General features: G+C 39.8%; 2 protein-coding genes and 1 long non-coding RNA gene across 3 annotated transcripts; all 3 read right to left on the reverse strand.

The window, feature by feature from the left end:
* Positions 1–704: 704 nt before the first annotated feature.
* On the reverse strand, positions 705–30,840 carry LOC122143615 (NLR family CARD domain-containing protein 3-like). The gene is made up of 7 exons (XM_042754150.1): positions 30,724–30,840; positions 29,332–29,445; positions 27,436–29,214; positions 22,063–22,236; positions 4,525–4,698; positions 2,180–2,226; positions 705–1,393 (listed from the first exon to the last, which is right to left on the reverse strand). Exons 1-7 carry the CDS (start codon positions 30,789–30,791, stop codon positions 873–875), a joined length of 2,877 nt encoding a protein of 958 aa, XP_042610084.1. The 5' UTR covers positions 30,792–30,840; the 3' UTR covers positions 705–872.
* A 251-nt stretch (positions 30,841–31,091) lies between these two features.
* LOC122143618 lies at positions 31,092–33,553 on the reverse strand. The gene is made up of 3 exons (XR_006159279.1): positions 33,336–33,553; positions 31,334–31,415; positions 31,092–31,139 (listed from the first exon to the last, which is right to left on the reverse strand). It is a non-coding gene; the product is annotated as an uncharacterized LOC122143618 (long non-coding RNA).
* A 29,064-nt stretch (positions 33,554–62,617) lies between these two features.
* On the reverse strand, positions 62,618–65,359 carry LOC122143616 (NACHT, LRR and PYD domains-containing protein 6-like). The gene is made up of 2 exons (XM_042754152.1): positions 65,075–65,359; positions 62,618–62,734 (listed from the first exon to the last, which is right to left on the reverse strand). Exons 1-2 carry the CDS (start codon positions 65,331–65,333, stop codon positions 62,685–62,687), a joined length of 309 nt encoding a protein of 102 aa, XP_042610086.1. The 5' UTR covers positions 65,334–65,359; the 3' UTR covers positions 62,618–62,684.
* Between the last annotated feature and the right edge of the window lie 6,730 nt (positions 65,360–72,089).

Genomic DNA, 72,089 nt, shown 5'->3' on the forward strand with positions numbered 1-72,089 from the left:
CGGCGTTTTCAAATTTATCCACTTTGGAGAGCGTTTTTAAAAAGTTCAGTTTTCCTTGATAAAAACGCCATCTCATTGTGGACAGAAGGCCAAAACGGAGAGAAAAAGATGCCTTTTCAAACGAAAATGTATTAGTGTGGACATGGCCAAAGAGTCCAGGGGTGTGACAATTACATGATGTGTCGATTAATTAATCTAATTAATCGCAAAATAAATCTCACTGTGAAAATACCCACAAAAGATTATTTAAATCTGTTTTTGTGTTTAATGAGAAAGTATCATGTAGACATTACAAATTGAATTAAAACTTAAAGTCTGCACTTCAATTCCATCTAGACTGTTTTATTTTAAATCTATTCTAGTGGCATACATATCAAAAATTATGAAAGCTGTGTCAGTGTCCAAATATATATGGACCTGACTGTGTATGTATGTGTGTGTGTGTATATATATATATATATATATATATATATATCTATATATATATATATATATATATATATATATATATAAACACATGTATGTTATTTTCCCCCCCTCCTTTTGTTCTGATTAGGGATCACTCTGTTGGGGCTGGGTTCAGGTGGCAATGGTGGGTGGGGTGGTATAAAATGTAAAAATGCAATTTTCAACAATAAAAATATAAACAAACACAAAGCACAGAAACACATTGTCCATCAGCAGGACTCACACACTGATCTTACTGTCTATATGAGGATTTATTACATTTATTCTGACATGTTATTTCAGAGACAGAAGTTCAGCTGCAGTATTAATGTAATGAAGAGACTCTATAACATCTCACTGTTACTGATTTATCATACAGCTCAAAGCATTATGGGTAGAATCTCTCGTTAATCTATTCTGATTCATCAAAACAGTTTCACTGATGATCCAGTAAAAACCCTAAACCCAGGATAGAGTGGCTGAGTGAATGTGGTCTGGACTGTGTGGATGAGGCTCATTGTGTCAGAGACGCTGTAGAAGGACAGAGTTCCTGCACTGTGATCCACAAACACTCCTATTCTTCTGCCGATGGGCTCTACAGTGAGACTAGTCCATATGTCATTGTGTATGAATGAGTAACTGCAGGGAGAGCAGCTGATTCTCCAGGACTGATCATTATATCCAAGCACACACTCATCACCCAATCCCTTCCTGCTGATGCTCTTATATGACACTGATATGTCCACGCCATCTCCACTCCACTCAATCTCCCAGTAACAGCGTCCACACACACTCTCTCTACACAACACCTGACACCAATGATCAAATCTGTCTGGATGATCAGGATACATCTGTTTGTTTTCCACACATGTCGCCTTTTTGTTCTCCTCCGACAGAATGAGTTGAGTGTTTGCTGTGTTTGGATCCAGTGTGAGGAAACAGACCCCTGAAGACAAAAACAGACATTTATAACACAACAACACTCACTAAAGCATAGTGTGTTTGTGTGTGTGTGTACCTACTTAACCATATTTCCTTGTATGCACAAGCATACTTGGCAATAAAGCTCTTTCTGATTCTGATATTTTGGGGACGTCCTCATTTGTAAAACTTTTCTTTTTTTTTTTGGAAAACATTTGTAAAGCAAAGTATTTTTAAAATTTGTAAAATTTACAAAGATTCCATAAGGGATAGGTTTAGATGTAAGGTGATAGAAAATACAGTTTGTACAGTATAAAAACCATTTATAGTCTCCATTTAGATAGCTAAGTAAATGTTTGTGTGTGTGTGTGTGTGTGTGTGTGTGTGTGTGTGTGTGTGTGTGTGTGTGTGTGTGTGTGTGTGTGTGTTTGACAGAGTGAGAGAAAGAGAGAATGTTTGTGTACCTGTTTTTCTATCCTGGTGGGGAATTAACCCTGAAAACACACAAACTCATTATGACTCAATTTAGGTGTTTTTGTTTTCCCCACGGGGAAACAAGCTTATAAAACATACAGACCGATTTTTAGTTTTATTTAATTGTTTTGAGTATGTTGAACATTTTCTGTGAGGGGTAGGTTTAGGTGTAGGGTTTGTGTAGGGTGATAGAATATACGGTTTGTACATTAGAAAAATTTATTTTGCCAATGGAAAGTCCCCACAAAGATAGTAAATCAGACAAGTGTGTGTGTGTGTGTGTGTGTGTGTGTGTGTGTGTGTGTCTGTGTGTGTGTGTGTGTGTGTGTAGACGTACATTTTCGTGGTCCTCCTGTAATCCTGATCTCTCCTTCATGATCCACACTATAAAGCACACACAGAGGTTGGTTTCACAGAGACTGAACTGGCCGAAAGCAAAGAGATTCTGAAACAGTAAAATCTCTTCCTGCACTTCACTAGAGCTTGAAGAAACTCCAGCGGTGAGACGCATGTTTGAGTCTCAAACCAGAACATAAAATCAACACCTGTGCTAAATCCAGGTAAATGTTCAATATGGCAGGAGAATCAATTCAGGGTTGTATGTTAACTATTTTTGCACATATCACTGGTGCTACAAAGGTTGAACGTTTTGTAGCACAGGCCAAACAGTCGTAGCACAAGTTAGGGGTGGGAAATATGGCAAAAATATCATATCATCATTTTTTTCAGGAATTTCACGATTCACGATTTTATTATAATTCTTTGTCATGTTTTGGTTTAACTATTTACTACTAATTTCCCTATATGAAAAAAAGCCTTTCAAGGTAACAAAATATAAAATAAAAATTAATGGCAGACATTTAGGCCAAAGTGGGCAAAGATAAAAATCTTTCATTATTTTATCTTTGTTAGCCTATTAGAAAATAAGTACAATACATTAAAATATACATAGATATACATTACAAATACACAATATACAAATAAAACAAACAGTGCTTGTTTTTTCAGGTACAATATTTAGCAGTAGCCTAACATTCAAGAAAATCAATGAACAAATATTAAAATAAAACACTATATACACTATATACATCAATTATAATTTTTTTTAAAGCAATTGTATTAAAGTTCTTCTGTCATGAGCAGTGACTGATTTTTCTCTGTTTTGTTGTTTTATTAACATTAAAAGAATAGTTCACCCAAAAATTTTAATTCCGTCATCTGTCTTGAGCCCAGTTAGGGTTGGGGGTGTGTGCGAGGACTGGGATTCGGAAGCGCTGTCAAAGTGTTTTATTTTTGTACCATCATTTATTTACTCTCAAGTTGATTTAAACCTGAATTCGTTTTTTTCTTCTTTTGAATATAAAAGTTATTTTGATGATTGTGAGTAACCAAGCAGTTGCTGGTCCACAGTGACTTCCATAGTATTTTTCCCCCTACTATCAAAGTCAATGGGGACCAGCTACTGTTTGGTTACCCACATTCTTCAAAATATCTTCTTTTGTGTTCAGCACATGAAAGAAATTAATACAGGTTTGGGACAACATGACGTGAGTAAATAATAACAGAAATAAAATTTTTGAGTGAACTACTCCTTTAGTGACAAGCGGCAGCATATTTAGTTCTGTCGCTTTAAAAGCGAACGCATCCATTTCTCTTTCAACTGTTTACTTTCATTTTAGACATAACAAGTAACATACAACCACAGATAGTTATGTCTAAAATGAACAGTATACCTTGTGTGTTTTGACAATATTAGACGCGAAATCAATCAGACGCAAAAGTCTAGTAATCTGGTGCTGTTTGACAGGCTCGTGTACGTGCTCCGAAAAAGTGCATTTTAGAACAGCACGTGAATAAAACGTTTAACTGGCAACTAATATTTCTTCAAAAGCAGGTTGAGGAGACATTTTAATCGTTCACGTTCAAAAAAGGTCATATCGCACACCCCTAACTAGTATAATCAATCTCACACACACAAACAAGCACAACAAAATCACTTCACACTATTAAGTGGCTGTGTTATGAACATGCAAATCTGTATCGCAGTATACAGACCAGTTTTTCCATAGCACATGCGACATATATGGCAACAGAAATAGCACAAGAACATGCAATATACATTTTCATACATAATAAAATTTACTTAAGAAATTTTAACTGTACCTTAACAAAGAGTGTACAGGAAAAAATACTGACAGTAAGATGATGTGTTCAGACTAAATGTGTTTCTGCAGAACATTGGATTGTTTGTTCTATTATTTATTGAATTATTTTACAAATTTTTTTTAATGAAATTTTGACTATGGTGCTGAACAATATTTTGAAAGTCAGAAAATGAAACAAAACAAAAATAACTTTTCATAACGTATTTTAGTTTTAGTTTAGTATGTTGTACTGCAATATTTAAAATAAAAATAAACAATGTAACCAAAATATGATGAATAATTAGTTGAGATTTAATGTTACAATGTTTAATCATTTTTTAACTTCATTCACAATTAAAAATGTCAAATTTCCATTTTACTGAGCAAATGGTGTCAACCGTCCTTTTGTGCCACCTGGTAGTGATTTCACGAACTTTTTTCACATGCGACTAATTTGTATTTAAGCACGGAGGTAATAGGTGTTCTGGTTGACTAACTACTGTATACAAACAGGCACTAAGGAGTTGAAATAACATACTTGAGTTTGTCCAGTGAGCACTTGGGATCCTCCAGTTTTTCAGAGAGCAGCTTGGCTCCTGAATCTCCCGGGTGATTGTAGCTCAGATCCAGCTCTCTCAGGTGTGAGGGGTTTGAACTGAGAGCTGAAGACACATAATGACACCCTTCTGCTGTCACCATACAGCCAGACAACCTACAAAAACAAGCCCACATGACATTAGTTTGACTTTCACACATTTGTACCTATTTTGGACGTGAATTATTCCAATATAGTAATGTCTTAAGGTTTAGGGCCATACTTTGAGTATAAAATTAATTTCTCATTGGTGTTACCAGGTACATATAAAACCTATTTTATAAAAATGGATTTTTAAATAAAATGACAAAGACTCTAAGGGTATACCTTAACTAAAGGTATACCTTTCCTAGTTGTGTTCCCAGAATTCTACCTTAGGAGGTTGCTTAAGGTATACCTTCCTATGCATGATGTTACCACGTGCTGTCCATTGCGGTGATGCTAAATTGACTGATATCGATGGGACTGTTTTCTTAATCCATTTCTTAAAGTTTTTCACGGAATTGGGCTATTTTTAAACTGTTGCTGTGGACTGATTTCCCCGCATGGGTTAAAGGTTTAAAATATTACATCAGAGATGGGAAGTAAGGAAGTACAAATACTTTGTTACTGTGCTTAAGTAGATTTTTCTGGTATCAGTACTTTAAATAGGGGTCCCATAGAATGCAAAAATCACTTTTATAAGGTGTTTGAACACAGTTGTGTGGCCGCAGTGTGTGAAAACAACTAGCAAAAATCCAATCAATCATTGTCTTATAATTTGAAAAAAATCATAAACACTCTCTCCACATGAGCAGTTCCAGGTTTCTCACTACTATGACTACATAGTCTGTCAAAGTCCCGCCCATTTGAACATAGGAGTCTCCATAGACCACTGAGGAAACAGTGGTTACATTTAATTTTCGAAGGAGATGTTCTTGGAAAAAAAACGGTCCTATACTTTCTGCTAACATTTTACACCGGACTGCCTCACAAATGAGGGTCAGCTGGAGTTGTGCAAAGATTGCTTCTGAAAGAGGGATCGATACCAATACTTCGTGCACAAATGTCCATACTACAGACAAAGTAAGCGTCACGCCTCATATTTGGTTTTCCAAAGAGCTTTGGCTCTCTGTAAGGCTAATGTTGCTAAAGCTACCATTGTCTCTGCCTGCTTTCACTAATGCTTTCTTCACGTGCTACCAGAATGTTCGTAAATAGGAATGTGGTAGTTAAAAATTGCGTTTGTCAGCAATGACAGTAACACGGTCACCGTAACACCGGTATGCCCACGAGCATGAGCTCTTCTGAGATGGGAGCAGGGTTGCCAGGTTTCGCAACAAAACCCTCCACCAGACATGAAAAGCAACTTGCGGCAACAGTGTTAAAGTAGCCCAATTCCGCGGAAAAACCGTGGACTTTGCAACACTGGAAGGGAGGCAGGAGCACCAGCTCATACTTATTTAAAGGGGACATACACTTAAACCGAGCATTTTGGCTCAGACCCCAAAAGTGGCAATTTCAACAAGTTATAAAAAATTATCTGTGGGGTATTTTGAGATAAAACTTTGCATACACACACTGGGGACATCAGAGAACAATTTAAAATATTGTATCAATGCATTCTTTGGCACCTTTAACTATTTATTTTTCTGACAACTTTTTACTTTTACTCATTAAATTTTTTTTTACAAAAGTATCTGTTATTTCTACTTCCTACATTTTTAAACCAGACTTGTTACTTCAGTTTTAATCTGTTTGGTGGTATGATCGATATTAGTTCTTGTCATTGTTCAATTTGCATGCCTTTTTCAAATCAGTGTAGTTTTTTTTTTTTTTTTTTTGTCTTCATAGGTGTCACAGCACACTGGATAGATCTTGAAACTCTACAGAGATGTTATGCTGCCCTAGCATGTAAACAACTAAAAGGCACACATCCTTTTTCTGCACTCGCAGGTGCCTTGAATGAAATTCACAGAATTCAACATCCGTGGAAAGACGGATAATGGCTCCAATTTTATAAAAGCATTCAGAGTCTATGGTGAACTTAATGAAAATAATAATACAGAAACTGTGGAAGGGTCCAGGTCAAGTCACATGGGAGAAATAGAGAGTGATGTTGATGATGAAGAAGAGGGGGAAAACAGTGAGAGTGTTGAGTTTGTTGAAGCTGGAACTATGTTGGACCTATGTTGGTGTTTTGTTCCATAGGTCTTGACTCTATCAAAAGCCACCTGAAACAACAAATGGAAGTGTATAAAGGTGAGGTCTCACATTCCTCAGAAGATGAAGACTTTTCTTTCAGTGATGAAAAAAGTCCCGCTCTCAAGATGACACCAGTTAGCTGGAGACCTACCTCAACTGTCCACCTGACACAATGGAGGCACTAAAGTCCTTTTTTTTTGCAGTATGCCACTGTCATTAAGGCTTAACACTCTGCTTCTAGCCTTAGCTGCCTGTGAATGACTGTTCAGTACCGCCGGACTGACTGTTCAGTACCGCATGTGTGGGTTCCAAGAACTTTGAAAATCAGCTGCTTCTCAGGCTAAACAATGACTACTGGTAATAAGGCTGTGTATGACAATTAATGACCAGTTTTTGAAACTTGAGGGTAAAAAGAAAGCTCTAGTAGTGTATGTCTTGCCTTAAAAGTTATTCTTCAGTTTATGGAGGGACTAAAGTTTTTTCCTTATAATTTTGTTTCTCATTTTTGTATAAGGGATGTTGCCACATGTTGCTAGTGCTGATGGCACAGACATTAAAGTGCCCCTATTATGGGTAATGAAAGGTACATATTTTGGTTTTGGGAGTCCCGAACAACAGGTTGACATGCATGTAAGGTCAAAAAACACTTTCATTGTCTTAAAATATGCATTTATTTTTTCCTTTTTTTCACAGTAACTCACAAACAATTTGTTTAATGATTCATTTTTCCAAACTCCTCCTTTGCGTGACACTAAACTGGGGTGATTGGTCTGATGACCCAGTCTGTCATGATTGGTCTACTGCGTGCAGCGCAGGTCAATAACAGAACGCCCATCACCATTACTTAGCCCACAGCTCGGTGGTAAACACCCAAACAGCCATGTTACATGTGTCAGCCCAATGCATAAACTTATTGATAAAGCACTACAGTTTGTAAACTAATGTATTGCTCTATTCTTTATCAAAACTACAAGTAATAACAACGACAAACATTCACTATTCATCCATACATTTCTAGTCAGTTGCGAGTGAACATTTTTAGACAGAGACCTACAAGCTGCGCAGAACGAACACAATACACACAACTAAATACGTATTTTGCATGCTAGAGTAGGCTTCAGTGTACATGACGGCAACAGTTTTTAAAATAATTACTCCACTGTCAGAATAAAAATATTCTGATAATTTACTCCCATGTCATCCAAGAGGTTCATGTCTCCCTTTCTTCAGTCGCAAAGAATTTATTAGTCGCAACTTATATAATGAAACAATCGGTCATTTTCTTAAAAAAAAAATAATAATACACTTATTGCTTGTCTTGTTTAGCTCTGCGATGCGCATGCACACTCTGTGTACAACGGTTCAAGACAGGCTATGTCTTAAAACTCCCAACACTTTTCTCCTCTTACTTCAAAATCATCCTACATCGTTGTTTATTTTATTTTTATTTTTTTGTCCTTGCATGTTCACTTTGTAAACACTGAGTTGGTGCTTCTGCAGCGATTTCGGATGATTTTGAAGTTGGAGGAGAAAATGAGTTGGGAGTTTTTCCATATACCCTAACTGTACTCTAATGGATTTCCCCTCACAGTGCAAAGCACAGCCTCTTCTCCACAGGAATCCGTCACGGTGTTTGAGGGAGGGGAGGTTCAAGTTTTCCTGTGTCTGCGCGCACAACAAGTGGGAGGACATAAATATGCTAAAGTTTCAGTTTGACGTCACCTTGAAACAGCTAAAGATTCTTTTAAAAATGACTCGTTTTCATCACTCAGAGTCGATTCTTTCTTTTGAAAGACAATAACTTTATACATGGTGCACTTTTAGATTTAAAACTTTGCAGGATGTTTTCATTCACTGTATTACACACTGCATGAAAGGTAATTTTCAAAAACTCAAAATAAGGGCACTTTAATATTCAGTTTTAGGACAGATTGTTCAGGTCAGTGAAAAGGTCTGTGTCTGGAATTTCTCTGTTCTCCATCATGTTCATGCTTTTTCTTTTTATATACTGTGTGTGTATATATATATATATATATATGGAAATGTATACACTCTTTTTAATTTCTGTAGTATTGAGCTGTCATGTAAAACTGATTGGTTAAGTCGGATTGTTTCTACAGTATATGCTGTAGAACTGGTAAACCAAGTGAAGTGTAAATTATTCTTGCATTCGAATTTTATTTCTGTTTAGAGTTCAGTAACGTTTAGAGTATAACTCACCTCAACTTTGTCATTTGTAAAGCATCATAATATTTTTTGTTGTTGTTTTTAAAGGATAACTCAATCCCAAAATGAAAATTTTGTCATTAACCAACCACCACCACGTCCCAAAAAAACAAAAAAAGCTTCGTTTGTCTTTGGAACACAATTTAAGATATTTTGGATGAAAACAGGGAGGCTTGAGACTGTCCCATAGACTGCCAAATAAATATCAGTGTCAAGATCCAGGAAAGTATGAAAGGCATCGTCAGAATAGTCCACCTGCCATCAGTGATTCAACCGTAACATTATAAATGTTACACAGCTGTGGCCTTATGGTTAGAGAATTTGTCTTGTAACCAGAAGGTCGCAGGTTTGAGTCTCAGTGCTGGCAGGAGTTGTTGGTGGGAGGGAGTGAAGGAACAGTGCTCTCTTCCACCCTCAATATCCACGGCTGAAGTGCCCTTGAGCAAGGCACTGAACCCCCAGTTGCTCCCCGGGCGCTGGATATATAGCTGCCCACTGCTCCGGGTGTGTGTTCACGGTGTGTTCACTTCTCACTGCTGTGTGTGTGCACTTGGATGGGTTAAATGCAGAGCACCAATTCCGAGTATGGGTTACCGCTTACCAAAAAGTAGTATACTTCAAGTTTATTTTATTAAGTATACTTAAGTAAAGTTCAAGTATATTTAGACTTTTTGTAAGTATAAGTCAAGTATACTTAAATGTCATTTTAAGTATATTTCTGAGGAGTACATAAAGCCCATTTCTGAGAAGTACATAAAAAGTAAACTTAAAGCATACTTTCCTATTTTTAGTTTAAAAGAAGTATACTAATAGCACACTTGAATAAACTTCTTTTTCGTAAGGGACCATACTTGGCAAATGTCACGACTTTAACTTTTCACTTTAATAAAGCAACGAGAATACTTTTTGTACACGAAGAAAACAAAAATAATGACTTTATTCAACAATTCCTCTCCTCTGTGTCTCTCCAAATCAGCGTAGCGCCATTTTGGCAATTCTGAGCAGTTACACAGATGGCGTATGCTCTTTTATGTCAGCTGCACGCCGATGCGCTGTTTGCTTTCAAACCAAAGCATAAATACAGAAGAGCATAAGCCACCTGGGACAGCTCAGAATTGTCAAAATGGAGCTACGCTGATTTGGAGAGACACAGAGGAGAGGAATTGTTGAACAAAGCCATTATTTTTGTTTACTTCTCTACTTATGATAATTCACTAACTTAATATTTTATATTTTTATATTCATTGCACAAGCAATGTACTTTTCTAAATATCAGCACATAAATATGCTAATAATTTTATACAACCGTGTAGAGCAACGCGGTGTTTCATTCCTTGAATTTATCTCTTTTTGAACCAATCATGTGAGCCAGTGATTCAACGGTCCATTCACTTGTTTCGTTTCTAATTGAATCAGCCATTTTTGAACAAATCGTTTGATTTGAATGCCAGCACAAAAACACATTCAGCAAAATATTGTTTAATTAGTAGTATTGACCCAAATTCCTTCATTTCAGGCCCCAGAAGGAAAAAAGCTAGTCATATAGTTTATATTTATAAAATAATAGTTTGTTTAATAAGGTTAATTTTTCATTAAAAACCTTTATAGACAAATTTTTGTAACCATTTTGTAAAATTAACTACGGAACAAACCCCATTAATTAGCACAGCCTTATTAATTAGCTCCACACCTGTTTCTGTTCTTCTTGATTACATTCATTGTTTATAAGTCATGTGTTCTCCCCGATTCCTTTGTCTGCTATTGTTTGGATTTGTGTTTGGTTTTGCCCTTTCTCTCCAATGGCTTATTAAAAGAAATTTTGTTATACTCCTTCATTGTGTGCTTTGCTATGCACACCAACACATAACAGAATAGCAGACCCTCAAAGTGAGTAATATTAGCAGCGTTTTTCTTTCTTTTTTGTTTTGTTTTTCCCTTCTCCCAGTATGGATTTACCAGCTGTCCAGCTCCAATGCCTGGAGCAGTTGGACCATTCGCTGGAGGACCACACCAAGGACTTTATCGATATGGAGTGTCTTACCCACTTCCAAGACCATTCGCTCTGTGTTTTATAACACCGGCCTGAGCGAGTGGTGTAAGGCACGCCTACCAGCAAACGGTCCCAAAGAGGATTTTGCCACTTTCGTGGAGTGGGTGCTGGAGAATAATGGATCACCGTCTGCGCTGCTGAGGAGGATATCACAAACCCCACTCCCGAACCAGTGACCAGCCAGCCGTCATCCCATTGCACGGAGTAACTGCCTGAGCCCACTGCAGATGGAAAGCCTGAGCCCGCCGCGACTGAGCCAATCATTGCCATGGAGCCTGAGCCAAGTGTGTGAGCCGGCAACATCATCCGTTCCCGAGGGGAATTTTGGTGGAGATTGAGGGCTTGGAGGGAAGCCCCGCCCACACTCCCGCCGCTGAGGGTGAGCTGCAACTGGTCACTGGACCATACTATGAGGAACTTACGGACATTTTCCAGATGGATTTAATAGATTGGTTTGGGGAGGTATTACCCAGTTCTCCTGCGCTGTTTCCGCTGGTTCCGCCCAGCCCTGAATCTCCTGCATCTCCGCTGGTTCCACCCAGCCCAAGTCCTTCTGTGTTCCCTCCCAGCCTCCCTCTCTCACCTCCTCTTAAACCAGCCAGTGCCTCAACCCTATCTCCGCTTGTGCCCTCCGGTCTGCCTCGGGACTTCCAGTCTCCAGCTCTGCCTTGGTGTGAGGATCCCCTGTCTCTGTCTCCGAGCCCTGGACTCCACCTCAGTCCTTCGACCCATTGGCTCCGCCTTGGCTCTTATCTCCCTCGTCTCCACCATGGCCCGTCATACCACCAGCTCCACCGGCCTCCCTCGTCCCTCCGGCTACACCTTGGTCAGTCGTCGACCATCCACTGCCTCGGGACTCCACTCCTCTGGCTTCGCCTCATCACTCCATCCCTCCAGCTCTGTCAGGCTCCTCCTTGCCTCTGGCTCTGCCTCCATCTTCGGTCAATCTGGCTCCATTGCGGTATTCCGGAGTCTTCAGCTCTGCCTTGGCCCTCCGTTCCTCCGTGTCACCCTGGCTGTCCGTCTGCTTGGCTCCATCCAGGGCTCCTCATCTATCGGCTCAGTCTCTGTCAGTCGGCCCCCTGGTGTTGTTGGCTCTTTCTCCACCATGGCTCCTCCCGCCGTCAACTCCACCTTGGGCCGCCATACTGGCTGGCCTCTGTAGTTCAATCGGGGTCCTCCCTGGCTCCTCCCTCCATCCACTCCACCCTGGCAATATGGTCTATGCTCCCTCTCCTTTGCCTGCCCCTTCCATGCCCCACGCCTGCCTCCTGAACCCCCACCCTCCCTCTGTTGGACTATTTCTGTCGGTGTGAGGATGCAACCGTTCCGGGAGGGGCCAATCTGTCACAGTTATGATCTGTTTTGGTTTAGTTTTCTGTGTCTCCATAATCCTGCCTAGTTAGTTTCTGTGGTTTTTGATTAGCTCCACACATGTTTCTGTTCTTCTTGATTATGTTCACTTTTTATAAAAATCCTGTGTTCTTTCCTGTTTCCTTTTGTCTGCTATCATTTGGATTTGTGTTTGGTTGTGCCCTTTCTCACCTGTGGATTATTAAATGAACTATTTTGTTATACTCCTTCATGCGCTTTGCATACCATCACGTAACAGTACTTTAGCTTTTACTGTTTTAAACATGAGAATCTGTTCTTCTACTTGAGCAAAGGCCCCGACATACTTAAAAAAGAAATCAAAGAGCGAACTGATATAACGTCATTTCAAACAAAATCAGGCCGAAACGAAGTTCGTTTTTAGTTTGTTTCGGCTGTTTGAAACAGTTAACCAAAGCAAACTTTCTGGGGGAGTTCGTTTGGCTCCTAAACACCTTTTGAGCTTCCATTGGTCCGTGGCGAGTGTGTTCTGAACCTTCTTTGACCTTTTTTTTTGTTAGTTTTTTTCAGTTCGTATCTCATTCAATGGAGGTCAGGCAAGAAAACGTCTCCTATAACTAGCAACATAAATACAATGTGTCGAATTGCTGAGCTGGCACAGATATATCCGCACCTGTCTGGTCACTCGCGGACATACTTAAAAGATTCAGAGAAAGCATTTAATTCCTATAAAGAAATTGCAACGAAGCTTGGTGTCGACGACCCGACAAGTTTTCCAAAGCCATGAAAGGAAAGAGTAAAGATATAAGGTAGCAAGTACCAAATACATGTGTTTCAAATAAATGTTACACCTTACTGCTGCTGCTGGTGTTGTTCTTTCAATAGGCGAATTTAAAGGGTATACAATAAATGAAATGCCAAACGAACATACAATAATAAACTTTTGTTTTTATCAAAAGTAAATTACACCACATAAAATATAAAAAGGTATAACAATTTATCCAGTTTAATAAATCAAATAAACACTAATAAAATAAAGTAACAAACTGACTTTTTTTCCACATCATGCTAAAGTTTTCAGACTATGAGACGTTCACACTTTCCATAAATCACAGATTATGGAAATAGAATGGTTCTTTTGTATTGCAAACATGATACTTTACTCTGAACTGGTGCTAATCAGTATTCTTTTGTCTATAATATTCTGAACATTGGTGCCTGTCTCACACCTAGATTTCCCACACATCATCATTATATCATTGTTGTGTTAAGGGGATACGTGCGAGCGTCGCAAGTTATGTTTACATTAATCTACACCCTGCCTCCAGCAGCAGGATGTCGGAATGTTCGTTAACAGTATACCGTTACTCAGCCTTTTTGAACTTCCTTTTGCCCCCAAACAAAGAACAAAAATGAAATTTGTTTAAAGTATATCGGGGCCTTAAAGGATATGTATACTTTTGATATCTCTGTATTGCATAAAGTACATTTGACTGAAATGCTTGTATTTAAATATTTTGCATTCAACCTATGATAAAACTGCATTAAATTATACGTTTTGTGAGGGAGGGCCACTAGTAGGATGCCTTAGCTGTGTTTATGATCAATGTGCATAACACTGACTGTAAAATATGTGTTTTAGCTATGGAAATTACATTTTTTTGATATTTGGGATATGGTCATTGTGCTGTTTTGGCCTCTTTTTGACTGGAATGTCTAGTTTTGCATGGCTAGTTAGTTTTAGTAACCCTGGCTGTATCCACTTTATTTTTCATGTAAGCGCGGACACCACAATTTTCAAACTATAATGTCCCTTACCAAAGAGTAGTATACTTCAAGTTTATTTTATTAAGTATACTTAAGTAAAGTTTAAGTATATTTTTAAGTATACTTTATGTAGCAAGTATACAAATATCAGTGTTCTAGTAGTATACTTGTAAGTGTACTGTTTCAATATTCCTTGGGACTAAATTGGCCCACTTTCTAGTATATAAAAGTATACTTTTAAGTATACTCTAAGTATAACAGTAGCAAACTTTGAGTACACAACTAGTTTACCTCTATGTTTGTAGTTTGTACTGCAATTATACTAAAAGTGAACTTATAGGTATACTGATAGTTTATAATTAAATACTTTGTACACTTTGAAGTATAGTCTCAGTAAACTACTAGTTTAGTAGTTTTATACTGCAAGGATACTCATAAGTTTTCTTTAAGTGAACTTTACATCATACTTTAAGTATACTACTATGTCCCTATTTAGGTTTTAATTTGTATATATTTTGTTATATGAATATCTGAACATACAAAACATCCAAAGAAAGAACAGGGTATCTGCTTGTAAATAAAAACATTTTATTCTAGCTTCATGCATTCTTTTTTTTAAGTTTCATAAAAAAAATAAAGAAATATCATTTTGAACAAAAAGCTGAAAATAGACCATGAATTGGATTCAGAATGATAATCAAAACGTAGATAGAGTCGATCAACACCCTAAAGCTTGACTGTAATTATTACCTCTTCATCGGTCGACATTTTATTCCATAACGTTACAGTTTTGATGCTGTTTCATGTCAGATGATCGTGTTACATGCGTTAGTATCTGTTGTTTCTTTTTGTTCTTCACTTGTGTTTTTTTTGTTCTTCACTGTGTAGATTTTACAGGCTAGTTTACTTTTAATATGGACCACAGAAAGACTGGCATACTTTGTGTAGTTAAGGGGTGTCATAATAGCTAGTACAAGTGTCAAAAATACCTGCAAGACATTTGTTTTGACCATAATCCACGCACCAGAGCTGAATGTGGATGGGTGCACGCTATGATTTGCACACCCCTCAGAATGGAGAAGCTCGTCGTCTTTGGTTAAAACTAAAAGCCTTAAACTTAAATAAACCACCAAAATTTTCGTACGCTTGCTCTTTCCACTTTGTTGATGGCAGACACATGGAAAATCATCCATTGATGCTGCAGTGGCGACGTCTTGTCAGGATATATCCACAAACAGGTATGTTACAGCTTTTTGTTAAGTTACGTGCACTAACAAAAGACATTGTTTTAACTATTTCTTTATCGATGAAACTCCTAATGGGCATGAATAATATTTAGTGCTAAGCTGAAGTTGTTGACAACAGTAGAAAACTGTTACAAAAAAGTGCATAGAGGGATAGCTAAAATTTAAATTCTGTCATTTACTTACTCTAGTGTTGCTGCCAACCTGTGTTCATTTCTTTTTGCTGCTGAACACAAAGGAAGATATTTCAAAGAATGTTTGTTACCAAGCACATAAGATATAATACTATGGAAGTAAATGGGATCCAAGAATAGTTTGTATGTTAACATTATTCCAAATATCCTCCTTTGTGTTCAGTAGAACAAAGAAATTTATACAGGTTAAGAACAAGTCGATGTTGAGTAAATTATGAAAATGGTAATTTTTGGGTGAACTATAACTTAAAGCCAGGTACTGTGATTGTATTGAATAAAAATACCACTGTACTGTGACTGCAACACCATGGTGCCATGTACAAAATACTTTTGCAACTTTTTTGTAATACTTTTGTAAATAGGGGGTGAAGAATTTATCAGTTTCTCCTGAGCATCTGACTGACTTCAGTGTTGTGTTAGGCAGATGATGAGCAAGGTGACCATGAGACCGCACAAACGGAGCCATTGCAGCTGCCCCTTCATTACAGTGATGCCTGCACTCAGTGGGGGGTCCAGGCATTGACAGACCACGCTTAGGCTATGCCTCAGGAAATCAAATAATGTTACACAAGACAACACAGTTCCACAGTGAAGATCCCTTAGCCTTTGCCATTCTCAGGAACGGCTTCACCCTTAGTGTCTTTAAAGAACATGTTAAATATCTCTAGCAATTCTACACTTCCAATTTTAAGATGCACATAATGGACCAAATTTTGATGACCATGATGAAGCTGAAGTTGAATTAACTTCAAGGAGATTTGATGTATCCCAGAGTGTAGGGCCGAATTACATTGTGCAGTTGTTTGGAATTCTTCAGTGTGACCATTAAATATATGGTTTTTACACAAATATTTTCATTTATTCATCATATATATATATATATATATATATATATATGACAATGAAAGTAAATGAAAATATTTGTGTAAAAACCATATATTTAATGGTCACACTGAAGAATTCCAAACAACTGCACAATGTAATATATATATATATATATATATATATATATATATATATATATATATATATATATATATATATATATATATATATAAGTACACACATATATTTTAGTTATTTATAACTTGTATTTTGGATACAATTAATCTGCCCTAATTCTGCACTGTATAGTAATCAGTTTACGGTTAAGGACAAAACAAATATTTCATTACTACTTTAAAACTATAAACAAATGCTTTCACAGATGAAAGAGAAAAAGGAGACATTAGTCATTTACCTGTTTTTTCTGTTTCATGTACCAGCACACGACCGACTTTTCTGCTGTGCAGATAGCGTTACTGATAGATGCCTCAGTGTTTTTATAATTCTGCATCGAAGACCTGTCTACTCCAAGCGACAAAACAAAATAATTAAGATTGTCCTTAAAAGTTATGGCAGGCCACTTCTTCATTTCAACCTCCTACTGTGTTATACACCGTGGGTGTGGTAAATGTTTACCATCACTGTGTTTAATAGTGTTCTGTGTGTGCTCCTGCCACATCGCTTTTACCTACTGGCTAGCGAAATGGAAGTTTAACACATTATAAGGAAGTACATCATTGTATTTACTACCGCGTTGCAAAATAAGGTGGATAGAGCAGAGCAGACGCTTTCAGTTTAGAATTGTCAACCAAACACCATGTAACACCAACCACCACAGCAAGCCTGATGTTTATGTAACTCCATTATTCTTGTTATGTGCCAAATCACTGGACAGCGGGATGATGAGGCCTATGCTATATCTTTTTTTATCAGCCACTCTTGCCTGCAGTAATGGTAAACAGTCCACTCCCACAATATTTGCGTTGGGTCCCACGGGATCCCAATCCCAATGCAGACCTCTAAAGCAACATGTCATGCATTTAATCAACAGCTTCTACAATGGAGAAAGATGAGAGCAACAAAGTAAGACCAACATGATCTAAAAGCTGCTGAATTTGCCACAGTTTCTGACATGGTAGCCACTGAACTAAAGCTTTTACAGATGAAATAGTGCACATACACTAAATGGCACATACACTAATCTCTGGCCCTGTCCACACGAAGACGTGTTTAGCTGTATACACAAATATTTTGTATCGTATTGGTGTTTCGTCCAGACAGATCTGGCGTTTAGGGAGCGTGAAACTGCTATTTTTTTTAAACTGGGTCCCAGAGTGGATAAATCTGAAAACGACACCTTTGTGTTTTTGTGTGAACAGCCAATCCGTATATTTTGTGAAACAATGATGTTATCACCCCACGTCTCGACCCTAGGCAAATACCGCTACATCATGTAACAGCAACAACAACATGAACAATCACTGAACAATTCTCTTATTATTAACTAACATACTGGTCTATACAGTGCCATATACTGGTCTGGCATGTATACTACATCATTTTGTGTCGGTTTCATGTGTACGCAGATATTTCTTGAGACAAGGTAAAAAAAAAAATTGGATAGGGAAAGCTCTGGCTTTGTGTGGATGTGGCCTTAATGTTACGTTCGTTAATTCTAAGGTTGATGTTGCATTAGCTGAGCTCTGCTGAGTGTGCAGTAGATTTCAGCTGCACGCAGTGTCAGAAGCACGCGCTTATTGCAGTCATTTAAATAAATGACATTGTGAATTAATGACCTCTTACACTACTGTGGGACTGAAGTGGAGAAAGTAACAACAGTTATCAAATGACTTAAGTTAATGATATTTGTTCAGGTGGGGGCTGGGGTCTTATCTATCGGATTGCAACGTATATCCATTTGTTACTTAACATTACACATAGTGCACATCTAATTAGAGTTAAGCCAGTCGGCGTGGTAGCCCAGGCACACATAGTCATATGCTACTATTGTTAAGCCAGTCGGCATGGTAGCCAAGGCACACATAGCCATAGGCCACTATTGTTAAGCTTATTGGCGTGGTAGCCCAGGCACAGATAGACATAGGCCACTATTGTTAAGTCTGTTGGCGTGGTAGCCCAGGCACACATAGTCATAGGCCACTAGTGTTAAGCTGGTCGGCGTGGTAGCCCAGGCACATATAGATAGTAATACATGTGGTTCACATGGCTCTTCGGAGCAGCAGTACATATGTCTTGGTGATAGATCTGCTTGTTGGGGGATGTTTGTTTTTGTTTTGGCTTGTCTTGTCCATTCTATGTCTCCTGCTTTGTGGGGGGTTACTTCATGTATGTTATATGTGTAGCAGCAGTATTTCTTACATGTTTAAAGTAGCATGTTGTGGATGCTTTGGCAGTAGCAAATCTCGGTACTTGCTGTGCCACAGCAGCAGCTTAGCAGATCTATTATCTTTCATATTTGAAATAGCAGCTGAACACGAACACGTTGGATTTGCCATGTTTGAATGCCGATGTAAGTTCGCAAAGCCATGAACATCAATAGCAATGCAACGTCCGCCATTGTCGCCAATGTCTCTTGTAGGGTCAAAATGATCAAAGACTTCTGTTTTCCTGTCCCAAACTATCTTGAGTAACAAAAGGGCCATTTGGCATTCCTGAAGGCACAGAATTGCTGATATTGATCAAGGCCTGTAGGCCAACATGTTTATACATCGGGGGTCTGCTAATTGTCACACCTTTTGCACAGTGGGTGAAGCTGTAGTCTGCTGATTGGTCAGTTTGAATGTCTCACATTCGGGTTTCAGTCACATGGTTAAGGAAGGGATAAAAGAAGACTGTAAATGTTGCTCTGGCTCTTTCTCTCTGCTGGCTTTTCTTTGCTGACTCTTTCCTTTGCTGGAGCTCTCTTCTCAGGGCTCTGCCCTCTGCCCTCTCTCCCTCTTTTTTCTCCCTCTCTCCATCTTTCCCTCTCTCTTTCTCTCTCAGGTAATATTTTACATACATGTTAGGTACAATTAACTATATGTTTTACTATCCTTCATCTATTTTGTAACCAATTCAAGTGTAACCATAACAAAATAGTGTTATTAAACCATTTCAATTATTAATTATGTGCTAACTAATCTTGATTCAATATCAACTTTAAAGTGCTACCTATTGCAATACAATATAGTCACTTAATAGCAACGCTCTCCCACATATTTAGCTATTGTAACTGCGCTTATTTCCATCATTGGTATAAGTGGCAGTGGGTGGTAACAGACTAGAAATGTACAGTTTTATACCATCGTGCTGATAACATTTCTTTAGTCCTTCGGCAATCCTACAGCCTGAACCACTGTAGGGAAACCACCCTTACACTCTCAAATAAGTCTGTTGTGTTTGGCGCTACCATGCTAGCGAAAGATGAGACGAATTCAGTAACATAAAACCTGGCTCTGTGGTGGCTCTCTAGCCTGTGGAAAAGCAAACCTGTTCTTAAAGGGCTTGCCACCGGTAATAGCACTGGCACCTGGTTACACATATATATATATAAAAAAAAATAAAAAAAAAAATAAAAATATAATTACAATATATATATATATATATATATGTAAAATAAATAGATATAATAATATATCTATTAAAAATATAATTACAATAGAAAGTGCTAGAGTTAGAGCATCAAATAGAGATGGAAGAGATGTGTTTTTAGCGGTTTCTTGAAGATGGCTAAGGACTCGGTTGCTCGGATTGAGTTGGGCAGGTCATTCCACCAAGAGTGAACAGTTAACGTAAAAGTCCTTGAAAGTGATTTTGTACCTCTTTGGGATGGCATATATCAACTATATGATGATATAGTTCAAATCTATTAACATATTTTCTGACATATTGCTCGAGACTTACTAAATTATAATAAAACTTTATTTGGAGTACTAATTGTACATAATGCACATTTCTTAATATTAAACTTATAATTTTTTTAAATGACACTATTGATGAGAATTGTATAACCTTTGAATAATATTGGTTTTTAAATGCAAGATATTTAAAGTGTGCATGAAGTATACTTGCAATTGTTCCACTTTAGCACAATCAAATGTACTTCAGTATACATGTAGTTAGCACTACTTTCGCACAATTAAAATGCATTAAAAACAATATTAGTTGTTCCAATTTAGCAGACTTTTAGTATACTAAACTGGTAAACTTAAAGTACAATTGCAAGGTATTTTATTAAGCACATAAATATTTAAATGTATTTGTAGTATACTTAGCATGAAATAAATGTAATTTAAATACATTTTAGTATATTTATTTTTTACTAGGGAAGGAAAGGGTGCACAGAAGAGAACAGCTGACACATCGGATTGCAAGGGTAAGGACATTCCTGATGCAAAGGTTTTCTTTCACTGTGTCCTTATCTTATTTACCAATTTATTGTGTACAAGCCTCATTCACACTAATGTGTTCATATTAGGACATCATAAGACCTCAGCATTAGTTCTCGTCCATTTGAATGTCTAGGCTGGTTCAAGCAGGTTTTTGTGCAGTTTAAGCAGAATAAAGGCAAATATGTCTTTGAATACTACTGCATTTGACGGTCATTGCAATCATAAGGGGTGCGTAATGTAGAGTAGGTTACGGTGCATGACACCAACAGCATACATCAACAGTTGTACAGTCCTGTTATTGCCTTTGTTTAAACTGTCCAATATATAATTTGGCACTGGCAGCGTACTGGCAGTGTACTGTATTGGAAGCGATCCTCACTATCATTAAAATATTAAAATGTAGCATGTCATGGGAAAAGTGCTTCAAAAGCATGCAGCGCATCCTACTGACATTTCTGTTTACAGCTTGTATACACATTCATTTCTATATTCTGGATACTGATTCGATGTCATTTCTTTTTTTTTTAAAAGATTTATTTATGGGCTTTTTATGCCTTTATTGGAAAGGACAGTGTAGAGTAGACAGGAAAGTGTTTTTTTGGTGAAGAGAGAGGGGAGCGGGATCGGCAAAGGACCACGAGCCGGGACTCTAACCCGGGTCGCCGGCAGCGCAGTTGCGCTGTATATGTCGGCGCACTAACCGCAAGGCTATTGGCGCCGACGCTGATTTGATGTCATTTGTATGCTTAACTCAACATGCTGTTTACTTTAACATTTCGATCCAGGACACGCCCCCCCTCCAACTATACAGGCAAATTGCCCTCTCAATATTTTGTATTCTTCATATTGCTCTGCTGAACTTCATTATTCACCTATAGGTTTGTTGTTCCAATTAAAAAAAAAATATTTAATTTTTTCAATTTCAAGTTGGTCTGCCTCAGCTGCCAAACAGCACTAGTTAAGGTCAGAATGATTGAGACATCCAATCAAATTAAAAAAGGCTGGAAAGATGTTTGATGCATGTTGCATTTATACATACATGTTATATGTAACCCAAACTCACAGCATTTTCTTGAGATGGAGTTTGTGTGGAGGAGCATTTATTGTGAACAAAGTCACTCTAAAACACTGAAAATACTGGATCACGAGCTGCTTGCATGTTAATTAACATAGATTAAAATGGTGTATGTTTATATAATTACATCACAAGCTTTACTATTTGATAATCACACCAAACATCTTTATTTATTTTATGGAAAACAATTTACCTCAGTATCTCCAGCTGACAGTTTGGACTCTTCAGTCCATCAGAAATAAGCTTCACTCCTGAATCCTGCAGGTCATTGTTACTCAGGTCCAGCTCTCTCAGGACAGAGTTTGATGACTGTAAAACTGATGACAAACTCTTACAGGACTGAGAAGTGAGATTACAGGACTGTAGTCTGTGTGGAGAGCAAAGCAAACAGCAATATTAATGTTTATCTGATAGTAGAGATGAGCAAATGAGGGGTAACAGCAACATAATACACTGATACTAGGGTGCTTTTAAATGAACATTTAATAATAAAACAAAAGTTCTTATTTGGCCAGATTAGCCTGCACCAGCGGTCGGGAACCTATAGGTCACGAGCCACAACTGGCGCTTTGACAAAAATCATGTTGCTTGCCAGATCTCTCACCCTTTACCAAGAAATGATCTATTACAAAAATTAGACATCAATAGAGATCAGCAATTTATTTGTTGTACATTAATTTGCCTACATATCTTGATGTCTCTGCGCTGGCTACTGGTTAAATTTAGAATAGAGTTTAAAAAATGTAGTCTTCGTTTACAAATGTTTACATGGCTTAGCTCTAGGCTACCTTTCTGTTTTGGTACTCCCTCATAACCCAACTAGGTCACTTAGGTCTGGTGATCTTGGATTACTCTTTGTGTGTAGGACTGAGCTTAAACATAGAGGGGACAGAGCCTTTGCAAGGGTTGTCCCCAAAGTATGGAACAGCTTACCCAGTGTCAATTTGAACAGTATCATCTCTTTCTATGTTTAAATCAAAGCTTAAATCGTATTTTTTATTTATGGCGTTTAACAACGAATTTTACTGTGTGTATTTTACTTTGCTGTTTGAAGTTATCATTTTATGTATTGTTTCTTATGTTCAGCACTTTGGTCAACCTTGTGGTTGTTTTTATATGTGTTTTTATCCAAAATATCTTAAATTGTGTTCCAAAGACGAACTAAGCTTTTATGGGTTTGTAACAACATGGGGGTAAGTGATTAATGACAAAATTTTCATTTTGGGGTGGAGTAGCCCTTTAAGCAGATGCAGTATGAGTGAAGTATCGACATGGAACTTACAGCTCTTATATTATCCTCTCATGCAGTTACAGATGCAGCGTTTGACTGAACCACTCCTACTTCTGCTGCATGAGATGAGAACACATTTTTATCATTTTCTGAATCATAAAAGAGTCTGGGTTTGTGATATATTTCCTTCTTTCTTTACTGCAAAATGTTTGCTCTGTCTACATGTGCTTAAATCTGCACTAATGATGCGTATCACACATGCGCACTTCAATAAGCCAACAGAAAGCGTGTTATTGTATTTACATGCCGCGGAAAATCGGGATAAGTACTACCCGTATAACTACCCGTGTTGACCGGTTTATGCTTACGCCATTTATGACCTTACTCTCATAAAAGAAAACAGGTTACCATGTTTACATGACCTTGTGTGTTTTCGGCTTATTAAGCATAATCAGCTTAAGAACGTGCATGTAAATGGAAAAATTATCTCCTCATGAAACCAAATGTCAGGAACTCACACAAAACAGATGCCATGCATCAAAATAATAAACTTCTGAAGAGAAACTATTTGTTCAACTGCCCCATCACCCATCCTTAAGCCCCTCTCCTTCCCTCCTGGACATATGGCCCAGGTCACTGAAAGTTAACTTGGAAGTGTCAAGAACTCAAGTTACTATCCTTACATTTTGTGGTTATTATATTTTAAGAATATATGATTTTAACCCTTCCATGTTTAGTATCATTCTAAAGGTATCCGTGTGATTGGTAAAATGGTCTCAATTTCACAGCAGTCACTTATATTATGAGAAAGATTAAAAACTTTTGAAGAATTGTGTTTTGCTGCTGAGGGGTGTGTCTCCCTCAGGGTCTGTGAGAATGTTTTCCTATCTCTGGCCAAACCATTAACATATAATATGGTAGAACAATTAGTAGCATATTTGGCGTGCTGTCCGGAGGGAGGGCTCCAAGCTCGGGAGGAGCCCGAACCCACAGACAAATCCCCCCCCATCCCAAGAATGGGATGAAATTAGACTAAGAGTGAGGTGTTTGGGTGGAGGCGGGATGCTGGAAGACTGTCGTGGAAGAGAGTTAAATTGGCTGTGTGTGTGTGTATGTATATATATATATATATATATATATATAGATATATATATATATATATATAGGTATATATATATATATATATATATATATATACCTGTATTGTACTTGTTAAGGTTATTAGCTGATGAGCTGCAGCTGGGCCCGACTGATTGATTATCTTATCGTGCTCCTCCCGAACCTTGTTAATAAAACTGTGTGTTCTCACTGCTGAGAGCCACTCATAACCAAGCTTTTTTTTTTTTTTTTTTAGATATTACTAAGTGTCTTAATTGTCTATGTATTTCCAAGCTGATGGTCCCATAAGGAACCATACCGCCAAAGATAAATGGTTTCAATAAACTCAAGTAACTTGCCAAGTGGTCCTGTCTGAAATATGGTTTATGCGGACACAAATGTGTATAATGACGTTGGTACTTCAACATAAACATGGTTTATGAAGACACTTCCTGTGTCCACATAAAACAAAAGGCTTTAAAAACATAAAAAACAGTGTTTTATGAAATTCAAAAATTGGCAGTAGTTTTCTGTAAGGGGTAGGTTTAAGTGTAGGGCAATAGAAAAATTTTTTGTACAGTATAAAAACCATTACACCTATGCAGAGTATGTGTCACGTTCATCAGTTGGAGTGCCCATGAACTCCAGTAGAGGGCACTCCACTCAGGACTCTTGCATTTGGTGCCTGAACTCCATTTCCCATACTCCCGTGCTTAGGGCTAATCACCACCAGGTGTTCACCATTACCACTCCTCCATATATACTGTGTTTGGACTCTCAGTGATTGTGAGGTCTTGTTTTTAGCACAGTCTGATATTTCAGAGCGGTTTCGTTGTGTTTGTTCCTGCTGTGTATTATCTTGGATTGTTTGTACTGTTTGTGATTCTCTGCCTGGAATACGTCTATGTCTGTGGATTATCTGTGTTATCCCTGACACTGGTGATTGATCTTGTCTGTTTCTGACCATGATTAATAAAAGCTTCAAAATGGATCCGCTCGCCTTTGACTCCATGTTACAGAATGTATGAATGTGTATGTGTGTAAAATTCATGTTCCTCTTAATGTTGTCACATTTTCTTGGTTAAATAAACATTACATAAAGAGAGAACAAATATAATTCTATTTTGTATTTGATTAACATTATTTTTTATTTCATTTAATATTTGAAATACTAATGATACATTTCATATGGTTTCATGTGTTTTTATGCATTTTTACATTTGTTCCAAAAAATAACTAAAGGGAGTAACAATTTAAACAATATTTTGAAAACACTTTACAATAAGGTTTTATTAGTTAACATTATTTAATTATTTTATTTAATATGAACTAAAAATGAACAATACTTCTACAGAATTAATTAATCTTAGTTAGAACTCGGATTGATTGCATAAAAAATGACTTTGGCAGGCGCTTTATCATCTACACCCTTGAACCTGTTAAAGGATTATATCATCTTTTTTAGTAATCACTCGTTGGTGTGTGGAGTAAGTGTAAATAGTCTCTGCCAACAAGGCGAGCTAATTGCACAGTGTAAACAGACACTCTTTTTTTATTTGTGAACTGATGTTCAGCTGTTCTTTTAATAGTCAACTTACTTTCCTTTCATCAAGTGTTCCTGTGGCTCAGTGGTAGCGCATTGCGTTAGCAGCGCAAAAGGTTGTGGGTTCGATTCCCAGGGAACACACATACTGGTAAAAAATGTAAAGCCTGAATGCAGTGTAAGTCGCTTTGGATAAAAGTGTCTGCTAAATGCATAAATGTAATCAAGCTGAATGCTCACTAAAAACTGACACAGTCATCTAAGTGGGTGAGTTGTTTACTTTATAATAAGTCAATAACGCCATCATTTTATTCAAGTTCATTCAGGCCGAGAGCTTGCACAAAAACAAGAGGTGGGATTTATCACACGAACCAATCATAACCATTCATATCCAATCATATTGCGATGGAGGCATTGCCTCCTCTCACGTGATTTTACCCCATTAATTTTCATTTACCCCCCACTAAATCTACGGCACGCTAAGGGGTCTCTGTTGTTAGTCTATGGAATGAAGGGAGGCAAGCCTCCGCTGTAAATTTAGCTGTGGGTGTTGCTGTTGGACAGAGTTTGTTTATAAAAACTTTTATATTTTTAATGTCATATTTAGTAATATTTGCATTGTTTTATTTTTGTAATACGTTTTCTCAACCAGTTTTTTGAGGAGACACTGCCTTCCTTACTTCCTTGGAGGAAACGCCCCTCTGCGGTCAGGTATGCATATCTTAGATTTATCTTTGAGCAGTTGATGTTATGTATTTATCTGAATTGGAACTGAATTTAATTCTGAACTGGCTTCTAATTGTTTAATTATGTAATTGGCATGATACACTTTTACCTGACTAATAATAAATTGTTATATTTGATTTGTACTAATCTCTTCTGAAATCATTTTCAGTAGATTAAAGTGCAATCTGGTGTTTCTGAAAATCTGCGTCAGGATAGATCATACTGAGTTACCAATGAATGGAGCAGGGGGCTTATCATTAGGAATCTTATGATTTCTGATTATTGCTGACTTGACAAGTTGCAGTTTTCGTGATTATAAAAAATACACTTTTGTTATGTGCTAGCAGGATGTGACCTACGTAAAGGTATTATAATCGGCCTGTATCCTCTGAGTAAGATCAGAACTGGCGAATTTGTGTCCATGGGTTCACTGTTGGCCAAGTGGATTACTAAGCGACACCAAGTCCGTAATGGATGAATATTTGAAAATATGGGATCTCCAGAATAATCAAATATCCAAATTAAATCCTTTAATACATGATCGATATTTGTGATAAATTTTTAAGTAGAAACACTGTCTACATTTAATGATCACTTGAAATTGGAGTCAGATTAAACACGGAGCTAGACTAAAATTTAAACTAAATCCTTATAGATTCAGTGAATTTTGCAGAAGTGCAAGTAACAGACCTATATGCAACATACCTTCGTCCACCAATTAGATACCATCGTTGGGCCAATCTGGGTGGATCCTTATAGAATAAAGGTGTCATTTGTATTTACTAATTTTGTGTGCTTGACAGTTTCCTTATTTATTGATGGCCAAATAAATTACTTTGTCCAGTCAGGAACCTTTTGTTATTCTCTCTCATTGTGTGTAGTGTTACACTTAGGTAAGAAAGTACATGCTCCAATCATAAATGTGATGATGTTTTTAAAGTGGAGTGATTGTTTTCAGTGTCACTTACCGAACCGATCTGGATTCTTTAACCACAGACACCAGCTTCTGAAGAACTTCATCTGCTGTATGTTGTGTTCCAATAAACGGTTTCAGATCAAACACATCCATCTTCTGCTCTGATGTCAGCAACACATAAACCAGAGCTGACCACTGTGAAGAGGAGAGTTTGGCTTTTTTTATTTTTCCAGATTTCAGATAATCTTGGATCTCCTGCATCAGTGAATCATCACCCAGTTCATTCAGACAGTGAAACAGATTGATGGATTTCTCTGGAGAGCGATTCTCTCTGATCTTCTGTTTGATGTACTGAACTGTTTCCTCTTTGTTGTAGGAGCAGATCCCTGTCTGTGTCAGTAGTTTTCGTAAGAGAGTCTGATTGGACTCCAGTGAGAGACCCAGAAGAAAACGCAGGAAAAGATCTAGATGCCCATTCTTACTCTGTAAAGCCTCGTCCACAGCTCTTTGGTGCAGAGTAGATACTGACTTCATCCAGTTTAAGACTTTAGAGAAAAGACTATGTTTGGTTTGGTCAAACACATAGATGTTGTTGTTTGTACAGGAGAGGTGCACATACAGAGCTGCTAGATGTTCCTGAATGCTTAGATGAACAAAGCAGAAGACTTTCCCGTGAGACAAGCCCAACTCCTCTCTGAAGATCTGAGTGCACAATCCTGAGTACACTAATGCTTCGGTCACATCAATGCCACACTCTCTCAGGTCTTCCTCATAGAAGATCAGGTTCCCTTTCACAAGCTGCTCAAAAGCCACTTTCCCCAGTTTGAGGATCATGTCTTCATCTGTCACCTTCTTCTCATAGTCCTTCTCACGTTTGATGTTGGTCTGAAGGATCAAGAAGTGTGTGTACATTTGAGTGAGGGTCTTGGGAATCTTTCCTTTCCCTGATTTCCTTAGCATCTTCTCCAGAACAGCGGCTGAGATCCAGCAGAACACTGGGATGTGGCACATGATGAAGAGACTCCTCGATGACTTCAGGTGTGAGATGATCCTTTTAGCTAATATCTTTTTACTGATTCTCTTCCTGAAGTATTCCTCCTTCTGTGGCTCATTGAAGCCTCGTACCTCTGTCACTCGATGGACACACTCAGAGGGGACGAGATCAGCTGCTGCTGGTCTGGAGGTGATCCAGATGAGAGCAGAGGGAAGCAGATTCCCCACAATAAGGTTCATCAGCAGCACGTCCACTGAGGCTGATTCAGATATATTACACAGTTTCACTTTGCTCTTAAAGTTCAGAGACAGACGACACTCATCCAGACCATCAAAGATGAACAACACTTTATATTCATCACTGGATATTTCCATTTCTTTAGTTTCAGGGAAGAAGACATGAAGAAGATCTGAAAGACTGAGTGTTTTGTCCTTCATCAGGTTGATTTCTCTGAAAGGAAGTGGAAATATGAGCTGGACGTCCTGATTCTCTTTCCCTTCAGCCCAGTCAAGGATCAACTTCTGCACAGAGACTGTTTTTCCAATGCCAGCGACTCCCTTTGTCAGCACAGTTCTGATGGCTTTGTCTTGTCCAGGTAAAGGTCTAAAGATGTCACTGCATTTGATGGCTGTGTCCTCTGTTGCTGCTCTCCTGGATTGTGTCTCAATCTGTCTCACCTCATGCTCATTACTGATCTCTCCACTCTCACTTTCTGTGATGTAGAGCTCTGTGTAGATCTCATTCAGGAGTTTTGAGTTTCTCTGCGTCGCTGTTCCCTCATACAGACACGCACAGTTCTTCAGAAGATTTGATCTAAATGTGTTGAGGACTTCATGGCTGAAAAATAAAAATGATAACATGAATTTTAAAAGATATTATATGAGTTAAAAAGTACAATGTCTTATGCATTCTTTATCATATGTTCAGATCATATATTTTACAGAAATATTTTACCTGAGACCAGGCCATGAATCTCCACTGCTAAATCTTTTTGTTGGATCCATAGACGTGTCACTCTTCATAGACATACAGCTGGGCTCTGCTTCTGATCTCTTCTGATGATCTGAGCTAAAACAGAGAGATATTAAAGGGTTACTCCACCCCAAAATAAAAATTTTGTCATTAATCACTTACCCCCATGTCGTTCCAAACCCGTAAAAGCTCTGTTCGTCTTCTGAACACAATTAAAGATATCTTGGATGAAAAGCGGGAGGCCTGTGACTGTCCCATAGACTGCCAAGTAAATAACAGTGTCAAGGTCCATAAAAGGTATAAAGGTACTTGTCAGAATACACGACGGGAACACTTTTTGTAAGTGAAGAAAACAAAAATAACGACTTTATTCAACAATTCCCTTGTCAACAGTCTCCTCTGTGTCTCTCCATATCACTGTATGCTGTGTATGTTCTTCTGTATCATCCGCGCCACAAGGATGCTTTGTTTTCTTTCAAATCAAAGCTAAACACACGTGGAAACAGCGCATCCTTGTGGCACGGATGATACAGAAGGGCATACAGGTGGTGGTAGGAAGAGACACAGAGGAGACCGCTGACAAAGGAATTGTTGAATAAAGTCATTATTTTTGTTTTCCTTGCTTACAAAAAGTGTTCCCGTCACTTCATATAACCCAGATTGTACGTCTGATGGCAGATGGAGTATTCTGACAAAGACTTTCATACCTTTTCTGGACCTTGACACTGTTATTTATTTGGAAGTCTATGGGACAGTCTCAAGCCTCTCAATTTTCATCCAAAATATCTTAAATTGTGTTCTGAAGACGAACAAAGCTTTTACGGGTTTGGAACGACATGGGGGTAAGTGATTAATGACAAAATTTTCATTTTGGGGTGGAGTATCCCTTTAAAGTACATCCTTTAAATTAAGTGAGTGAGTGACATGCTGTGTGGCCACACTCAGAATTCGTGCTCTGTATTTAACCCATCCAAGTGCACACACACAGTAATGAACACAAACACACTCTGAACACACACCCAGAGCAGTGGGCAGCCATTTTTATTGCTGCGGCGCCCAGGGAGCAGTTGGGGGTTTGGTGTCTTTCTCAAGGGTCTCACCTCAGTCATGATTACTGAAGGTGGAAGAGAGTGCTGTTCATTCACTCCCCATCTACATCTCGTGACTTTTGAGGTTAGAAGTCTGACTCTCTAACCATTAGGCCACTACGGATGTATGCAACAAATTAACTATTCATTTATTTTTTATCAAATTCACTTTAAAGAGCACTTTATCAATTCATACACTGTTTGTACAAAAACTGTGAACTGAACTGATAATATATGACAATATAGCATGTCATGCTATAATTATGTTTTTATACAAATGTTATACCTAAGACCAGTCTGGGAAACTCCACTGTTAAACCTTAATGGCTGCTCCATGGACCTGTCACTCTTCATAGACACACAGCTGGGCTCTGTTTCTGATCTCTTCTGATAAACTAAGCTAAAACAAAGAAAGAAAGAAACAAGATTAATGTAAATCCTTTAAATTATTGTATGCAACAAATTAAAAATACATTTGTCATTATCAAATTTACTTTAAAGAGCACTTTATAATTCATACACAGTTTAATTAAAAACTGTGAAGTGGACTGTTATAATAATAATAACATTTTTATACAAATGTTATACCCAACACCACCCCTCTAAACCCAACTTCTAAACATTATTCTCTAATCCACTGAACATCCACCCCCCACACACTCTCAGCTGGGCTCTGCTTCTGATCTCTTCTGATGATCTGGGCTAAAACAAAACAGATTTATTCATTTATGATTAGAATCATCTTAATTATATGATCTTCAAAAACTATTTATTAATGAAAAGCACTTATGGGGGCTTTATGGTGTTAAAAAAAAAAAAAAAAAATGTAAGTTTTTTTCAATAGGCAGCCATGTCTTAGCATAATCATAAGTTATTTAATGTGTTACTCAATATACCTGCATCCTGGAAAAAAATCTTCATCTCCAGATGTTTGAGTGTCGTCCATGATGAATCTGAAAAGTTTAATCTCGACTGACTCTAGATGGAAGAGACAATCACAACTAAGCTAAACAAGCAGCCTTCATCAGCCTCATTTTGGAAGTTATTTCCTGTTAATGTGCAAGACTTTCGATGCATCAGCCGCTACAGTTAAATTACTAAAAGAATAACAATAAACAGAAAAAACTATGTGTGCTACAAACCAGTGTAGGGCTGCACGATTAATCATATTTTAATCTCGATAACGATATCCACCTTTCTTGATTAGTTAAAAATAATTGTCACGATATTGGCCGGCTTGTTATTTATCCTGAAACGTGTTTTTAATTTTGCATTTGCTTATCTTGCATTGATAACAAGTCTTCACAAGCGTTCATGCTTGTGGTTGCCAGATGTGAAGAACTTTAATTTGTGCAATCTGGCAACCCTGTGCATGCTCACTGATGGAGGAACAAGCACTGATGATGATATGAAAACATACAAGTTTAGTGATCTCTCCACAGTGATATTCTGCTTACATGAAAGTGTCATATAGACAATGTGTGTTTTTTCACAAGCCATTTGTACTGTTTGTGTTACCAGATGTGCAATGATCAAACTTTCACTGAGTTTCAATAATGGATCTATTGTGTTTGAGGAATATATACGCTTTTCCTAACTGTGACAGTACGATTGGGGAAAATGTACATAAATTGGAATTGTTGAAATTTATATTAAGAGTTTCTAAAGTTTTTACCAGTTTTCGCGTTGAAAATGGCATGGCGATGTTAGATTTCAGTGTGTATTAACGATCTTTGAGCAAAATTACTGTGCGATCTGAGTGGCTTTTTCCCATTTGTGAACAAATTGTCACTTAGAAAATGTAATGTGAATAAAGATGACAAAACACTAACCAAAACCATGAGTTTGTATTATCAAAGTTGGTTAAATGAATTCAGTGTATAGTCAGTGGAGGTTGGTTAAAGGACACATAAAATGTTATTGCATTTCCCTGCTGAAAAAATAAAATAAAAAAACCCCCGCTAAACCCAGCCTAAGCTGGTTGACTGATTTTAGTTGGTCATACAGCCCGGTCTTTGCTAGTCAAAGCTGGTCAGAAGGCTGGTTTTAGAGGGGTTTTGACCACTTTCTTAGCTGGTCAGGCTGGGAGACCAGCTGGAACAACCAGCTTAAACCAGCTAAGTTTAGGCTGGTTTTAGCAGTTTTTTCCAGCAGGATAGAATAATCATTATTAATAATCTTGATTATAATTGTAATCAAAATAATTGTGATTATCAGTTTAACCATTATCATGCAGCCCTAAACCACGATATCAAGCAGCATAACCTACAGTTTTTGTAAAAATACCAGCAAGAATAGGGGAGGGGAGTCGTGGCCTAATGGTTAGAGAGTCGGACTCCCAATCGAAGGGTTGTGAGTTCGAGTCTCGGGCCGGCAGGAATTGTGGGTGGGGGGGGAGTGCATGTACAGTTCTCTCTCCACCTTCAATACCACGACTTAGGTGCCCTTGAGCAAGGCATCGAACCCCCCAACTGCTCCCCGGGCGCCGCAACATAAAAATGGCTGCCCACTGCTCCGGGTGTGTGTTCACAGTGTGTGTGTGTGTTCACTGCTCTGTGTGTGTGCACTTCGGATGGGTTAAATGCAGAGCACTAATTCTGAGTATGGGTCACCATACTTGGCTGAATGTCACGTCACTTTCACTTTATCAAGCAGCATAACCTACAGTTTTTGTACAACTACCCGGAAGCAAACGAGGAAGCCTCGTGTTCTTACAATAATAAGGTGCATATTCAGCTGAATGAGAGTTAGAGAAATAGATTTCGAGCTGCCTTCACTCAAATACATAAGATCAGACACATGTTAAAAAGCTGTTTAGACTTTGAAGAATGGCAGTCAGCATGAAAAGACCCAAAAATCTTTGTTCATTTGCTTTTGGGTAAAACATATCATACATACCGATTCACATTTCCATCAGGTAGCTATACACACAAATTCCTGTGTCAGCATCGATTATATTAAAGATGTAAATATACTCTGTAAATCACCGATTATGTCTGTTTAAAATGGCAACATTAAGTCTATTCATTTACTTTCACTTTCATTTAGAGCGGCACGTCATGGGTTGCCAGATCCCTGGGAAATGTTCCTCATCCCAGATAGCACTCTTTTATCACGGAGACATCTATATGATTCATGTGTTAGAGTTTTTCACATTTGCTAAGACACTTAACCCTATTCTCTGAACCAAAGCCTCAACCAATTTGTCAAAGGAATCACTTTTTCTGCAGAACCTTAAACAAGTTCAGGCAGTTTAGACACTGTGTTAATAGTTTTGCAAAAGAGTGCATCTGCAAACATTCTCACTCAGCAAAACACAATTTGCTCTGTGATGAACTAGTAATGCAAAACCTTAAAGGGATAGTTCACCCAAAAATGAAAATTATGTCATTAATGACTCACCCTCATGTCGTTCCAAACCCGTGAGACCTCCGTTCATCTTCGGAACACAGTATAAGATATTTTAGATTTAGTCCGATAGCTTTCTGTCCCTCCATTGAGAATGTATGTACGGTATACTGTCCACGTCCAGAAAGGTAATAAAAACATCTTCAAAGTAGTACCATGTGACATCAGAGGGTCCGTTAGAATTTTTTGAAGCATCGAAAATACATTTTGGTCCAAAAATATCAAAAACTACGACTTTATTCTGCATTGACTTCTCTCCCGGGGTCTGTTATGAGCGCGTTCACAACACTGCAGTTTAGTGATATCCGGTTCGCGAACGAATCACTCGATGTAACCGGATCTTCTTGAACCAGTTCACCAAATCGAACTGAATCGTTTGAAACGGTTCACGTCAACAATAAACATTAATCCACAAATGACCTTAAGCTGTTAACTTTTTTAACATGGCTGACACTCCCTCTGAGTTCAAATAAACCAATATCCCGGAGTAATTCATTTACTCAAACAGTACACTGACTGAACTGCTGTGAAGAGAGAACTGAAGATGAACACGAGCCGAGCCAAATAACGAACGAAACATTGACTCGTTCTTGAGTCAAGAACCGGTTGCATCGGTTTTCAGATCACCGGTAGTGATGGGAAGTTCTGTTCTTCTCCGCGAACCGGTTCTTTCGGACAGTTTGATTCAATAAACCACCTTCCTAAAACTGTACACCATACCTTACACACACGACGTAATGACTTCATTGGCGATGGTTGCCCTTGATTCAAGCCTTCGGTTTACCCGCGCTCATAACATCAGCACAGAATCAGTTCAGAATCAATCATCAAAAGAACCAGTTCGGTTCAGACGTGTGTGTCAGTCTGAATCACACATGCGCAGTATCATCAGCTCCTCACTTCTCGAACCAGACGCGTCCGACAGAAATGCTTCTTGACTCGAGAACGAGTCAATGTTTCATTCGTTATCTGGCTCGGTTCAGTCAGTGTACTGTTTGAGTAAATGAATTACTCCGGGATATTGGTTTATTTGAACTCAGAGGGAGTGTCAGCCATGTTAAAAAAGTTAACAGCTTAAGTCATTTGTGGATTAATGATTATTGTTGATGCGAACCGTTTCAAACGATTCAGTTCGATTTGGTGAACTGGTTTCAAGAAGATCCGGTTACATCGAGTGATTCGTTCGCGAACCGGATATCACTAAACTGCAGTGTTGTGAACGCGCTCATAACAGACCCGGGAGAGAAGTCAATGCTGAATAAAGTCGTAGTTTTTGATATTTTTTGGACCAAAATGTATTTTCGATGCTTCAAAAAATTCTAACGGACCCTCTGATGTCACATGGACTACTTTGAAGATGTTTTTTATTACCTTTCTGGACGTGGACAGTATACCCTACATACATTCTCAATGGAGGGACAGAAAGCTCTCGGACTAAATCAAAAATATCTTATACTGTGTTCCGAAGATGAACGGAGGTCTCACGGGTTTGGAACGACATGAGGGTGAGTCATTAATGACATAATTTTCATTTTTGGGTGAACTATCCCTTTAAACACAAGAAAGTTGAAGTTAAGCACAACTGCAACATGGCCGTCATCGTTTACACAAAATAATTCAAAATTGTTCATAAATGTTTCTAAATATGTAGATACAAAATATAAGCCAGTTCAAAGTGCACAGATGGCACAAGTGCACCCATCAACAATGGATAACAATCTGAGAGGTAGAGAAAAAGTGCATATATGAGGTGGAGGAAGAGGAGGAGGATGATGAAGAACAAGACCAAGAACAGTAATTTCAACTGAAATCAGAGCAACTGTGACAGACCATGTTCTTGTGCATGGAATGACGGAGGCAGAAAAAAGAGTTCAATTTGAGCAGATTCTCTGTGGCCACCATAATCAGTTCCCTAGTGAAAAAAAAATACTTTATTGTATTTGTAATATATTCCCTGTTTTAACAGTATATTGCAAATATACTTACAAAATATTTAGTATCTTTAAATATATAAAAAGTATATTAGCATCATGCTTTTGCCTACATTTTCACAATACAGCTTTTAACACACTTTAAAACAATTGTAATTTTGTATATTTTCTAAAAATATATTTTACAAAAATATATTTTAGAATTGAAAGTTCTGTTTATTTTTATAAGCATATTTATTTGCACTTTACTTAAATATAGTTTATGAATATTTTGTAACTGTGTGCTTAAAATGATCATTGTAACAATGCATTGAAAGTATACTTTCATTATTTCATCATCAACGTACATTATTAAATAACCTGAAGTTGTAGTATATTTTAAATCACATTTTTGAGTAAATTATAAGTTTACTTCTTCATGCTTGGAATTCACTTCATTACTTGGACATGCATTGTTTTCAGAAAGTAATAAAACAAATAAATAAAGCGAATGCATTATAAAATGTACAGTACAGTCAAGTAAACACTGTCTATATTGCATGGTCAAAAACTCAAGTTCACTCATTCTGCATTAATATCATATCACTGCATTATTATACAGTGTTTCCCACAGCCTTACACTCTATTTGTGGCGGCAGTCCCCTGCCCCAATATGTACATATATATGCTAATTCATTTTCTGCCAGCAGGAGGCGCTTTAAGAGTGGGAGAGATAGAGGATTCTCCGGTAACGGCTGTAAAGCAGCGCTAAGCTCACAAACGCTGCCTTATCAAGCATTACATGCAAGATGAAATTAAAATGAAATCGAATTTTTTTTTTAAATACAGTTGGTTTCCTTCTGAAATACAGTGATATAAAAACACCCGCACCGGATTTTGATTTTGAAACTTGTAGTGCTCATGTTTATTCAATGAAGTCAAATCCTTTTGGAAAATCTATTTGTGGCGGTCAGTTTTGATATTGTGGCGGCCCGCCACAAATAAATCAATGTGTGGGAAACACTGTTATAACATATCATTATAAATTTTATGGAGAAATAAAGCTGAAAAACAACAATTGGCATTGATATCTGTCTAAAGCTGCAGAAGTTGTTCCCCATAATCAGTTTGTAGTCTCTTTCAATATTGTTTGGAAGTGGAATGTCATACGGTTTGTGTTTAGACCTAATAACTACACATTTCCATTTGAGTGATTGAGGATGGACAGTGTTGGAAACTCAGAAGCGAAGACCAGGAGACTCTTGGGTAATCTTCAGCAGAATTCTTTATTGAGAACGCGCTTTATGGCGCTGCAGTCATCAAAAGTCTTACTAGTCATTTATACATTTGTAGTTTATATACATTTCTAGGGGGAGGGATACATAGAGTCGGAGATAATCTAAACAAAGCATGCAAATGCAATACAGGGATCAGCCCAACACTGGAAAACTCCCAGCTTTGATCTCATCAGCGTAACAGTGTCATTCAAATGCAGAGGTGCCTGATAGTATCGCCCATACTTTCACATTATCATAGAGACAAAAGGCGCAGCAGTGCTTTGAGCTTAAAAAGCCAAATGGCAAGGAATAGCACAAAGACAAAAGGTCATTATCTTAGACACCTAGGCTTCCTAATTTGATCCTTTTTTACCTCAAAATGTACCTCAAAACGTTTTCAGTTTATATGCTATTACATTCAAAAGGGTCTGGCTGCAGACTTGCACTTGCACTCTCAGACACTTGCACTTCCGGTAGTGACATTACTTGCAGTCTTTATTTTATATTTTGTTCTATTTATTTTTTGTTTGAATCTCTCAACATTTTACAACAGCAGCCAGGTGTTGAAGACAAGAAAAAAGAAACTAAATTCGAAGTCACTTGCAATCGCCACTTGCACTCTCAGCTACCTGCGACGTCACTTGCAACCAACACAAATCGTGCATGTTGCCAGTGGAGACAAGACGCTGTGGTGATTAAACGATTAAAAACTAAATTAGTAACATCACGTACAGGGGTCCTGCAAGAAAAAAAAAAAGACCCGCAAATACGTGGCCACAAAACAGCAGAATATGAATGCAATGCGCAAAGTCTCTAATTAAGCGTTTTCCTCCCGTAGAAAACATAAACACTTAATATGGCTTAATGTATTAAGATGCTATTCAAATATCAAATTCAATATAGTTTATTAATATAACGAATAATGTATAAAACATGGCAAAACAGGCGCAAAACATGGCATAATGTGGCATAATAATAGACTAAGAAGATAAAGAAGAAACTCAATATGCTCCTCTTCATTATTAAAATATACATAAACAATATGTACAGGCAACCAGGTGAGCCCAGAATAAATGCAACATGCAAAGTTTCGCGTTAAGTGTTTTTCCATATAGAATAACTGTCTACAGCTTTTTTATTTCTTTGTCTTCGTCCATTAAGCTATGTGTTTTATTTATAATGATTTTCTACGGGAGGAAATGAAACGCTTAACGAGAGACTTTGTGCATTGCGTTCATATTCTGCTGTTCTGTGGCCGCGGATTTGCGGGTCTTGTCTTTTTCTTGCAGGACCCTGTACGTTACGGTACTAAATTAGTTTTAATCGTTTAATCACCACAGCGTCTTGTCTCCATTGTAAACACATACGATTGTGTCGATTGCAAGTGACGTCGCAGGTAGCCGAGAGTGCAAGTGACTTCGTAATTTAGTTTCTTTTTTCTTGTCTTCATCACCTGGCTACTGTTGTAAAATGATGAGAGATTCAAACAAAAAGTAATCAATAAATAGAACAAAATAAAAAAGACGGATGTCACTAGCGGAAGCGCAAGTGTCTGAGACTGCAAGTCTGAGAATGCAAGTCTGAGAATGCAAGTCTGCAGCCAGACCCTTCTCATTACATTGGAACCTAGATTTAACATTTTATAAATTTGTAATCCCACAACAGCAAATACATTATGAAACACTACATAAATGTTGAGGATATACTTTAGGTGACATCTCAAAAAAAATGTTCCTTTATGCAAGCTCTTTAGCTAAAACACAGAATGTGTTTGTGGTGGATGCAGAAGATGCCCCATCCTCACACTTAAATGCCACCAGAGTCATAATTTCACACAATGTTCCATCACTGAACAGTACAACAGATTTGGTCCTCTTTTTAAGAGTCGTGTTATTACAGGAACGATAAAACACTGCTCACTGAAAAATAAATAAATAAAAAGACTTTATTTAAGCAATTCCTTTTGATTTAACACCATTATATCAGGTTTCCTGTTCAAAAACCGCGCTCGTTATCTAGTCAGACCCGTGATGTCAGCACGTCCAATCACAGCTGAGCTGAGCTTCACTCAAAGAGTCATGAACAACAACAGGTAAGCATTTCAAGCTAGAGCTTTTAAACGTTTATGATTTATTGTCATATCTTATTATTTGAAGATTAACCAGCTCAGCACGCTAATGTATTAGCTAGCAAAGAGGAACTAACACGACATGACATTAAAGTTATCAATAGCAAATCTTAAATATGCAGTGTTTTACACCACAGTTTGTCAGTGAGAAAATAAACACAATTTTTTGTGCTTTTCTCAGTCGGACACAGACAAACAGAGTATTTTTTGTCTTTTAAACCAGAAAGACGGCTGACAGATAACCGACACTCGTGGAGAAACTAAAGCAACAGGTAAGACAAACCCACCCATTCACTATATTACAATAACTTTTAACTCTTTTTTTTTTTTTTTGATCGTTATTTATGAGCCACTTCTTCAGTTTCATCCAGCATATCCATGTGATGCTAATTAAGTTTACTAATGCAGGCGAAGGCCCGGTAAACAAAGCAGCTCCAGGAGCATTTATGGCTAATGTTATTTACCATTTGAGACTGATATTTGCGCATGGAGTTTTTTTAATTCAAACTCATCCTTGCATATGTTTTTAAATCATGTTTTCAGAGCAAAGGCAGCGTGGAGTGCTGGGGATGTCAAAGACAACAAGATGGCTGCAATACTACGGGCCTAAAGTGAAGTAGAATTCACATTGATTTAATTGATGGGTCTTGGTGTAATGAGAGAGGTAAACCATCACTTTCTGAAAGTTTTTTTTTTTAAATATATTTCTTCATTTTTGGATGAATTGCTAGTTTTGAAAATGTAGCAGCACAAATGTGTTTTCTGAAGCAGTACAATATTTTATAAATAAATCTAAATCTAAACATTGATCATCTCATGCATACACAGCCCAGACAAATACTGGTTCTTTCACACCACATGAATGACGTCATGATATCCAAGGACCAGTGATGTTTGATGTAATGTAGTGTGCCACCAATTTATTCAGACTGTATTGGCAGAATGAATAAAATATTGCATTTCGGTTTGCCTTTAATTCAGAGTCATTATGCTTCAGAAGAATACGAGTTGGGTCTTGAAAGTTCAAGTTATAGTAGACTTTCTTAATATGGATTACAAAAAAAGGTCTTTTGTGTTATATTTCCATTTGTACTTATCTAAAAGTTGCTTTGGGTTTGTATAAAGTTTTATTAATAAAAATTCCATTTAATTCAAGTTCAAGAACATTCAGCTGATACACCCCTGAAAGTTTTTCCAAATTAAATCCAGTTGACCATCAGCTCTGGAAGACATGATGTGAAAATTACTACAAGTTGTTGAAAAATACTACAGGATTTTAAATGGGCACACGCCCTACTGAATAAACACTACTCTGATCCTTCACACTTTTATTTTAATTTATGACGTTTTAAATGTCTTTTCCACACAAAGGTTAATTTTATGACTTGTTGTGACACATACTAAGACTCTTTTAATGCATTTAGGAAAAGGATCCTGAGCAGGTGCAGAAGACATCAGTCCCCATCATTGCTGTTGAGGAGGAAGAGGAAATCTCACAAGGGAACCCACTAGATGTGTTGATTTTCTTTGAAGATGAAGAGCTGATGTCAACCACGTCTAGGGTCAGTGCACTGCTGCTGTTTTTGCACTTTATGCCCTCATTTAGAGTACACTAACTTCTCAAAGCAGCTTTACAGAAAATGTATGCCTACATTACAATTTAGCCTGATCTGTACTATAAATACTGTACTTTTCAACTTGATTAGTGTTGTATCATGGGATTTAAAGTGATGCTACATGGGTGTACTCACTTCTGTTGTATACTGTATGTTTGACTAATACACTGTAAACAATATTGACGTGATGTACTGATACACTTCCTCACTGCTAATCATGATGTTCATTTTATTAAGCAGTATGGGTTTAATTCAGGAGATTTACAGTCTGATGTTGTAAAAAGGAAAAATTGTATGAACATGCCCTTTGACCTTACCTCTTTTACTTGAACAAATACTGTTTTCGTGGAGTTTCCACTGGGGTTGTAATGGTATGAGATTTTCATAGTATGATAATCGTCATAGAAAATATCATGGTATATATTAAACAATAATTTTCAATATATACAAAATAAATAATGACTCTTAAAAGAACAAGAACAAGTTATTTGAGTGAACAAATCCTTACTTCAGTATGTAGTAGATAAAACGGCACCACTCAGAGACATGCAAAAACAAGCAGATTATTTATATAGCAGTCTTTTCGCGCTTCAAAGACACATATCATATCTACTTTTGACTTATCCATCCATCAGATTGAGCGTTTCATGTGACATCCTCATTATACTGTAAATTCCATGTTCACGACTGCACTGGGATTCCCTCTGCATCACGGAAATCATATGGCCTTAATTTATAACTTGTTATTAATGTGACAAACCTTCATCTGCAGGGAGGGATGGTGTCCATGAATATGAGTGAAGATGTTGGATGTACTGCCTGCTTTTGCAGCCACTCTGCATCCACATTTTTTTGCAATTTGGATCCGTCCTCAAGGACAACCCCGCGTTCATTTTTTTTTTTAATAAGTATTGCTATACTGCAGATATTAACTTTTTTCCCGGTGGGGATGGAGATTATTTTCTCCGCTGCACATGCGTGTAGTTGTACATACAATATATTGTGTGTCTCCTCTTGCTAAGAATGTTAAATAATCACACTGGAGGATGACTGGACAGAATAGGGGTTAATAAGGCTTCCTATTGGCTGGCTGGTTCTTTGTGCTGTGTGCGCCCTCAATTGCACTTATCAGTTCACATGTGTAAGGCCAACGGTAAGTCGTGTGATTGATAGCTCTGTAATGCTGTCTGTCTGTTAATGAAATGTGTGATATATTAAGCAAAAAAATCCTAAATAAAAAGTGTTGGATGTTGGTGAAGAGTGTGAAAAATATGTTTTATTATAGCACCAGCAGGAGGAGTGTCGAATATGCTGGAATAGGCCTATATCAACTCACTCTGTTACTGTGTTTTCTCAGGTACATGTTATGTTTTGATTTTGTGAGAATGCATTATTTTGAACCATGGGTTATATATTTTGAATTTGTTCAGCACTATTGCACTTATCAGTTCATATGTGTAAGGCCAGCGTGAATAAACTGATGAATGGGAGACGATTTATTGAACAAGAGCTTTATTGACACAACACAACGCAAAGAGGATAAGAGACCAGTTACATAAGCAGCCGAGTGAATGCAGAGTGAAGCAGCCGAGCGGAAATAAGTTGCATATGCGGGGGTGAGAATTTATTTATTAGGGGTTCAAGCACGAAGTGCTTGAAACCCTCTTGAAATTGCTCAGATTTTTATTATTATTATTATTATTCTCCCCTAAAACTGATCGTGCAGACCAAACCGTAAGGCCTAGAGACTTGAAACTTGGCCAGATCGTAGAGCGCAATTTGGGGAGAACCTATCAAAGTCTCACCTCAATCGGCCTAACAGGGGCGCTACAGCGCAAAAAACAAAAATTTCAGACATTTTTGGCCCTAACTCGTAAACCGCTTGACGTAGTCTCAAAAACTTTACATCGTTGTAATCCTTGGGTCAGTCCGAACAAAAGTGAAGCTAAAATTTTTGCTCTACGACGCACGGTTTTTCCGCAAAATTGCGTTATATCCGAAACCTACTTTTGCGAACTAGTCCTAGAATTTTCAACCAATCGGAACCAAACCACTGCAGAAATACTCCTGACACTTAAAATAAAAAAAAATACAAAAAAAAATTAAAAATTTATATTTTCGCAAAAAACTATACAACAAAAAGCGTCTATGCTAACGTTAGCCAAATGTTATTTTAGCTATAACTCTTGAACAGAATGAGATATCTTCACCAAACTTGGTACATATATGTTTAATCTCAATCTTTGGTAAAATAAAAAAAATTGCGCACCTCTGCCACTTGGGGGCGCTATAAAACACAAAAAACATATAAATGGGTATAACTAGGCAACCGTTGGTCCGATCGACTTAAAAATTGGTATGCATTGTCTTTGTCTGAAGGGGCACAAGTACCTTTGAGGACATTCGCATATCTCAAAAAACATGGCCGCTATTGGCCAAACAAATTTAAGCACCTATTTGAAGGGGTTAACGGAGGTCAATCGGAACGAAACTCGGTGGGCATGTTCGACTCATGGACCCTTAAGGTCTTTAAGAATTTTGAAAGAAATCGGCCACTAGTTGGCGCTAAGGAGTTTTTTGGCTCTGTAATCACGTGGTGTTTCACATAACAACACAATATGCATATCATTTGATAGATCTCCACATATTGCACAACTTTGCCTCAAGAACCATTGCTGTCAATCAAATCGTTCAATAACTATTCATAGATACGTTAAAAACCTACTTTTGCGAACTAGTCCTAGGTTTTTCACCCGATCGGAACCAAACCACTGCAGTAATATTCTGTGGACTCTCTAGATCAATAATTATCCAAAACATGTTAAAATTTGACCTTTGCTTACTTGTAACAGTGTCATTTATTAAATGGGTGTGGCCAAATATACTAAAAAGCCTATAAAAACCTAAAAGAAAACTCAAAACTTTACGAAACTTGGTGAAAACATATCTCAAATGACTCATAAGAAGCATGCAAAGTTTCATGGTGATCGGACCATAGCTGGCGCTATAACATTAAAAAAAGTCCTCAAAAACACAAGATATGATATGATATATTCATATCATATGACAGATCTCCTCATTCTGAAAAACTTTGCCTCTGGGACTAATGTTGTCAATCAAATCGTTCATTAAATATTCACAGATATGTTAAAAACATACTTTCGCAAACTAGTCCTAGGTTTTCCACTTAATCTCGATCAAACTACTACAGAACAATTCTCTGGACTCTTTAGATCAATAATTATCAAAACAAAATTGAATTTTGTCCTTTGGTTAGCTATAACGGGTTAATTTAGAAAAGGGGTATGGCCAAAATACCCAAAAGCCTATAAAACCTAAACGAAAACTCAAAACTTTACGAAACTTGATGACAACATGTGTCAGATGACTCTTAACAATTATGCAAAGTTTCAAAGAGATCGGATAATAGGTGGTTCTAAAAACAGTTACAAAGTCCTCAAAAACTCAAGATTTATATGGTAAATAGCCTCAAATTAGTTAAAATTCTCATATATTCACACAAACACTAGATCTTCATATCATATGATAGAGCACCTCATTCTGAAAAACTTTTGGACCAATGTTGTCAATAAAACTGTTAATTAAATATTCAAGATTATTTAAAAAAGCTACTTTTGCAAACTAGTCCAACGGTTTAAGCTGAAAATCAATAAAACCACTGAAGTACAATTCTCTAGACTCTGTAGGTCAATAATTATCAAAAAAAAGGTTGAACAATTGCATTTGGTCAACTATAAAGCGGTCATTTTATTATATGTTCTTAACATAGTGTACCCAAAGGCATATTAATACAAACAGACAGCTCACAAATGATCAAAACTGTGTAAAATAATGCATATTTTCATTCTAGAGAATCATGCAAAATTTAAGAGGGATTGGGCAAAAAATAACACTCTAATAGTTATAAATTTTAAAAACACAGTGTTGTATGAGAAATTGCCATTTTTAACCACTAGATGGCAGCGGAAGATCACTAATCGGCTAATTCAACTAACTTAAACAGTACTGTTCAAAGGTTTTATGGATTCATGTTAAAACATTATAAAACCACTGTTACAACATTTAAAATCTCATTGAGTCAAAGTTTGTCAGCCATACATCCAGGTTGGCCGAAACCACCCCGAAGGTCTTAAAGTGCTTGAACCCCGGTAATCGCTGCTTGCAGCAATATTTTATTTTTATTTTTAACGTAGATATGCAAATGTTTGCGGTATGATAACCGTGCACGTTCAAACTATGATAAACCGTCTTACTGGTATAGTGTTCCTGTGGCTCAGTGGTAGCGCATTGCATTAGCAGCGCAAAAGGTCATGGGTTTAATTCCCAGTGAACACACATTCTGGTAAAAAAATTTTTATAGCCTGAATGCACTGTAAGTCGCTTTGGATAAAAGCATCTGCTAAATGCATAAATTGAATGATTATTAAATTATATATCGTTACAACCCTAGTTTCCACAAACAAGTACATCTGATGTGTGAGCGGCCAATTCTTTATAGAATTGCAGTATTTTTGGACATGTATAATTTAAAATTGTGTTGTATTGTTTTATTGTATTTATTTTACATGTTCGAAATAAAGTTTCAAAAACAAAAAAATCCAAAGCAAATTCAGCAAAAACATGAAATTTGTGTTGCTGCTGTTACAATTTTTTTTTTTCAGTGTTCTTTTTATTTAAGAACATGGTTGGTGCATTTTATGTTTTGCAATGCTAAAATCATTTGAGGTTTAAATAAACACTGTTTGAATTGTTAATAATGTGTCTCTGTCTGTCATTGAAGTCATGTATTTATTGTAATGACCTTGAAAAGTGGATTCAGCAATGGGGGAAAAAATAGCATATTTTTACTCAAAAATAATACATTTATAGTATATTGCTTGTGTGTTTCAAAGACACTCATAATTAATTTTTTAATGTACTCATAATACAAAAAAGTAAATTTTAATATCACTTATCAAGCATGTAAATAGGTATATACTTAAATTTACTTAAAAGTATACTTGAAGTTGTTCCAATTTAGCACAAAAAAGTACACTAAATGCACTTAAAGTTATACTTTAGTAAAATTTAAATACAACTTAAATACACTTGGTACAAAAATAGTTGTTTCAAAATAGCACACTTCAAGTTAACTAATCATTAACACACTTGAAGTATACTGACAATTAGTCTGGCTGCAAGTATACTTGGTATACTTTTTTTTTTCACTAGGGTATTTAGATGACATCATCATCTATAGTAATGGGGGCAACTGTGGCCCAATGGTTAGAGAATTGGACTTGTAACCACAAGGTCACAGGTTTGAGTCTCGGTGCTGGCAGGAGTTGTGGGTAGGTAGGTAGGTAGGTAGGTAGGTAGGTTGTAGGGTTGGGAATCGTTAGACATTTTCCGGTTCCGGTTCCGATTCCGATTCCGTTTCCATTAAAATCATTAAACAACTATTAAAAAAATAGTGGTAAGGAAAAATACACAATACTCAAATACTCAATGCTCAATACTGTTTATTACTTACTGTCAACTTAATTTAAAGGTTGTCAATGTCAAAATTCAACATATATATTACAGTATACAGATTTTCTGGTTCCGATTCCATTTAAATAAACTATTATTGTTTTTTTACTATTTTACCTTCATTGAATGTAGTGTTGCTGGAAGGTAGGAAGTAATGTTGAGTTATGCAAGTCCATCAATCAGCATGTGCTTCAAAGTTGATGTTTTTACACTATCAATAACATTTTGCTTTTCAAGCAGGAATAAGGTTGGCCAAATAGTCCCTTGAGGGCTAAGACACTTGCTCATTTCCCTAAATTAATGAAATATAAACTGTAAATACTTATAACCATGTATACACACACTCCATAAAGCCCCTATTTTACAAATAATAATGCAGTCAGGAGATGCTGTGATGCAATGAGTGGTTTCCACATTTTTAAACAGAAAATATTTATTTTCATGCATTTTAAATATCACTTTGTTTATCACTCTTGAAATGACCTGTACACTAAATAATCTAACCCTCATACTTACATAACAATAGCAGTCTATTTATTTAGTGGTCCAAGTTAAAGTCAGTATGTATACTAATGACAATATGGGACAAATACACTCACCTAAAGGATTATTAGGAACACCTGTTCAATTTCTCTTTAATGCAATTATCTAATCAACCAATCACATGGCAGTTGCTTCAGTGCATTTAGGGGTGTGGTCCTGGTCAAAGCAATCTCCTGAACTCCAAACTGAATGTCAGAATGGGAAAGAAAGGTGATTTAAGCAATTCTGAGCGTGGCATGGTTGTTGGTGCCAGGTGGGCCGGTCTGAGTTCAAGCTGATAGAAGAGCAACTTTGACTGAAATAACCACTCGTTACAACCGAGGTATGCAGCAAAGCATTTGTGAAGCCACAACACGCACAACCTTGAGGCAGATGGGCTACAACAGCAGAAGACCCCACCGGGTACCACTCATCTCCACTACAAATAGGAAAAAGAGGCTACAATTTGCACAAGCTCACCAAAATTGGACAGTTGAAGACTGGAAAAATGTTGCCTGGTCTGATGAGTCTCGATTTCTGTTGAGACATTCAGATGGTAGAGTCAGAATTTGGCGTAAACAAAATGAGAACATGGATCCATCATGCCTTGTTACCACTGTGCAGGCTGGTGGTGGTGGTGTAATGGTGTGGGGGATGTTTTCTTGGCACACTTTAGACCCCTTAGTGCCAATTGGGCATCGTTTAAATGCCACGTCCTACGTGAGCATTGTTTCTGACCATGTCCATCCCTTTATGACCACCATGTACTCATCCTCTGATGGCTACTTCCAGCAGGATAATGCACCATGTCACAAAGCTCAAATCATTTCAAATTGGTTTCTTGAACATGACAATGTGTTCACTGTACTAAAATGGCCCCCACAGTCACCAGATCTCAACTCAATAGAGCATCTTTGGGATGTGGTGGAACGGGAGCTTCCTGCCCTGGATGTGCATCCCACAAATTTCCATCAACTGCAAGATACTATACTATCCTATCAATATGGGCCAACATTTCTAAAGAATGCTTTCAGCACCTTCTTGAATCAATGCCACGTAGAATTAAGGCAGTTCTGAAGGCGAAAGGGGGTCAAACACAGTATTAGTATGGTGTTCCTAATAATCTTTTAGGTGAGTGTATAATGTAATTTTGTGGATGCAGTTGCTGCACGCTGCTGGTACATGTACAGTCAGACAAAACGACGTGCACAGTTATCAAAGGCGTGAGTGCAGTACAGTCGTAGGAAACATGTATTCGGCAGTTAAAGACACAATGCGGCGCGCGTGTCTGTGGAATGTGCGTCATTAGAAAAAATGTGCTCAGTAATTAAAGAGGCAGGGTGACATTTCTGTTATTTGGTTTGTGACATCCTTTACGAGAAACGCCGAATCGTCAGAACACCAGCGCAAGGCTGCTCACAGCGCTTGGTCACGTATTGCACCAGAACTGTTTTTGGAACCGAAACTTAGATATTGCTCACGGTTCCGGTTCTTTTCAAAAAACAGAATTCAGAATTCAGGTTCTGAATAAGAACCGGTTCTCAGTTCCCAACCCTAGTCGGGAGTGAATGAACAGCGCTCTCTTCCACCCTCAATACCCATGGCTGAAGTGACCTTGAGCAAGGCACTGAACCCCCAGTTGCTCCCCGGGTGCTGGATATAGCTGCTTCTCACTGCTGTGTGTGCACTTGGATGGGTGGCTTGAATTGGTGGCCAGACTCACGGCCAACCCAAAGTAGTGTGCGGTTGGGTGTGTGGAGGTCAGGTATCTGGGCTTCCACTTGGGTCACGGGCAGGTACGTCCCCAAATTAATAAGACGGCAGCGATTGCCACTTGCCCGAGACCTAAGACCAAAAAGGAGGTAAAACATTTCCTAGGGCTGGTGGGATATTATAGAAGGTTTGTACCTAATTATTTGGACCTCACCAGGCCTCTGACTGATCTCACTAAAAAAGAAGCACCAGATGCGGTCCAGTGGACGGAGCTGTGTCAGCAGGCTTTTACCCAAGTAAAGGCTGCTCTGTGTGGCGGGCCGCTCTTACATTCTCCTGACTTTTCTCTCCCCTTCTTGTTGCAGACTGACGTGTCGGACAGATGGCTGGGTGCAGGCAGTCCTGTCCCAGGAGATAGAGGGAGAGGAGCAGCCGGTGCTGTACATTAGTCGCAAGCTCTCAAAGAGAGAGACTATGTACAGCACCATAGAGAAGGAGTGTTTGGCCATCAGGTGGGCAGTCCTCACCATCTCTGAAAAGTGAAGTGAAAGTTGTGACATTTGCCAAGTATGGTAACCCATACTCGGAATTGGTGCTCTGCATTTAACCCATCCAAGTGCACACACACAGCAGTGAGAAGTGAACACACCGTGAACACACACCCGGAGCACTGGGCATCTATATCCAGCGCCCGGGGAGCATGGCTACTGTGGGTGGAAGAGAGTGCTGTTCATTCACTTCCTCCCACCTACAACTCCTGCCAGCATCGAGACTCGAACCTGCGACCTTCAGGTTACAAGTCCAAATCTCTAACCATTAGGCCACATCTGCCCTCTGCCTTGGGCTCCTCCTCCACCTGCTCCACCGCCATCGGTCAGCTCCCTTGGACTCGTCAGCCCTTCCTTTACCATGGCTCCTCTCTCCGTCGGCTCCACCTTGGTTTGCCTTCATGGCTGTGGCCTGGGTCCCGCCTGGCTCCACCTGCTCCAAGTCCCTCCTTTCTCCCCTCTGGAGTGGGTCCACCGCATGAAGGATACCAACCCGCAGATCACTTGTTGGTATCTGGCTTTACAGCCTTTTAAATCCCAGGACCGGGTGTAGAGATGGCTGTGGCCGACTTCCTCTCCAGAAATGGGGGGGGGGAGCTGCAGGCCTGAGTCGGGCGGTGGGGGTATGTGGCAAGGGGGGGCGTGGTTCAGCCAGGTCTGCAATGGGGGAGAGAGAGTTGAGAGACGAGCGGTGAGTAAGTGGGTTAAATGCAAATGACAAACACCTGTGTCTTGTTCCAGTAATTGTCTTGGAAAGACCATATAAAGAGCCTGGGAGTGAGCTGGAAGGTAGAGAGAGACCGAATGCAACTGTGCTATATTGACGTTTTGTTTATTTATTTGAATGAGAATAAAATCACCAGCAGCAGTCAAACTGACCCCGTCCTCTTCCTTCTTCCTGATCATTGTCTTTGTTACAGTACCTCAAACATTTGTCTCTCACACTTAAAATAATCAACACTGGGTAATTCTAAAGCCCAGGTAAATGGGATCATGGTTGCTTACTGTGAGAGAGCAAAGGAGCATGGAGACGAAGGAGATTCAGGATAACAGACTTTAATAAACATCCAAGGGTTACACAGGGTAGGCAGGAGACACATGTAGCACCATCATGAGACGAACAATACTGGACAAGGAAACATAGGGCAAGCAACACTTTAAATAAAGGACTAAACGAGTGTAACTGACAAGACACAGCTGAATCAATGTCAATGTCACATTTATTTATATAGCACATTTCCAAGGCCAGGGCCTACCAAAGTACTTCACAGTAAAATACACAAAAAAGACCAATGAAATAACAAAATACTAAGGAAAAAAATTATATATACACATAGAATACAACACATTCATCAAGGCGGCTCCCCTGTGCCAAAAGCTACTTCAAACAAATGAGTCTTCAGCAATGATTTAAAAGTGGACAGGCTACTAGCAGTCCGCACAGCTACGGGCAGTGAGTTCCAGAGAGTGGGAGCTGCCACTGAGAAGGCTCGATCACCACTGGACTTCCCAATGCCTGTATACAAGGAGTTACAGTAATCCAGGCGAGAGGTAATAAAAACATGAATGACTTTTTCTAGGTCAGCCTGTCTCAAATACGGTTTGACTTTAGCTCTCAGTCTAAGGTGAAAAAAAACTAGACTTAACCACAGCACTGACCTGCTTATCCAGTTTAAAAGCACTGTCAACAATCACTCCAAGATTCCTGGCATGGGATCTTAAATGAGGTGCTAGTTGGCCGAGGGAGCTGGTAAGAACCTGAACCAACTCTGGACGACCAAACAAGACAACCTCCGTTTTATTCTCATTAAGTTTTAAAAAGTTTAGGTCCATCCACGTCTTAATATCACTCATGCAGTTTAACACGGCCTGCAAAGATTCTTTTACTGGAACCTTTAGCGGTAGATACACCTGCACATCATCAGCGAGGCAGTGGAAAGAAATGCCATGCTTCCTGAATATGAATCCCAATGGGAGCATATACAGGGTGAATAGGAGTGGACCCAAAACTGACCCCTGCGGTACCCCACAGGTCAGAGGGGCCACTGAGGAGGAAAACTGTCCCATTTGTACAGAAATTGATCTGTCTGTTAAATACGACTAAAACCACTTTAGGACAGTGCCTTTTAAGCCAACACAGTGCTCTAAGCGCCACAGAAGAATTTTATGATCAACTGTGTCGAAGGCTGCAGTCAAATCAAGGAGAATTAGAATGGCACAGTTGCCAGTATTAAGGTGTAAGAACAGATCATTAAAAACTTTTAAAAGAGCAGTCTCTGTGCTATGACGAGACCTAAAACCAGACTGAAACTGTTCACAAACATCAGCTTTTTTTAAAAATTCTTGGACCTGAATTAACACAGCTCTTTCTAAAACCCTTGAAATAAAAGGGAGCTTAGAAATGGGTCTAAAATTAGACAAAACCAGAGGGTCTAAGTCCTTCTTCTTCAAAAGAGGCTGAACTATGGCATGTTTGAAGGAGGATGGGACGCAGCCAGAACTAAGACACAAATTAATAAATTTCAAAATAAAAGACTCCACCAAACAGAAGACCTCCTTAAACAGACATGATGGAATGCTATCTGTCTGACAGTTAGCAGGGCGTAAATGTGCAACTATCTCATTCAGTTCAGAGAGACAGACCGGTTCAAAGCTGTCAAAGACAGCTGTGCTTGCTAGAGGAGCTGAGGGGTCCTGAGTAGACCGAGATAGTGGAATTCTAATAGCAGAAATCTTATCTGTAAAAAACTGCAGAAAAGCCTCACACAAGCTAGAAGAAGGCTCCATACAAACAACATCACCAGAGTTCACCAGTGAATCAAATACATTAAAAAGAACCTGAGGCTTATGAGCATTTTTTGACACAAGTAAAGAGAAATATTCAGTTTTTGCAGTTTTTACAGCCTGCTGATAATTAATAAGACTGTCCTGAAGGAGTTCCCTAGAAATTTGAAGATTGTCCTTTTTCCATTTTCTCTCCACCTGTCTACATGTGCGCATTCAGCCAGGGCTCCTTCTGTGGCTTTATGTGCTTTAAAGTCATGGGTGCGATCAAATCTAAAATCTTAGTACAGAGAGAATCAAACATTGCTATGCATTCATCCACACTGCGGTCATTAAGATCATCTTTAAAAATAGCACAAAACAACTGTGGAGTTCCAGAATTAAAAACACGGAGACTGTGCAGAGGAACTGCGCTTAAAGAAGGAGCAGGCCGGAGAAGGAGAATAAAACAGGTAAATGTTCAGATAAAAGTGTGTGGCCGATCTTAGTTATCTGTATGTCCAGCCCATATGACAGCACAAGATCCAAAATATGACCCTTTTCATGCGTAGGCTCCCGAACGGACTGCATAAGGTCAAAAGAGTCAATTACATTCATGAAGTCTTTGACCAGAGGTTTGTTCTTACAACACACATGTATATTAAAATCGCCAACAATTAAAAAGTGATCATATTTAAGAGTGACACCCGATACAAAGTCTGCAAAGTCCCGAACAAAGTCTTTGTTGAATTTTGGTGGTCGATAGACCACCGCACAGAGAAAAGTTCCCGAAAGCTTTACCTCAAAGAGTTGCAGCTCAGAGCTGGAGTAGCCTGCAGTTGAAGATTGTTGACAGCAAAAAGTAGATTTAAAAATGTGTCCTCCACCTTTACCGGTAATACGAGGGGAGTTGAAGTAGTTGCATCCAGGGGGAAGAAGCTCCGATAAAGGAGCAAGATCACCTTCACGGAGCCAGGTTTCCGTCAGGAACATAATATCCAAATTGCGTGCGATGTGCGTAAAGAGATCGTTCAGTAAAAACGTTTTGTTTGTGACAGATCTCACATTCAACAGAGCCAGATTTAAAGTAAGAGTGTCAGATGCGGACACGACATGCTTCAGGGAGCGGAGGTTCCGACGATCCACACCTCTTCTCCTAGCTGGCAGGGGAGCACCAGCCGATTGGGGTCCACCGAGCGGCCGACACCACCTGAGCCACCAGCGTCAGGGAACACCGGCCGGATCCATCGGTCCCTGAACACCCTCGAGTGCAGAACAGCAGCGTCCAACAGATACAGCTCGGTCCAGCGACCAAGCACACCAATAGTCCTCAGAATAGCCTTGAACCTTACCCGGACACCTCCGCGTTTACCACGTCTTCTGCGCCGTCTCTTGCAAGCATGATAGAGAGGAGGGCACCTCAGGAAGGCCGGAATTTCCTCGAGGCATGGAGGTAGAGGTGAGCTTTTCAGCAGGTCAGGTTTAATCTGATTGCAGAAGCCTCCAATCTCAAGCAGAGTTTGGTGATCATAGGTAAAACACGATAGTACGCCTTGGCAACATAGGTAAAATAATAATAAATATAGAACAAAGAGAGAGTGGAGTGACAGACGGCCAGCCAAACATCTCGGCACCATCTTGTCGCTGTTCCTAATGGAGAACTTATGACTAATGATGAATCAAATGACTAATCAACAAGAGGGAGAAACTGGGTCACGGGGAGCACATGGGAGAAAACACAACAAAACAGGTCCATATCCCTGACATATCACCCCCTCCAGGAAGGCACGTAGAAACAACAGAGGAAGGGACAGGTGGGACATTGGGAGGAGGCTTGGGTGTAGGACGGACACCCGGGAGGAGAACAGCCAACAGAGTCCAGGGTGGAGACGACGGAAGGAGGAGCCAGGGAGGAGCCAGGAGGAGCCAGGGCAGACCAGATGGAGGGAGGAGCCAGGGAGGAGACAGGAAGGACTTGGAGCAGGTGGAACCAGGCAGGACCCAGGCCACAGCCATGAAGGCGACCCACGGTGGAGCTGACGGAGAGAGGAGCCATGGTGGAGGAAAGGCTGACGACTCCAAGGGAGCTGACCGATGGCGGTGGGGCATGTGGAGGAGGAGCCCAAGGGAGAGACGGAGAGCCAATGAGCCAGGGTGACGCTGAGGATCCAGAGGGCCATGGAGGAGCAGATGGCTCAGGTGACCGAGGTGGAGGTGGGGATCCAGAAGGCCGCGGTGGACCCAAAGCGACGGAGGACTGAGGAGGAGCCGAAGGGATGGAGGAGCCTGACAGAGCCGGAGGGACAAGGTGCAGAGAGGAGTGGAGTCCCGAAGTGACAGATGGTAGACGACAGACCAAGGCGGAGCTGGAGGGACGAGGGAGCCTGGCAGAGCCAGTGCACTGCCCGGCCATGGCGGAGAGGAGGAAGCTAGGAGCAATGGTGGAGCCACTAGGTCGACGGGCTGAGGTGGAGTCTGGGACTCAGAGGCTGGAGGCGGAGGCAAGGGATTCTCCAGCCACGGCCATGATGGAGATTGACAGACCCACAGTGCTCGCACTGAACAGATGGTCGGCTGAGGGTGAGCAGAGGGGCTGCCAGACGACAGCGGTGGACGAGGCAGGAGAGGGAGGGTGGGTGGGCATTTCTGAGCCTTCAGGCTCTCAGGGCTGGTGTGAATTGCCCACACACACCAAATTGTGACTCCCAGCACTGGAAGCGCATCAGAAAGGGAACAACAGGGCTGGCAGACAGTTCAGGGCCGACTGGAAAGTTTGAGGAAGGTGGGAGGAGAATGGGCACGTCCGCATATATATCTGCCTCCCAGTCTATTAATTCCCCTTCTAAGTCTAGCAGTCCCAGATACACAATAAGCTCACCCTCAGCTATGGTGCAGTGGGCAGAGCTCCTCTCCATGCTCTTGCCATCCAATCCATTGCTTTTTCCCTTGTGGCAGGCATTGAAGCTGGCTCTCGAACCTGGTCTGATGTCACTAGCAGCTCCGGCTCCATGGTGATCCTCATCCCTTCGCTCCATGTGGCGATGGTTTGTTGGTCGCGGCAGGCTCAGGCTCTCCATCATTAGTGGGCATGAGCTTGCACTCCGCACAGCAGGGTGATGGGGGGCTGGGCTCTGGGTCTGGTTGTGCTTTGAATTGGGGCCAGTTCTGGCTCTGCTTTGGATTGATTGCCTCCCTCCAGCTCAGTCCAGTGGTGTCTGGGAGGTCAACAGGGTGGTGGTAATTAGCCCCGATCCAGAACAGTGCGTTCAGCGCAGCATTGTTGAATGCCGTTCAAACAGCGAGCTGGCTGAACTCAACCGCATACTTCAAGAGGGGCGGGTCCTTACAGGGTAGGGAGATGAACAAAGTGGTGAGGGGATCCATGGGAAAAAACACAGGAAACAAAAAACACTGTACAAAAAACGGAAATCAAAACGGAGGGAAAACACAGTTAAATTTTTTGTGGTCCGGTATTTTGTCACGGTTGCTTATTGTGAGGGAGCGAAGGAGGGCAGAGATGAAGGAGATTCAGGATAACAGACTTTAATAAACATCCCAAGGTTTCACAGGGTAGGCAGGAGACTATGACTTGATGGCTACTCTGTCAATTCTTCATCATCAGTTAGGAACCTAGGTGTGGTATTTGATAGCAAATTCATTCCTTCGAAAGCCACATTTCTAGCAATTGTAAAACTGCATTTTTCCATCTCAGAGGTATATCTAAATTACGACCTATGATTTCAATGGCAAATGCAGAATAATTTTTTCATGCGTTCATGACCTCAGGTTAGATTACTGTAATGCTTTATTGGGTGGTTGTTCTGCACGCTTAATAAACAAACTCCAGATGGTCCAAAATGCAGTAGCTAGAGTTCTTACTAGAACCAGGAAGTACGTTCATATTAGCCCGGTTCTGTCAACACTACACTGGCTCCCTATTAAACATTGTATAGATTTTAAAATCTTGCTTATTACTTATAAAGCCCTGAATGGTTTAGCACCTCAGTATTTTGAACAAGCTTATTGCATTGTAGTCCTCCATGTCCGCTGTGTTCTCAAAACTCTGGCCATTTGATCATTACTAGAATATCAAAATCAACTGTGGACGGCAGACCCTTTTCCTAGTTAGTGCCAAAACTCTGGAACAATCTACCTAACATTGTTTGGGAGTTTAAATCTAGATTAAAGACCCATCTCTTCAACCTGGCTAACACATAACACACTAACACATTTCTATAATTCATATCAGTTAAAGGACTGTTAGGCTGCATTAATTAGGACAACCATAGCCAGAAAAACTTCCCATAACAGCCAATGTACTTGTTTCATATTAGAAACTATAAATATATAGAAATATTAGGCTGTTTCTTTCTAATTCTGAGGTCACCGTAACCACCAGATCCAGTCTGTGTCCAGATCAGATGGTCACTGCAGTCACCCGGATCCAGTCTGTATCCAGGCCAGATGGTGGATCAGCACCTAGAGATGACCTCTACAACCCTGAATGTCAGCGAAGACCAGGACAACCAGATGAGCCCCAGAGACAGATCCTCAGTAAAGACCCCGTCACCTAGACGGCCATCGGGACAAGATCATAGGAACCAGATGAGTCCTCTGCACAATATGACTTTGGACAGACGAAACCAGCAGTTCAATTCCAGGCTGCAGCAGAGGAGAACTGGCCCCAACTGAGCCTGGTTTCTCCCAAAGTTTTTTTTTTCTCCATTTCTGTCTCTGATGGAGTTTTGGTTTCTATCTTGGGTCACCAAACTTGATACTGGAGGGCTGGTGTCCTGCAGAGTTTAGCTCCAACTTGCCTCAACACACCTGCCTGGAAGTTTCAAGTATACCTAGTAAGACCTTAGGCTCGTTCAAGATGCACCTAGCCTGAAAATTTACCTGAAATTTAGACGAGAGTAGACAGCTGTAGAGAGGGAAGGAGTCAAAAAAGAGCTTTTAAGTCAGACACTTCCCAATACTCACAGTTGAGTTGACCACAAACATCAGCAATGGCAGAGATCACGTTTACGTTCTTTATCACAGATGAAGTGGATGCAATTGAAATACCACTGCTTTTACTTGAACAGGGTTGTGATAAGAATCAGTGAAGATGAACAGTGCTCATTACTAAAAATGGCTTACAAAAGGCTTACTCTGTAGTGTAAAATATAAACAGCTAACATTACAGGATCAATTAGGAAAAGTTTAAAGGAATTCCGTAAAAATGTATCAATAGTCTAGAAAAATGGTGAAAATGTAAATTAAGTCATGCTTTTAATGCTTTTGAGACAGAGGGGTAATTATGCATCTTTCTCTTTTTTCTCAGGAATGTACCTAAAATTCAACAGTTAGTTGAGCATGTGGTCCATTTATACAGTCCTTCTGAGTTTCAAAGTCATTTCAGACTCTCTAGAGGGCAAGTGGAGGTATGAAGGTACATGGTGTGAAAAGCAAGTCATATTTAAGGTGTTTAAGTATGCTGTATGATGTACATAAGATTTTTTTTATCCAATTTTAAATTTGGAATTACTTTTATCTTTTCAGGTATTTTCCCCATGCAAATAAACACAGCATGTACACAGAACTTCATAGAGCTAGAATATGTTATGAAATACATAAAATTTTACATAAAAACAAAGGCCTGGGGTGCATTTCCTTAGAGCACGTAAATTGATCGTAAAACCATTGTCACCAATAGAGCTACGATCAACTTAGGCTTACAATGCATTTGGGAAACACAGCCCTAGTTAGGTCCAACTTTCGTGCTGTAGTATGTGAGATGTAATGATTTTTCTGTTTTACTTATATTTTTTCTCTTCCTAATGCAGGATCTTATAAAAATATTTGGCCCTTTCTACATAAATACAAAGCAGACCAAGATGCCCATGACAACCATTATTCTGCCTCTCTATGGACTCTTTCCAACCGAGACATTAAACATAACCAAATCTACAGTCTCAAGATTCAAGATTTTTATTTGTCACATACATGGTTATATGGAGATCATATGACCAGCCGTGAAATGTAAGTCAGGTACACTCCATGGACAGTGAAATCATTAAAGAATTCAAACACAATATAATTATATAAGAATATGGTATGGAAAAAGTAAGATAAAAAAATAAGTATAAAATGCTTATAAAATAAAATGCGCAGGACAGTATACTGGACTTAATAAATATTAAGATGAGCAGGAATGTACAAGAGGAGAATGTGCAAACAGGTTGTACAGGGTATTTACATAGCAGCAATAGAGGTAACAAAGTAAATAGATAAAAATAAATTGCTGTGTGCAAGTGACAATGTCAGTATATTAAGTATCTTACTGATAATTAAGTGAGGTCATGTAGAAGTTAAGAGGCTGAGTTTGAGTTTAGGAGCCTGATGGCCTGGGGAAAGAAGCTCTTCCTAAGTCTCTCAGTTTTTGCCATCAGGCTACGGAAGCGCTTACCAGCAAAATGAAAAGATAGTTAACAGGGTGATTTGTGTCCTTAATGATTTTAACAGCTCTGCTTTTGCAGCGTTTGAGGTAGATGTCCTGCAGCGAGGGGAGAGCAGACCCTGATATGCACTCAGCTAAGCACACAACTCTCTGTAGGGGTTTGCAGTCTTGACTGAAGCTGTTCCCATACCACACTGAGATACACTGAGTCAATACACTTTCTATGGCCCCTGAATAGAAAGTTTTCAGGATTGCTGGGGAAACCCTAGATTTTCTCAGCTGTCGCAGATGTACATTCTTTGCCTGGCTTTATTAACCTGTGTTTCAATGTGGGTAGTCCAAGTCAGGTCCTCGGAGATGTTTACTCCGAAGTACTTGAAGCTGCTCACCCTCTCCACAGGGGTCCCGCTGATCATAAGAGGAGTATAGGGCTGCTGCTGTCTCTTCCTGAAGTCCACAATCAGCTCTTTAGTTTTACTCACATTCATAGAGATATGAATCTGCATGAGTTATGTTTTCTTGTGGTTGCTTATTTGTCACGTTACATCTCCTGGCCCAGAGGACATGCCCTGAATATATCCCAATTAGAATTCGAAAGAGCTGGGTTTCCTTACACATTTGTACAGTTGATAGATGTCACATTCCAATTGTCAAACCACACTGAGAATCCTGTGCTCTACATCAATAGGAAACAGTTCTATTCTGTTATGCTAATAGGATTCTGTGACAGTCAGCGGCGATTCTGTCATGTCAGTGTGGGCCACCCTGGTAGCTAGGATGATTCAAGGGTGTTTCGTTTGTCAGAGGTGGGCCAAATTCTTCAGGCAGATCCCTGGTTCCAGAGGTTACGCATATAATTGGTGACTCTGTATACCCTCCTTTGCTTCAACTGATGAGGCCATAAGGGGCAATGGCCACTTAACTGTCAGACAGAGGCATTTTAATAGGAAACTGAATGCTGCTTGTGTATTCATCGAGCATGCATTTGGTATATTAAAATCAGAATTTAGGAGACTCAAATGTCTGCACATGAAAAGTGTGAAGAACATTAGTTTGCAGTCACAGCCTGCTGCATTCTTCATAACATCTGCCTAGAAATGGACCAGCAGACAGATTTAATGGAGGATGACCCATACCCACCAGAACACCATATACACAACAATGAATCACGTTACAGAGATACCATCTGTGGCCAGTGTCACCATTTTGTCTACAATTTTCTTTTGCACAAAACTTTTATTTTATGTTTTCATAAGCTGAATGATGAAATTGTACAAAATGATTTCTAGAGCAAATGAAATCATTTTGACCCCTTGGGTTGTATCTGCCAAGGGGAACACAAGTAGTTTTTTCAACTATTTGAAATGTTAGCATGATTAAAAATAAAATCATACCTAGTTGCATTATATAAGTTGCATATTTTTATCTGAAAATAAATAAATAGATAAATAAATAAAAATTAAATCATTAAAAATAAAGTCAAATCATTCCATCGTCAATTAATTATTTTTTTTACTCACCATTCTTTATTCTTTCAGCAATTTCTTTGCTCACTGTCAAGGTTATTGCTCCTTGATGATCTGTTAGTGTTACTAACATTTTGCTGCAGTTGGTAGCTTTGTGGATGTCTTCTGTAATTAAAGCAGTAGCAGTCCATGCATTTCACACCTAGGGCTTCAATGGTATCCTATATGAATTAATCCACCTCTTACCATCATAACGTCACCACGGCTATAGAAACCATAAATATTACACAGAAATGCAGTATAACAGGGCATTGCCTCACAGACAGGTATCTCATTTGGCAAGAATAAATGCTATTACTAAAGTAAGAAACCCAATATACACAATTCAACAAGTTTCCACATCTGCACAACGTCATTTCTAGCTGAAGCATTAACCTAACAAAATTACAAAAATATAGTCAAATCCTGATGTTTTTACAGACATTTATTACCTCAAATGTATTTATACCTTGCAAATAGCATTGGTATATATGACGAGTGGGGCGGGGGCGAGAGCCATGGGAACGGAGCGAGGCTGGTGGAGTAATTGGAAATGAGCGACACCTGCGCCACTCACTGGTCTCAAGTCCCACGGAGGAGCTCCGGAAGGATAAAGGGAGGAGATAAGACAGCGGAGGACGAGAGAGGACCAGGCCTGGATTTTATTTTGTGTTTTGGTTCTGTTTGTGGGCGGCAGTCAACCGCGAGGGGCTGTCGTGCTATTTTGTGTTTATTGTTTCATTAAAGTTTTTATTTAAATGTTCACCGGTTCCCGCCTCCTTTTCCCCGTGACTATGAACGCTTTCACATTGTTACAGTATAAAACAAATAAGTCAAATACATGTTGTCAAGTTGACTTAATTTAATGTAACATTACTCGTATGGCTTTTCATCACAAGTCTCCCTGCCGGTCTGTCAGCGGCCTGCGGGAGAAAAATACTATTAGCATAGCTTCACTGGGAAAGTTAGCAAAGCGACTGATAGTCGAATCATATGTTTGGGTGCGGGCGGCATTCAATGTCAGACATTCAACAGTCATAATGACTGACGTTAACACACAGGGAAAACGGATGTAACAGACGCCTCCCAGATACAAAAATAATGTTTTATGTTTTGCTTAAAAGATAGGCTAGTTAACTAAATGTTAGCGAAACCCTAAGAATTCACCATTTTTTTTTACAATATTGCTCTCATTATAATGTTATGTATATGACAGTGGTTATTAATGTTCTGCATTTCTGTTTTGAGCTGCACGCACTAAAGTTGACCAATAGAATAGTATTTGATAGCATGTTTTTAATCAGTGAGATTTAACTCATCATTTATCTCATATAGAATACTCTTCATTATTTATACAACACAACATGTGCTCCTGTAGCTCAAGTGGTAGAGCATTGTGTTAACAAGCGCAAAGTTGGGGGTTCGATTCCCTGGGAACACATGATAGGTAAAAAATGATAGCCTAAATGCACTTCAAGTCGCTTTGGATAAAAGCGTCTGCTAAATGCATTAATTTAATTTAATTTAATTTAACATTAATATTATGACTTAGGCTTATGCTATCTGCACTAAATGCCTCGAACGCATGAACGTGTCTGCGTGGCTCTGAATGAACTCCTTTTGTGGATGCGTTCTTCACACAACAACGTGCAAGTAAAGTATTTAATACATTTGAAATCTGTTTTTCTAGTTTTCTCACAAAAATGCATGGATTCACTACAGGAGGCCTTAATTCACCCCCCGGAGCCATGTGCAGCACATTTAATTACGGATGCATGCGCTTTATTTAACATCTTCTGGACTGTTGACAAAAAGAGCCCGCTTATCCCCATTGTAACGCTCGGAGGGGCCAGGACGATTTTTAATATAACTCCAATTGGATTCATCTGTAAGAAGAAAGTCATATACACCTAGGATGCCTCGAGGGTGAATACATCACAGGCTAATTTTCATTTTTGGGCGAACTAATCCTTTAAGGTGTTTTTACTTAGGGTTGGACCAAAACTCTGCAGGACACCAGCTCTCCAGGACCAAGTCCAGTAATCTGTGGGAATACCAAGTTCCACTTCATCTACTAGTCATAATTATTTCAGAAGAGATCTGAATAAATCAAATATAACATTTTATTTGTCAGGTAAAAATGTGTCATGTCAATTACATAATAAACAGGAATCCAATTCAGAATTAAATTCAGTTTCAATTCAGATCATTACATAACATCAATTGCTCAAAGATTAATCTAAGCGTGAGAGATGCATACCCACAGACACACCCCTCAGTGGCAAAACAGAATCCTTTAAAAGTTATCTTATAATATAAGTGACTGCTGTGAAATTTAGACCATTTTACCAGTTGCACAGAGACTTTTACAATGATACTAAACACGAAGGAGAAAACAACAGATTCACAAGATACGTCATATCTGGTATATAGATATTCTAAGTGAACTTTTATTGAAGCCTGCCCTGATAGCATACATTCATCACGGAGACATCTGACGTCTGCATTTACACCTGGAACACATATTTTTAGATCGTTTGCTCATCAGCTATACAGCTACAGCATGTTTCCTATCAGATGTCAAATAGACGTTTATTAGATGTCTTTAAGATGTTTATGATTTAGAATGTATGTTAAACTGACCAAGTGGTCAGATCAAGTGATCTTTAACAGACATCTTACAGACAGATGTGTGCTATCTAAGAATAAAATGAAATTAAACTTCACACTTTAATAGGTTAAGCTAAACAAATGTGTTCCTTTTACACACACACACACACACACACACACAACTGTACCTAATTTTTATATTCTGAATTTGGCAGCCCTATTTATAAAAGGTTACTGGTCCAGTGAAGGTGTTTCCAGTCAATACAGGAGCATTTACACTGGCACCATTTTCAGCTTTGACTTCCGGACTGGAGCTTTGTCAACTGAAAGAGAGAGATTTATGATTCTTACACAGACTTACATACTTGAAACTTATAAATAATAATAATATTGTAGAAGCAGGAAATAAGACCAAAATCTTAAATCACATTTTATATACAGTCATGTCCAAAAATATCGGCACCCCTGGTAAATATCATTAAAGGAGGCTTTGAAAATGTATCTGTATTGTTAATCCTTTTGATCTTTTATTTAAAAAAAAATCTAGAATTTAAAAAGGGGGAAAATATCATTATGAAATAAATGTTTTTCTCTAATACACATTGGCCACAATTAACGGCACCCTTTTATTCAATACTTTTTGAAACCTCAATTTGCCAGTTTAACAGCTCTAAATTTTCTTTTATAATGCCTGATGAGGTTAGAGAACACCTGACAAGAGATCAGAGACCATTCCTTCATCCAGAATCACTCCAGACCCTTTAGATTCCCATCTTCATGTTGGTGCTTCTCCTCTTCAGTTCACTCCTCTCATTTTCCGTAGGGTTCAGGTCAGAGGACTGGAATGGTCATAACAGAAGCTTGGTTTTGAGCTCAGTGACCCATTTCTGTGTTGTTTTTGAGGTTTGAGTTTGGATTATTTGTACGGTTGGAAGATCCAAAAAATGGCCCATTATAAGATTTCCAACAGAGTCAGTCACTTATCGATTTTTTATCTGTTGGTATTTGATAGAATCCATGATGCCATGTATCTAAATAAGATGTCCAGGACCTCCAGCAGAAATATAGGCCCACAACATCAAAAATACTGCAGTATATTTCATTGTACACATGGGGTACTTTTTTTCTCTGTGTTCACCAAACCCATCTTGAATGTTTGCTGGTAAAAAGCAAATTTTTTTGGTACATCTGACCATAGAAGCCAGTCCCATTTGAAATTCCAGTCGTGTCTGATAACTGAATACGCTGGAGTTTGTTTTTGGATGAGCTAGGAGAATTTTTCTTGAAATCCTCCCAAACAACATGTGGTGATGTAGGTGCTGTTTTTAAGGTTTTCTGACCCTGAGACTCAAATGTTTTCTGCAAAAACCAGCTGTGGTCCTTGGGAGAGTCTTTAGCCACTTAAACTCTCCTCCTCAACGTGCATTAGGACGATATAGACACACATCCTCTTCCAGGCAGTTTCGTAACATGTTATGTTGATTGGTAATTCTTAATTATTGTCCTGATGGTGACTGCTCTAACTCTTTTCTTAAAGCCACTTCACTAATTTGTGAAGCTCAATTATCTTTTGCTGCACATCAGAAATATATTCTTTGGTTTTTCTCATTGTGATGGATGATTAAGGGAATTAGGCCTTTATTTTCCCTACTATTTATATTTTTGTGAATCAGGAAGCCATGGCTGGAAAATTTCATGTTCATAATCACCCTGGAGTGCTCAAATTGTGAATATGAATGGGAATAATTTTACGCAAAAGAATTTCTAGGGGTGCCAATAATTGTGTCCAACGTGTATTTGAGAAAAACATTTATTTCATAATGATATTTCCCCCCCATTTTAAATTCTTATTATGCAATGAAAGGTTAAATTTTTGTGAATTTTTAAAATAAAAGATCAAAAGGATTAACAATGCAGATTCAGTTTCACAGCCTTCTTTGATCATATTTAACAACGGTGCCGATATTTTTGGCCATGACTGTATATATATATTTGCTTAATGTAACATTATGATGATTAAACATTTGATCACATTTAAACTTTTTAAATCTCAAAATCCATTTTGTTATCACAGCAAAAATACAGTACTAGCCTAACTAAAATCAGTAAATGGTTCTTGGTTCTTAGACAAAAATGATGTAAAGTTGCTTGTCTTAAAACTGCAAGGCTTAAGAATACATTTGAATGCTAAACTTTTGTGAAGGCGCTGCAGTAAAATGATGTATGTGTAACCACAACAGAGACAAAGATCCAAAATTTTTACTGTTTTATCACGTCTGTCTCGATTTCGATTGTATCATTTTTGCCTCAGATGATCTTTAGGCTGTGCTGACCAAGGTTATTAAAAGCTTATTGATATATCAAACCACTGACATCTAGCGTGTGAGGATGCATTTTCAACATGTTTGTCCAACTTAATGTGAAGCTTTGCATGTGCCAATGAAACTTGCCTTGATGACACATGAATCTTTTTGTCGACCACACCACCTATTGGCCTACCTTAATGAACAACTGTATCACAGAATAATGCATTTTAATTTAAGGTTTTTAGACCACTGTAAACTGGTTGTCAGTGTTTCAGTGTTAAGTGTACTAGTATAAGATCTGACTCTTTTGGGCTTGTGCCTATAATCAAGTTACAGTCACTGTGAATTAAACGTCACCTTGCTTATGTTTGTTCTCCAGCTGCTCAGCCAGATTATTCTGGTTCATCATCTTTAGGATGCCGACTTTGATCTTCACAGCTTCTTCTGGTCCAAAACACTTCACCATCTTATCCACAGTTTTTAATCTATCTGCTTTTTCCATTTCAGACTCTGATATAGATTCATGATCATTCTTTAAGTGCCACTGAAACTCCTTCAGTTCAGCTTCTCTCAAGTCCTTCAGTGAGTTCAGAAGCAGCACTTTATCAGACGCCATCGTTCTTCACTGATTCACAGCTGCAGGACAAGAAGAAGTACATCTGAATTAGTTTCACTATTAACATGTGAATCTAAATGCTCAAGTGTTATTTGGATTTGCAGAGGTGTAAAGAACACAGAGTGCATGTACAGATACCTTAAAGTGTTTAAATTTACAAGTCACTAATTCTAGTACTTAAGTAAGAGTCTTAGGGTGTATTCACACCAGGAAAGTCCTCTAGTTCACTTGCTTTGGTCCGGACCAAATACAATGTTGATTTTTTTTTTTTGCTTGGTGCGGTTCACTTTCACACTGCTCTTTTTGCAAGTGAACCAGAAATTGTAAACAAAACCACACGTGTGCCAAGGTCATCCATTCAATGGACAGAAATTCTAAAGCAGGGAAAAGCAGGAAGTTCGAAAACAGGCTAATCATGGAGATTTTTCGTAGTGCAATTGTTATTATTTTACAGATTTTCTGTTATCAGCTACAAACGTAATATGAAGACACTTATGAACATCAGATGAGACAATGTCATCTATACGATGTTGTAACAAGGATTTTGCGAAGATGAAGAAGTGCTGCAAGACGGTTCTGGCGGAGAGAGCATGCTCTTATGTGCACCTACAATGTCATAATGACAATGGCACTGGACAGAAGACGGATTGGGTATAAAGAAAGCGAAAGTGAAATTTAAAAAACAGCGCGCATAGGAAAGCGATTGCAGGCTTTCGCAAGTGTTAGCAAACTGTGCAATCACCCATAAACACCCCCCCTTCCCCCCGCTCAACCTGATTTTTATGCATCTTCTTCAGTAGCTGTGATATATAGGAATCTGGCCAAATGTCAATGAGGCAGCGTGTCTCCTTGGAGCTCCAGGTCGAACCACGACTCAGTTTTCAATGGCTAAGTTAATAAATGTAGCGAACACAACACTTTCCCATAAGGCAACTCCAACTATGGGAGCCTGTTAACTCAAAAGGCGCAGTGCTTTCTGCAGTTGGGTCGGATTGAGGTTGGATCATATTCACACCTTAAACGAACCATACCAGAGTTCATATGGAATCAAACCGAGACCAGCTCTTCAGCTGGGTTTCGGTTTGATTGTTTGGTGCGCACCAGAGTGCGATTGCTGTATTCACACCTGCCCAAAAAGATCCGCACCAAAGGGGGAAATGAACCAGAATTCGTTTCAATCGAACCAAACAAGACAGGTGTGAATACACCCTTAGAATATCTGATTTTAACAGTATTTTCAATATACTGAATATAGGCTCAAATATGCACTAGTCCTCAACACTTAAGAGACAAGACACTGATTTGTGAGGAGAGCAATCACACTTTTAGTTTCTGAAATGGAAAAAAAACAGAACATCTTAATATTACAGTAAATCATAACACAACAGCCTCTTAAATATCTACAGACAATGAAGTCTCAGTTAATTCTGTCTGTCAGAGACTGTAACATACCTAATACATAATGCATGCGAGTATAAATTTGTTCTTCTCTCGCTGAAATTGACAAGTGATTTTTTTGTTTAATCAAAATTAAAATCAATATCATCTTGTTGTTTAAAAGATTTAGGCATTTATCAACATTTAATAAAAAGATTATTATTATTTTTATTTTTTTTACATTATATGTTACTGTAGTGAGTTCGTGTGAGGAAAGGAAGAGGACAAGGGTCGGCTGGACTGCTGACGAGTTTATTCTGCCAAAAATAAATATTCTTTGAAAATCCCAATGGCGACTTTTATTTTGACAACCATATACTTCTAACGCATAGCACTTCCGGGTTACTTCCTCCGGCTTTCAGGTCGCGTCAGCAGTCCGTCTCTCTCTCAACTGCTCCCGTTTCTCCTGGCGTTTTATACTCTCTCCACGCCAATTACTGCAACAAGAAACAGGTGTTGATCGTTTCCGTCCAACCCACTCACTCACCGCTCGTCTCCCGACTCTCTCTCCCGCTGCAGACTTCGCTAAACCACGCCCCCCCTGCCACATACCCCCACCGCCCGACTCAGGCCGGGGAGCCATCCGGCCTGCAGCCCCCCCCCCCCCCCCCCCCCCCCCCATTTCTGGAGAGGAAGTCGGCCACAGCCATCTGAACACCCGGCCTGTGGACCACCTTGAATTTAAAAGGCTGTAGAGCCAGATACCAACGGGTGATCCGCGCGTTGGTATCCTTCATGCGGTGGAGCCACTGCAGCGGAGCGTGGTCCGAACAGAGGGTGAACTCCCGTCCCAGGAGATAATAGCGGAGGGTGAGGACGGCCCATCTGATGGCAAGACACTCTTTCTCGATGGTGCTGTACTTAGCCTCTCTCTTCGAGAGCTTCCGGCTAATGTACAGCACCGGCCGTTCCTCCCCCTCTATCTCCTGGGACAGGACTGCACCCAGCCCCCGGTCCGACGCGTCAGTCTGCAACAAAAAAGGGAGAGAGAAATCAGGAGAGTGTAATAACGGCCCGCCACACAGGGCAGCCTTTACCTGGGTAAAGGCCTGCTGACACGACTCCGTCCACTGGACCGTATCTGGTGCCTCCTTTTTACTAAGGTCAGTCAAGGGGCTGGTGAGGTCCGAATAATTAGGAACAAACCGTCTATAATATCCCGCCAGCCCCAAGAACTGCCTTACCTCCTTTTTGGTCTTGGGACGTGGGCAGGTCGCAACAGCGGCTGTCTTGTCAATTTGGGGACGCACCTGTCCATGCCCCAAGTGGAAGCCCAGATACCTTACTTCCACACGCCCAATCGCACACTTCTTTGGGTTGGCCGTGAGTCCAGCGCCCCTCAGCGACCTCAGGACGGCCCTCAGATGCTGCATATGCCGCTGCCAGTCATTACTAAATATAATAATATCATCTAGGTAGGCAGCAGCATATGCAGCATGGGGCCGTAGAATCCGATCCATGAGGCGCTGAAAGGTAGCTGGGGCCCCGAACAAGCCAAACGGAAGGGTAACAAACTGGTGTAATCCAAAACGGCGTTGTGAAAGCTGTCTTTTCTTTGGATAATGGAGACAAGGGGATCTGCCAATATCCCTTCGTTAAGTCCAATGTCGAATAAAAATGAGCCGTGCCTAGCCGATCAAGTAACTCGTCAACCCCGCGGCATTGGATACGCGTCGAACTTCGACACAGCATTCACCTTGCGATAATCCACACAGAAGCGGACTGAGCCGTCCGTTTTCGGAACTAAAACTATCGGGCTCGCCCAGTTACTATTGGATTCCTCTATTACTCCCATTTCCAGCATTGCGCCTAATTCAGCCTGAACTACCTTTTTCTTGTGCTCAGGTAAGCGATACGGCCGGCTGCGAACTACCACGCCCGGCTCCGTCTCGATATGGTGCTGAATGAGGTTGGTACGGCCCGGTAGGGGCGAGAACATGTCGGCAAATTCTGCCTGTAATTTTGTTAGATCAGTGAGTTGGGACGGCGAGAGGTGATCTCCTCCTGGGGCCAGGGCGAGGGATTGTGGTTTGACATTCGCCTCAGGCCCGAGATCATCCTCTCCGCTAATCACCGTTGCCAACATCACTGATTCCGCCTCATTCCATTTTTTTAGGAGGTTGAGGTGGTAGATCTGACGTGCCCCGTTCCTATCGGACCGTATTACCTCATAATCGAGATCTCCGACTTGTCGTGCGACCTCAAACGGTCCCTGCCACTTAGCCATTAACTTAGAGCTCGACGTTGGGAGTAATACAAGTACTTTCTCTCCCGGTGCAAATTTGCGTAATCTAGTTCCCCGGTTATACAGCTGGCTCTGGCGGTCCTGGGCTTGTAACAAATTCTCCATTGATAGCCGCCCCAAAGTGTGGAGTTTTGTTCTCAAGTCCAGCACATACTGAATTTCGTTTTTGCCTTGAGATGGCCCCCTCCTCCCAAGTTTCTCTCAGGACATCCAGCACCCCTCGGGGCTGGCGACCGTAGAGAAGTTCGAAGGGGGAAAACCCCATTGAGGCTTGTGGGACCTCTCGCACAGCGAATAACAAGGGCTCTAGCCACTTATCCCAATTTTTGGCGTCTTCTTGGACGAATTTACGGATCATGGATTTAAGCGTGCGATTAAATCGTTCGACCAGGCCGTCGGTCTGTGGGTGATAGACGCTAGTTCGAACCGATTTAATGCCCAATAATCCGTATAGTTCGCGTAGCGTACGTGACATAAACGCCGTGCCCTGGTCGGTGAGGATTTCTTTCGGAACCCCCACCCGGGAGATTAGACGAAACAGGGCATCCGCAACACTCTTAGCGGAAATGTTGCGGAGAGCCACTGCTTCAGGATATCGGGTTGCATAGTAAACTATGACTAATGCAAAGCGATGTCCCCGTGCAGATCGCTCTAATGGCCCGATGAGGTCCATACCAATTCTCTCGAAGGGGACCTGCATTAAGGGAAGGGGGCGCAATGGCGCTTTTGGAGCGGCCGGTGGATTCACCAACTGACATTCCGGACAAGACGCGCACCACCTGCGCACGTTGTCATGAATGCCCGGCCAAAAAAAACGGGTCATGAGGCGATTCAGTGTTGCTGCCTGTCCCAAATGGCCCGCCATAGGATTAGAATGAGCCGCATGGAAAAGCATTTCCCTGCGGGTCTTCTGAATCAACAACTGGGTTGTATTTATTTTTGTCCGAGCGTCTTGGGTCACTCGATACAACCGATCTCTTAGAATGGCAAAATACGGATAGGTGAGCGGGTGGCCAGGATGGAGAGGCTGACCATCGATAGAGCGGACCTGTTGGAAAGCATGTTTTAATGTCTCGTCCTGAGACTGCTCCAGAGGAAAGTCATCACGCTCCGAGAGAACCAGTCTCCCGATTTCGCTGTCCACGAAATGCTCCGGGTCCCCGCAACGCCAACAGGCCAGCCCAGACCTCCCCGCCGCCCCAGTGGCAGGGAGTGGATTGGGGAATTGGCGTGGAGAGAGCGGAGAAACGGAAGCACTGTCCCCTCCAGCAGCCACCAGCCCCGCCCCCCTCACCAGGCCTCGCAGACTCGCGTGGTGCGCTGGGTCAGACCCACCCCGCCCCCGGGGCGGGACACGAGGAGGGCCGGGTGGACGGGACCTAGGGAGAGGGACAGGTCGAGAGAGAGAGATGGAGAGGGGAGAGAGAGAGAGAGAGAGAGATTGATGGAAGGGGTTCGCCGACCCCTGGGCACGCCACCATGTGGTCCTCCGCGAGATGGATAGCCGAGTCCAGCGACGTGGGACGGTGGCACTGGACCCACTCGGCTGTTTTCCCTGGGAAGCCGAGCGATGAACTGCTCCAGTACCACGAGGTCGATGATGTGTTCCACGTCACTTCCCTCGGCCAGTAGCCACTTGCGGCAGGAGTCCCGGAGCTGCTGGGCCATCGCGAAGGGCCGACCGGATTCCCCCAGGTCCAGGGAGCGGAACCCGCTGACGATGTTGCTCTGGGGACCGGCCGACCCGCTGAAGGATGGCCCTCTTCAGGTCGTCGAAGACCAGGAGGTTCGCTACCGGTAGCTGTTGTGCGGCCACCTGGGACTCGCCCGAGAGCAGAGGAATCAGCCTAACTGGCCATTGGTCGCGGGGCCAGCCGGACGCTTCAGCTGATTTTTCGAAGAGTTCCAGGAAAGCTTCAGGGTCATCCTGTGGTCCCATTTTATGAAGGGGCAGGTGAGCAGGAACTGCGGGCGGTCCCGTGGCCTCGGTACGAACCTCCCGGTCGATCCAGCTCCGGAACCTCTCGCGGTCCTCCTGCTGGGCTTGAAGGATGGCGTGGAACCGCCGCTCCTGATCCGTTCTCAAGTCCAGCAGGGCCTGATGTTGTTCCTGATGTAGGGCCGCGAGGGATGAGATGATGTCCGCAAGTGGCGTGGAGGACGGGCTCTGCATGGCGGCGGCACTCCTTCTTCCTTTCCCGGGTTTCGGCACCAGTGTAGTGAGTTCGTGTGAGGAAGGGAAGAGAGGACAAGGGTCGGCTGGACTGCTGACGAGTTTATTCTGCCAAAAATAAATATTCTTTGAAAATCCCAATGGCGACTTTTATTTTGACAACCATATACTTCTAACGCATAGCACTTCCGGGTTACTTCCTCCGGCTTTCAGGTCGCGTCAGCAGTCCGTCTCTCTCTCAACTGCTCCTGTTTCTCCTGGCGTTTTATACTCTCTCCACGCCAATTACTGCAACAAGAAACAGGTGTTGATCGTTTCCGTCCAACCCACTCACTCACCGCTCGTCTCCCGACTCTCTCTCCCGCTGCAGACTTCGCTAAACCACGCCCCCCCTGCCACAGTTACATTAAATTACCCCTCAGCAGATTTTAACTCATATATTTGCATAAAGTAGTCTTGTTGACAAGTTTGGGTGAATAAGGGCAAAACACAAGATATACGTCAATGCTTCTGCTTCTTTTGCACACTTCAGGCCGCTCCATAGACCACAATGCAACACGATTATGAAATCATCACAGATCGCATTCAATTCATCCCCACCCCAAACAACTCTATAATATATAAATAAGTTTTTTTTACATTTATTATAACAGCCCAAACATACCTATATTCATATAGAATGCTGCAGCAAACAAATCCTAAGGGGAAAATGTAAACAATAAACCAACTCAATAGTGGATTCTAAGTGATCAAGGGCTTAGGTGGGCACTCACGCAACATAGTGGGCACTCACGCAACATAATCAATGACGTACATCCCTGTAAACAAGACAGAGGGAAAGTTTGCGAGTAAAGGGCATAAAAAAAATTAACTGGAACTCAGCCCCAGTAATTGCAAATTC

Source organism: Cyprinus carpio, unplaced genomic scaffold (genome assembly GCF_018340385.1).
Source record: "Cyprinus carpio isolate SPL01 unplaced genomic scaffold, ASM1834038v1 S000006465, whole genome shotgun sequence".
Classification (NCBI taxonomy): Eukaryota; Metazoa; Chordata; class Actinopteri; order Cypriniformes; family Cyprinidae; genus Cyprinus; species Cyprinus carpio.

What these genes read in the sequence shown, in the direction of transcription:
- LOC122143615 (XM_042754150.1), bottom strand. Translation starts at nt 30,791, where the DNA reads ATGAAGAGTGACAGGTCCATGGAGCAGCCATTAAGGTTTAACAGTGGA. An exon ending in GATTCATGGCCTGGTCTCAG is followed by an intron (nt 29,215 to 29,331) that starts GTAAAATATTTC and finishes TTTATTTTTCAG; the next exon opens with CCATGAAGTCCTCAACACAT. An exon ending in TGCTCACTGGACAAACTCAA is followed by an intron (nt 2,227 to 4,524) that starts GTATGTTATTTC and finishes TGTGCTTTATAG; the next exon opens with TGTGGATCATGAAGGAGAGA.
- LOC122143616 (XM_042754152.1), bottom strand. Translation starts at nt 65,333, where the DNA reads ATGGCGTCTGATAAAGTGCTGCTTCTGAACTCACTGAAGGACTTGAGA. An exon ending in GGAGAACAAACATAAGCAAG is followed by an intron (nt 62,735 to 65,074) that starts GTGACGTTTAAT and finishes TCTCTCTTTCAG; the next exon opens with TTGACAAAGCTCCAGTCCGG.